Genomic DNA, 72,089 nt, shown 5'->3' with positions numbered 1-72,089 from the left:
AGAAGAAGACGACGACAACGATGAAGAAAGGAGGAGGAGGAGGAGGAAGAGGAGGAGGAGGAGGAGGAGGAGGAGGAGGAGGAGGAGGAGAAAAGAAAAGAAAGAATCTGGTAAGCAAATTTTTCCCCTTACATCAAAACTGAATTCATGTAAAGGGTTTTCTTTTTTGCTTATCTTTTTAAGAATAGACAAAAGAACTGACTTTTCATTTTATGACATAAATATCAAACACTATTTCTGAAATGTTACTAAATTCCTCCTACTTAAGTGTTCTTTCAAAACGAGCCAGTAGGATTGCAGATGTTTGAGGGTCTGACCTAATTAGCTCATTATTTTAAATCAAACTGTCTGTGAAATAAAGCAGAGTCATAAAAGTTCCACTAGTAGCTTCCGTCGCAGTTTACAAAACATTTTCACAAGCCATATTCCATGTATTGTCCTCAACGCCCTGAGGGGGTTAGTTCCACTTGCATCCTGAGGTCTGTTCTTGGACCATCAGGTTAGGGCTCACAATGGCCATTTGCCTTGAGTCTTTTCCCCTGCTGGGCTCCTGTAGCTGCTCTGTCCCACACTTGTGAGAGACCTCCTACCTCTAATCCGTCTGGGTTCCTAATTTGGTGCCACTGTGAACCTTAGCCAGGGATCCTCGGCTGGGTTTCTCATTTCTGCTGGTTTGATTTCTTGGAAATGGGACTCACACCTGTTTCTGCTGGCTTCTCCAGAGCTGACATCTGTCATCAGAACTTGCAATGCCCAAGCCACAGCCCCTCCCATCCAGCTGAACTCCTTCCCAGACTCGACCTCATCTTATCGCCTGTGTCCTTGTATGACAAGATGAAGAATTTTCTGCATTTGCAAGAAAATGAAAATACTCATAATAGGGTGTTTTGTTCATGATAATACACAGGAGATAGGAAGACAAAAAGTTTAAAAATCAATTCCTGTGATAGTTTACCATACCCAAAGGTAAATCTAGACTCCTCTAATCGGAAATGGTAATGAAGTCTGGGGGCACCTGGGTGGTTCAGTCAGTTGGGCATCCGACTTTGACTCTGGTCATGACCTCAGGTTTTGTGGGTTCGAGCCCCATGTCAGGCTCTGTGCTGACAGCTCAGAGCCTGGATCTTGCTTCGGATTCTGTGTCTCCCTCGCTCTCTCTTCCCTGCTCTGCTCTGTCTCTGTCTCTCTCTCTCTCAAAAATAAATAAACATTAAAAAATTTTAATAAAAAATAAAATGGTAATGAGTCTGAAAATTCTGTCATATAGTTCTGTGAACTCAACTCTACCCCCTTTACCTTTAATGTGTGTTTTCTAGCCCAACTGTTGTTTCCTATCTTGACGTATCTTTCACTTTTCAGATAGTTTTGCTGAGTAACATCTATCTCATCAACAACAATTTCTTCCACCTCATATTTCAGCATCACAGAACACCCAGCATTAATTACCCACCTAAATTCAGTCCCAATCGGCTCATAACCAGCCATTTAAGGCGTTTGAACGTCTTTATGCACAGATAGTATTCTTCCTTCAGAGGTTTTTATTTGACTTTTGTTTTATGTCATTAATTTCTATCTGTGGATCTGCCTTAATTTCTCTCTAAATATGATGGCATTGAATGAGCAAACATCCAATCTTCCATGTTTTATTAATGGCGACATTATCCATTCATATCCATAAGCGAAAAACCTAGGACTCATCATGGATTCTCAGAATTGGTTCTACTCAAAAATATACTGTGATGGGTAATTTTATGTGTCAGCTAGGCTAGGTCACAGAACCTAGAAATTTGGTCAAACACCAGTCTGGGCACTGCTGTGAAAGTTTGTTGGTTGGATTGATACGATGACCATTTGAATGGGTAGACTTTGAGTAAAGCAGATTAACCTCCAGACTGTAGGTGGGCCCCATCCAATCGGTTGAAAAGCTTTAGAGATAACAGATTGAGGTCCCTAAAGAAGAAAAAAATTCTATCTCCAGATTACCTTTGGACTTGAACCGCAATATCAACTCTTTCTTGAGTTTCCAGCCTGCCAGCCTACCCTTGTAGATAGATAGATAGATAGATAGATAGATAGATAGATAGATAGATAGATAGATAGATAGATGATAGTAGGTGGATAATAGGTAGGTAGATACATAGACAGATGGATAGATATAAAGATACACACACGCCCTGATCGTTCTGTTTCTCCAGGGAACCCTGACCCTTTAATCCATTCTTTTCTGTCTGTCTCCATGGCCACCGCCCTAGACCACGCCACCACAGTCTTGACTCTAGTCTTCCTCTCTTTGAAATACAAGTAGCAAAGAAAATAACACTTGATCTGCCCACGTCCTGGGTGAGAAGGGCCTAATTTGCCACCTGACTCCAAATTACAAAACCTACCTAAAGTAATGGGTCATTCTCACTTAACTGTGTATGAGTCCCATTTCTTTCTGTTTCTGCAGTCTCTCTAGCAGATTGCCTGTGATGTGCATTACATCCTGGTCAAATGTCCATTCATTAACAAAACTGTTTTCTTTTTCTTCTGCCTTTGTGGAGGGGTTTTCCAGGTTGAGAGGAAATTTTGTTTTTAACTATATTCTCCCAACAACTTAAACCCTTCAAGAGCGCACAGCTGTGCACGGGAGAAAATCCTGCAATGTCCACATCATAGCTCACTAGGAGAGCCACGATCTAGCCTGGCCACCCCGGCTCTCACCCACCACCTTCCAACCATAGGCCTTTCTGTTCCCCAAACACTTCATTTCCACTTTGGAAACTTGATATTTCAAGTTCCTATTTGGGGGATGCTCATTAAGGTCACAGCTCAACCATCAACTCCACAGCGTGCCCCTATCTTAATTTTGCTCTTTTATTTTCCATATAATGTACACAACATCTTAAAATATATTCTTTTTTAGAAGTCCACTTAATTATCAGGTGCCTGCGTGGCTCAGTCGGTTAAGCATCCAACTCTTGTTTTTGGCTCAAGTCATGATCTCATAGTTTGTGAGTTCAAGCCCCGCATCAGGCTCTATGCTGACAGTGTGGAGCCTGCTTGGGATTCTCTCTCTTTCCCCCTCACTCTGCCCCTTCTGCACATGCTCTCTTTCTCAAAATAAATATATAAACTTAAAAAAATCATTTAATTATATTTTATCTGTGTCCCTCTACTGAAATGTAAATTCCACGGGTAGAAAGACTTAACCATTCTGGCTCAGTATTCTATCCTCTCTTTTTGGACCAGACTAGCCTCTCAACAAATATTGGTTGAAGGAATAAAAGAATATTAATTAAGTCTAAAGCATTTTGACTAGTAACCCAGATACATTATTTTATTTAATAATTGACTAATGATGATGAGTATATTTAATATCACTTTTTCCCCTGAAAGTTTATTTTTGCTGAAGAGAAATTTATATATTTTTATAAAAGGAGTACTTGGAGGGGCACCTGGGGGGCACAGTCAGTCAAGCGTCTGACTAGGCTCAGGTCATGATTTTATGGTTCATGGGTTCGAGCCCCATGTCAGGCTCTGTGCTCACACCTCAGAGCCTGGAGCCTGCTTCGGAATCTGTGTCTCCTCTCTCTGTCCCTCCCCCGCTCATCTCTGTCTCTCTCTCTCTCTCAAAAATAAATAAACATTAAAAAATGTTTAAGTAATACTTGGAAATGAAAAGCTTCTGCTTCAGTTCAAACTTATCTATTCTGATTTCCTTTATTTATCTTTGACAGTAGGGAGCAGTGCAAGTTTGATATTGCTTTTGCTAGACAATATAAGGAAACGTAAAATTATCACTTTATGATTTCACGGTCATACATTATTCCTCTCCGCAGCCAGTCAACACGGAGCTCTGCTTTTTTCATGGTTCCCTGTGCAATGTCTCTGATTTAAACTGTCATATTTCTTCCTCTGACAGTGATTCAAGGCAATGACCAAGAGGCATCTTGTCCTATTCTTGCGGCTAGCACCACACCAGTGTTTTCTATGTATAAGCATTCAAGTTTTCTGTCTAGAGTGATTCTGTTATTGTAATGCAGACACTGCAAAGGTGACACATGAGGACAGCTGAACTGATGTATTCATTTCTCTGCCATCTCAGTTTTGGGATCCATTGAGTATTTTTCTTTCTTTCTGCCTTTTAAGTTTTTTAACCATTATTTATTTTTGAGAGAGACAGAGACAGAGTGTGAGCTGGGGAGGGGGAGATAGAGAGGAAGAGAGACTATGAAGCAGGCTCCAGGCCCTGAGCTATTAGCACAGGGTCCAATGTGGGACTCGAACTCATGAAATGCAAGATCATGACCTGAGCCGAAGTCAGCTGCTTAACTGACTAAGCCACTCAGGCGCCTGCTTGTTAATTTTTTTTAAATGTTTATTCATTTTTGAGAGAGAGACAGAGACAGAGAATGAGATGGTGAGGGGTAGACAGCGAGGGAGACACAGAATCCGAAGAAGGCTCCAGGCTCTGGGCTGTTAGAGCAAAGCCTGATGCGGGACTTGAACACATAGACTGGGAGATCACAACCTGAACTGAAGTCAGCTGCTTAACCGATTGAGCCACCCAGGCGCCCCTCTTTTTGCATTTTAAATACTTATACATCAGAAATTTCTTTACAGAATTGAAGAGACCCTCCTTTCATCTTGAACTTGATCTGCCTTATCTCATATTAATTTTTCAACACATATGTGCCAGGCATCGTGCTGGTGACATTGCAAATCACATCACATACCAGAGACCAGTTCCCTGCCACACTAAGCTCGTGTCGCCTGACATTAACCCACGGGAAGAAACCTCTAAGGTCAAAACACACGTAGGGAAGAAGCAGTAAGTTTCAATTCAATATCTCAAGTCAACCTAACTGAAGACGGATATCCAGGAGCACAAGTGTGAGTATTCCTTCAAGCGTATTTTAACAGGGTTAAATTTTTCCGTAACATTGCGCAAATAATTAAATTTCTGAATTTACTAGCAAAGGAAATTAGGTTATTAAATGGCACTAACTAGAGATATAACTATTAAATTTTATGTTTCCCTAGACTATTGCGGACTTTCCCCACTATCGATAAATACAATGCTGACCTACAAACATGAAAAGCAATCTTCTGCAAGATAGAGAAGCTGGAGAAGAAGGAAGTAAGCGGATATTTTGCACCAGATACTCCCACTTATTTTTTCTTGCTGTCGGCTATTTCGGTGCAGCCCCGTTCCCCAAAGCCAACACGACATCTGTGAGCCTGGGGGGTGTTTTCCGGTCACCAGAGCCCCCCTGCCTACACAGTGCAAGGACAAGAAAGGTCAGAGACCTGAGGACCCCCGAGGGGAGTCTTTCACCAGTGACTGATGGAATTGATGAACCGCACCCCCAAATCCTTGGCATGTTGGGCGGGATGACTCTAAGGCACATACTCTATATTGTCACCCAGAGCACCCCACCAGAGCTGAACCCCAGTTGTCCACCGTGGTCACTGGTTCCTTCCCTTCCGGTCTCAGCCCCCGACTCCTCTGCCAGTGTTTCCTGATATTGTCTCCCAAGTAAACTACTGCACTCAAATCACCGTCAGAGAGAGCGTCTTGAGCAGCCCAAACAAAGAAATCTGTCCATTAGCCTCAGTAAATGAATGTGAAACGTACATATGCATCCTCCCAGAACTGAAGTTAAGCAAAAAGCAAATACGTATCATCCATGTAGTATATCCAAAAAAAAAAAAAAAAGCCCCACTGTGCCAACAGCTGAGAAACAGGGGGCAGGGAGAGGGCTAAGGATTGCAGTGTGAGGTTTAGGAATATTGAACAAAGAATAAAGGAGGGACGCGTGGGTGGCTCAATCGGTTAGGAGTCCAGCGCTTGATCTCGGCTCAGGTCATGGTCTCACAGTTGGTGAGTTCGAGTCCTGCATTGTGGGCTCTGTGCTGACAGCACACATGGAGCCTACTGGGGATTTTTTTTCTCTCTCTCTCTCTCTGCCCCTCCCCTTCTCATATGCATGCATGCCTGCACTCTCTCTCTCTGTCTCTCTCGCTAAATAAACATTAAAAACTTGTTTAAAATAAATAAATAATTTTTTAAAAGATTAAGAAAAAATGAGAATGCTTTTATATTTCACTTTGATCCTTCATTTATTCACCAAATATTCAGAGAACCTAATAATTTAAGTCACTGCGTTTGGCCATTTGGGGAGGTACATCTAAGAATCCAATATGGGTTATGACCTTGAGGAGAAAGGAGAAGCCAGGAGCAAGACATTCCTCCAACTTCCTGGCTCCTTTCCTAAAGATATGAATATCTCTACCCTTCCTGGGCTAGTTCATTCTAATTCCTTCCTGGGAGTTCAGCCTCCCCTGGTCTGCTGATCTCTCCACCTGAGTACTGGATTCTACCCACTTCTGCCTCCCCACGAGTTCTCCTTTCCTTTCTCTCCTGGGTCCTCCACCTCAGAACCCCAGCCTCTCCCCCAGGTCTAAGACAGATAAACGAAATCTGTAGGGAAGACGTTGACACGATACCACTGTTTCTTCTTCCCTTCACGGCTGTGCTAACAAATTCATTCTTATGCATTGTATCAATCCGATCATGACATAATCAGAGCTCTGAGGCTCATTGTCTGTGTGACTTTGCTCAAGTTCCTAAACTACTCTGGGCTTCCTCTTCCTCGTCTGAAAAATGAGGGGAAAGTAACAGGACCTGCTGGCTGTTGCGAGAGTTCAGGGAGATCCTCTAAATAAAGCACTGAGAACAGTTCATGATGCAGAAATTGCTAGATACATGGTAAATGTTGTCATTAACTTTCCCAAAGGGTAAATGGGAAAATCAGTCTTGAAGACAGTGTGAAATGGCTCTGAACAGGATGAGGCTAGAGAAAACAGAGCTGTGGCAGCAGCCCAGAGAAAGGAACAGAAGAACAGAAATGATGGAGACTCCGGAGTCTCCAAACTCAAGAGGCACGTGACACGGTGGAGAAAACAATATTCTTTGGGGTCAGTCCACTTGCTATCAACTTCTGGCTCCACCATTCCTTAGTTGTGCTGCCTCAATGAATCACTCCAGCCTCAATTTCCTCATCTGTAAAATAGGGGTAACAGTGCTCCTTGAGCGAGTTGCCATGAACCTCTAAATGAGCTGATTTATGTAAAACACCCAGTACGTCATTTTGCATCAAGTGAATACTCCAGTGGTAATGCCCTCCTTCCCCTTCCCCAAGTGAAAAGTGTAAACAGTTGGTATAAATAGAAAGACTAAGTCCTCCTCTGACATACTGTTGTTTTGAGCACATTTACGTCTTTCCTGGTCGACACACTATAGCTGGTAAATTCTGGGGACTTCTTGGTCTCGGAGTCAGAAGACACTAGTGAAGAATCCACGCTGGTCCCTCCTGGCTAGCTAACTTCTGAGGCCTGTTTCCTCTGGTGGCTACTGACACTTACCCATCTTACCCCACGGGGCTGTGGTAAGGATCTGATTAAGGATCTGAAAGGGATTAATTAATGCGATGGAGGATCTGAAAGTGCTCTTGAGTGACCTTAACTTGATTTGTAATTGAACACATTTGTCTTAGAATGCATTGGTTTTTTTCCATGTCAGTGTCCATTCTTTTTGAAAGGGCGCTTGCTTTCTGACCTCCTGGACTCTCACTTTTGTTCTGATTTCCTCTACACTTTTCTAGATCAAACTAACCACATGACGTTTCCATCCAACAACGCTTGATGGTGGCCAAAAGGCAAGAGGACACTACCGTTCTCATTTTGACATCAGTTTGACTCCCTCTTTGCTACGTAGATACACACAGAAAGTAGAAGCTACTTTCCTTCCGTTCAGCTCCTTTTGTGGCCTCTGTGACTTCCTAGTTCTCCCTCAGCTGCTTGCGATTCAGTCTCAGAGACCAGATGTGAGTGTCAAAGGATGCCTGTGATCTTCAGTTCCTTTTTTTAATGTTTATTTATTTTTGAGAGAGTGCAAGTGGCAGAGGGGCAGAGAGAGGGGGACAAAGGATCTAAAGCAGACTCTGAGCTCATAGGCTGACAGCAGTGAGGCCGATGTGGGGCTCGAACTCACGAACCACAAGATCATGACCTGAGCCGAAGTCGGATGCTCAGCTGAGTGAGCTACCCAGGCGCTCCTCTAGTTCCCTTCTGAAGACAAGCGTCTTTGTCTTCAACGGAGGTTGAACACATTCGACCTGTGAAATTCACATTTAACTAATGATGACTCTTCCTACCTAGAAATTTGGGTTAGTACCCTCATGAGGGACTGAATTGTCATGTAACAAAGCAATCTTCATCTTACCTATAGCTGCAATATCTTACATACCCAGAACTCCATCTTTCAATTTCAGAAAAATCAGATGAAGTTTGGAACACCACCGGGAAAAATAGACAAATATAAGAAGGATTGAAAAAAGAAATATGACAAGGACTTGGTTTTGCTCAGTAACTTTAGAAAGTATGCCTTAAATCTGGCATCTAAAAGAAGTCCTAGGTAAAGGAAGAAAAAAAGAGACTAGAAATAAAGAAAAGTAGAAATATTATAAAGAAAATTTTATGAAAATTAAAATGACCAAGGGAACAGCAGTGGGGAATTATTTCTTGTGGAAATCCTAGATTAGTATTAAACCAGCCAAAAATGCATTGCTGCTGTTTCACAGAAAGAATACTCCATTAGGAGTCGGAGTCTTAAGCACTGAAGAGGTGCTATTCACTAGTTGTGAGACTCTGGAAAGATCACCCACAGGTCAGGACTTCAGTTCTCTTATCTATAAGACAAGGAGGTTGGATGCAGCATAAGACCATGCCAGAGATCACATTCACTGTATTTTTTTTCACTCCTTGGCTAGTGAGATCCTATTATTGGCATCTTTTCCGGCTCTGTCTCTCGTACCATCACATCAGGAGTTTGAAATCAACCATGGAAACCCATGGAAATTAGCAAATGCCACAGATCAGGGCTTTTCTTCAGAGAACCAGTTGTTAGGTTTACCAACACACCCTTGTCTATGAGTCAGACCATCCTATTTTGAGCTAAGCTGCTCTGCTGAGGTCCAACATTCATGTCTGAGCATCTATCTCTCACTGTGTCACTACTGGGACTATATCCCCCCTGAGACCTGAACATTGGTGCAGAATGCCATCTGCTAAATGGGCAGCAGGGAAGAAGGGTAAGGACTTGCCCCACCTCAAGCTTGGCTTCCTGGCCCCTCAAGGTGCAATGTGGTTGCTCATGGTGCTGAAGATGTAGGGTGCTCTCAGGGAGGAGGGACAAAGAGTTCTGGGCTGAAGAAAAAGAATAAACCACAGAAAGTAGGGAGACCTTTCCATGGATTTGCTTAATGGATAGGGAGCTGGGGGAGGGGCTGCCGGGGGTACAGGGAACTCATATACCCTTTGTTCTATTGCTAACTAAGCAGCAACTAACCTCTCTTCAAGTGCTGCCTGAGCCAAAAAGAAAAAAAAAAAGGGTAAAATCAGAATTATAGGTTCTCAAGTTGAAAAAGAAATTTCGAGGGCACCTGGGTGGCTCAGTCGGTTGAGCATCCAACTTCGGCTCAGGTCATGATGTCACAGTTCGTGGGTTCAAGCCCCACGTCGGGCTCTGTGCTGACAGCTCAGAGCCTGGAGCCTGCTTTGGATTCTGTGTGTCCCTCTCTCTCTGTCCCTCCCCTGCTCATGATCTGTCTCTCAAAAATAAATAAATGTTAAAAAATTAAAAAAAAAAAGAAAAGAAAAGAAAAAAATTCTGGAAGGGGCTCCCTTACCCATGGTTTTGTTTTTTAATCCCTGAGTAACCATCGTCAGCACCTCCTTGCTTCCCCTGTGTTTGTGTCTCTGAAGAGGAAGACATCCATCAGAGGAAGGCATCCTGCTGTCTCAGGGAGGGGAAAATTCCTTAGCAAATTGAGAAACATTTCTTGCCCCAAAGCATTAAGAGTCAGTATAAAGAAACTTAGTGTCTATGTTGCCCAATATGGTAGCCATTGGCCCCAAGGATCTATCGTAGAGTTGAATGAGGCCAGTCTGAATTGATGAACTGCTGTAAGTATAAAATACTGGATTTTGAAATTTTAACTTTTTTTATGGTTTTTATTTATTTTGGAGAGACAGAGACAGTGTGAGCAGGGAGGGTCCTAGAGAGAGGGGGACACAGAATCGGAAGACAGGCTCCAGGCTCTGAACTAGCTGTCAGCACAGAGCCTGACATGGGGCTTGAACCCACAAACCGCGAGATCATGACCTGAGCCGAAGCCGGATGCTTAACCGACTGAGCCACCCAGGTGCCCCGAAAATTTAACTTTTAAAAAATGAGTGTAAAACTATTCCAATCTGCTTTATTCCAATTCATGTTCACTAACAATATTTCAGATATATTGGGTTAAATTAAATATCTTCCTAAAATCAATGTCACCTGTTTCTCTTTTACTTTTCTTAGTGTGGCTACATAATGTGACCAGTGATGTTTCTATTGGACTGGCTCGGATTAGAAATTCAGGTCACACACAGAGCCCTTGGATTATTCATCCAGATTCCAACTGAAGACCTTCAGAGACAGGGAACTTGCTCCCAAGAAGACTACCCTATTTGAGACAGCATAACTCGGTTTTTTTTATTATTATTTATTTTTGAGAGACAGAGAGAGACAGCACGAGCAGGGGAGGGTCCGAGAGAGAGGAAGATAGAGAATCTGAAGCAGGATCCAGGCTCTGAGCTAGCTGTCAGCACAGGGCCCAATGAGGGCTCGAACACACGAACTGTGAGATCATGACCTGAGCCGAAGCCGGATGCTTAACCGACTGAACCACCCAGGCGCCCCCAGACAGCACAACTCTTAGGAGCTTTTCACTGGTTTTAGTTTTAACCTTTGGAGTCATGAAGAATACATTAATCCTCTTCCACAAGACAGATCTGCAAAATGAATACTGTGACGATGCCAACCCTACCCCATGATGGTCTCCCGATTAGGCAAATCATCTCCTCCTCCAGCAGCCCTCCCACATTGAAAGATATGCTTCGTAGCCAGGAATAAGGCAGAATATCTCCTTAAGCTCCAAGACTCCTTCTCAGCCTGGTTTCTTGGGAAATCTCTCAAATGCTTAATATACTGCTTTAACTGAATAATTAAATACTACTGTGGGAACAAGAAGTCACTGCCCTTAATAGCCAGCACTTACAAACCAATTCCTACAGGCCATCCTGTGTTCTGCTCATTTTAGGGGCGCCTGGGTGGCTCTGTCAGGTGAGCATCCAACTTCTGACTTTGGCTCAGGTCATGATCCCAGGGTTGTGCGACTGAGCCCCGCATCGGGCTCCATCCATGGAGCTTGCTTGAGAGATTCTCTCTCTTTCTCTCTCTCCTTCTCCCTCCGCCCCTTTCCCCCACTTGTGCATGCACTCTCTCTAAAATAAAAATTAATTAATTAATAGTTTTTAAAACATTGAATGAATGAAAAAAATAAACCAACATGGGGCCAAATAACATGATGCTCCTCACCTTATAAACAGAGAAACTAAAACACAGAGTAATTAAGTAGCTTCCCGGCAGGGGTGGGGTGCCCGTGCTAGTGCTTTTCTAATCACTGCTACTTAATGCTCTTTACGATTTCACATTTTCTGTGGTCAGCACCCCCCCAACCCCGCCAGGCGGTTGGGGTGCCTGCTCCTAGTTCTGCCCCCACGGTTCTGTGGAGAGCACCGAGTGTCCTTGGCACAGAAGGGGCACCGAGGGCAGCGTGGGCTGATTTGGGAGAAAAGAGCGAGATCTCAAACCAAAAATTAAGGGTGCAGCCCTTTGGATCTCCTTTTCAAAGGGAACTGAGAATGCAAATTCTAACCTGCAGGCACTCTTTCTGCAGTTTAGGCAGGTTGAGCCTGGAGAGAGAGAAAAGAGACTAGCTAATGTCTTTGAGAATTTGAAAAACTGTGAATCTGTCCCTCTTAAGTAATTGCCAGTCTCCAGAAAGAAAGAAAAAAAAAAAAAACAGGAGGAAGAAAACAAGTATAAATCAGTTTGAACAACTGAGAAAACTGATAAGGATGCAATTTGTACGGATAAAAACTAAGGGTGATTTTAAAAAGCTTGCTCACGGGCAAAAAGACGCCTTGTGAAAATCTCCCGGAATCGAGGAGCCTGGCCTTGGACCCACCACGAGGAAAGACACCAGGACCCGTGCTCCTTGCTGCCAAAAACACTCGGACAGATTATTTCTTGCAGGCTAGACAGAAACACTCTCCACTGCAAACTAGACTGCCCGAACCACAAAGGAAGTCCCTCTGAAAGCCAACCGGGGAAGGAACCATGGGGCTGAGAGAAGTCAGGAGGAGACGGGGGTCTGTGGGGCCAGGTGGCACCTCTGGCCTGAGAAGCCACCTCTGGGCTCAAGATTCCAGGCGCGACAGCCAGGAGCAGGCCACCGGGTTCCCCCAGAACTGGTGGTGCAGGGGACTTTTGCTCCCTCTTCATCGCAGGCATGAGGGTCCACTGACCTTGACCCAAAAGGGAAGGTGCGCCTCCAGGCCCCCAGTCAGAAAGCTGCCACTCAGTCAACTTACCCAACAGCTGCACTGCAACCGGAATGAGACAGAGGAAAACCAGGAGCAGGGCCAGCCTCATGGCCCAGAGCTTAGCCTTTCCTTCCAGTGATGGAGAGGAGGGGGTAAGTCGGCAGCCAAGCAACGCAGGGTCCCAGGGACCCCTTCCCCTGCCGCGTTCTCAGAGCTGTCCTGATGAAAAGAAGTGTGAAGGAAGCTGGCGCTTTTAAAGGGCTTCTGAAATTAGGGAAAACCTCCAATAAGGAGATATCCTGTCACATGAGGGTAGTTGGAAAAACAGGAATTCAAAGTTACAACTTTGCTTCGTAAGCTAACTTCTGCGAAGAGCAGACGCAGAGGGAGGGAAGAAAGGGACACACGGGGGAGAGGGGTGAGGAAGGGGGGAGGTGAAAGGGTGATGGTGAGAAACGAGGAGCCAGGCAGGCGGGCCCTGCGGGGAAGGGGAGAAGTGAAACAGCGCGGTGCCTTAGGGCAGGCTCCACGGGGCTGGTGGAGAGCAGGCGGGTGGCCATTACCTGGCTGAGGGCTGGGGGTCCCTTTGGGGAGCAGCTGAACCAACGTCCCTCAGCAGACAACCCCCCCTAAAGGGACAGAAGTGGCAGGCACTAAAAAGGACAGTTGGATGCTGGAGACATTTTCATAAGAACTGAAACAGGTCCCCCTCATTCTCTACACTTACTGCTTAGAGTCTCTTTTTTTCTTAGACTCAAAAGACTCAGTTCTCACAGAGATGTGTTGCTTTAAAAGCCAAAGGAAAAGTGAGAGGTTAAACCTAAGAGGGAATCTCTGGTGGGTTAGGAGGAGGAAAGTTCTGGAAGGTTTTCTCTGGGAAGTTCTCTAGTAAAACAGAAAACAGTGACAAAAGATTTGTAATGAAGCCTTGATGTCTTGTCTCAACCATGCTGGTCGTCTTCAATCTTGAAAGGGTCCTCTTGGTAGGAGAAAATCTGCTCATTTGGTGAAAAGAATGTATATTTGTTAGATGATGGGTAGAATTCTTTCTTTAAAAACAAAAACATTCATTAAACACAATACTAACCCCTAAATATCTATTTTTGTTATTTTTCAAAAGTAAAACATAAATGAGGAATATTTTTGATGCAGATATCAGTAATTAGATAGCCAACCCACACCTAGAGTGTGGTAAAGATTAGCAATTCAAAAACAGAAGCCCCCTGGGGGGCCTGGGGAGTTAAGTCCCTTAAGTGTCCAACTTTGGCTCAGGTCATGATCTCACACTTCGAGACCTGCATCAGGCTCTGTGCTGACAGCTCAGCCTGGAGCCTGCTTGGGATTCTGTATCCCTCTCTCTCTGCCCTTCCCCCGCTTGTGCTCTCTTTCTCTCTTAAAAATAAACAAAATCATTAAAAAAAAAAAAAAAACAAAGCTGCTGGAAACATCGCAGTGTTTCTTCAATTTTAAATGAATAGTTTATCAGCAAGTGGAAAGCCCCAAGGTTGACCATCTTTGTGATAAAGTTATAAACTTTGCTTTCTAATAAGAAATATGATATAGTCCTCTTACTGATTTTTTAAAAAAACATTCTAAATTTAAGATTATTCTAACAGAATGTAAAAGGTGCTAAAAATGCAGGACGCAGGACAAGGTTTTATTGTTTTGTTTTTTCCGACTTGACTGACCAAAAAAGTTTATGAAACAGTACAGATGAAACAAAATGTTTCTTTCTAAAACACTGTTTCATTAACTTCCCTTGAAAAAAAGATATTTTAAGTGAGTCATTCATGGCTTTCAAATATAAATAATTTTTATAAATTCCAAAAAATTGGCCTAACTTGGACGTATGTGAATTTCAGAACCAAGGAAAATGTAATTAGTCTCCCTACACTCACCCTTATGGTTTTTTGATTTATACAGAAGTGTCACAGAGCTAACCAAGAGCAGTGGTAAATCTATGACATTGAAACAAAAGGAAGCCACTGTCCCACAAAGAATTTACCCCAAGACCTTGACCTTATTGAAACAGATTTTTCAGGCAAGAAGGAGTGAACAGGCCAAAAAAAAATCCAGCCTTTGGGAGAGTCACATCAGAGGACAATGAAGTTCTAGGACTCCATCATTTCACCTAAACCGCTGCTGACCTGGCAGGAACGGTCTGAAGTAACTATTCTGGAACTCCACAGAAAGCTTCCCTGGTGGCAGTGGCAGCCCTCTTCCATCCCCAACCTTTGTGGCTTGTGGCGTGAGGGCAGCAGACCGAGTTTCTGGAGCACCTTGCTTGTCCTCCAGAATATCAGAGTTACGGGTTCTGAAGGCCAATGCCGCTTTTATTTGCTTTCATTGATTTTAGTCAACATAGTATTAGATGTTTCAGCTGGAGTACTGGGCAAGAACAAAAAAAGAAACGAAACAATTAAAAGTACCAAACTGGAAAAGAAAAAGAAACACTATCTCTTAAGACGAGGTAAAACAAGACGAGGTAAAACTGGGGGCGCCTGGGTGGTTCAGTCGGTTAAGCCTCCGACTTCAGCTCAGGTCAGATCTGACGTTTGTGGGTTCAAGCCCCGCATCGGGCTCTGTGCTGACAGCTAGCTCAGAGCCTGGAGCCTGCTTCCGGTTCAGTGTCTCCCTCTCTCTCTGCCCCTCCCCCTCTCATGCTCTGTCTCTCTCTGTATCAAAAAGAAATAAGATATTTTAAAAAATATATTTAAAAAAAAGAAGAGGTAAAACTGTTATACCCAGATTTTAATATCACCCCCCAAAACCAGAGACCACCAGGGAGACTGAGTCATGCATGCAAAAGCAAAGGGCTTTATTACTATGGACTTATAAGCACGGGCTCACAGACTCCACCAACGCACTGGATCCACGTGGAGCGAGCCCCAAGCATGGGGGGGGGGCTTTTTTAGGGAGGGGGCGTTACAGGAAATGGTGACACAGGTACAGCGATCCAATCCCTACCCTCTATCAATACTGGCAGTAACTTTGACTAATCACAGAGTGTGAGCCAATCACAACATTTCGAGTATTGACCAATCACAGAGTGGGCCCAGGACGCTCACGTAGGGCGTGACTAGGACCCTCACATAGGGTGTGACTAGTCTTAAGCCATAGGTGATTATCCTGTAGCCTGCATCTTTAGGCCCGCCCTTAGAAATGTTAAAGGTGTTAGCTGGCCTTTCCTGATTGGGGGTTACAAGGTTTTCTGAGAAGCTGACACTTAGGCCTCCAAGGTCAGAGTCTGTTTGATTCAGACCTGTGTCCTTACAAAACTATCTCTTTTCACAGATGGCATGATTTTATATGTATAAAACACTAAAGCTTACACACACACACACACAGACACACACACACACACACACACACACAATCCTGTTAGAGCTAATAAACAAATGCAACAAAGCTGAAAGATACAAAATCAAAACACAAAAACCAGTTGCATTTCTATTAATGAACACTCTGAAAAGGAACTTAAGAAAATATTTCCATTTCCAATAGCATCAAAAAGAATAAAATATTTAGGAATAAATTTAACCAAGGAGACAAAAGACTTCTACAATGAAAACTACATAGCATTGCTGAAAGAAATTAAAGAAGACCTAAATAAATGTCCTTTGTACACAATCAAAAGAGTGAGAAGACAATCCGCAAAATGGGAGAAAATATTTGTAAATCATATATCTGATAAGGGATTAATATCCATAAAATATAAAGAAGTGCAACTCAACAGCAACAAAATGCAATCTATTTAAAAAATGGACAATGAAGGTGAGCTGACAGATCTCTAAAAAGAGATACACAAGTAGCCAGTAAGCACATGGGAAGAGGCTCAACATTGCTAGTCATTAGGGACGTGCAAACCAAACCATAATGCAGTATCACTTCACACTCATTAGGATGGCTACTATCAGGAACCAGAAACAGAAAATAACAAGCATTGATGAGGTTGTGGAGAAATCAGACCCTTGTGCACCTTTGGAGGGAATGTAAAATGATATAGCCATTGTGGGAAATGGTTTGGCTGTTTCTCAAAAAGTTAAACACATAACTGCTATATAATCCAGCAATTCTACTTCTAGGTATATATCCAACAGAACTGAAAACAGACACTCAAATATGTGTATTCCAATGTTCATAGCAACATTATTCACAGTAGCCAAAAGGTAGAGGCAAGCCAAGTGTCTGTTAGCAGAGGAGTGGAAAAACCAAATGTATTAAGTGTCTCTCTCTCTCTCTCTCTCTCTCTCTCTCTCTCTCTCTCTCTCTCTCTCTCAGAGAGACAGACAGACAGACAGACACACACACACACACACACACACACACACACACACACACACAGAGGAATATTATTCAGTCACAAAAAGGAACTAATACCCGCTACATGCATAACCTTGAAAACATTATGTTAAGTGAAATAATCCAGACACAAAAGGAAATCTATTGTATGATTCCATTTACATGATATACATATTCATAAAGACAGAAAGAAAAGTTACAAGGGGCTGGCGAGGAGGGGGGAGTGATGGTATTATTTAGTGGACACAGAGTATCTGATTGAGATGATGAAAAGTTCTGAAAATAGTAGAGAGAGTTCCACAACATGGTGGACATACTTGAAGTAAGTGAATTGTACAATAAAAATTGTTAAAATGGAAAATTTTTATGTTATGTATATGGCACCACATTAAAATAAAATCCAAATGTTAATCACATACTACTGTTTTGAATCTGGTTTTTGCTTAGCTGTTGATGCCGGCGTAACTTGTAACTAGTAGTTCTTTTGAGCTAAAACTAAGGAAACCCTTATTTTTCATTGGCAAGATAATCACTGAATTATTTCATTTCCTCCTAGACGTTCTCTTTCTCAAGCATTGCGTACTTCACACCCACTCAATTCCATAAAAATGAACTTGGTGACTCTTTTGCTCTGAAGCAGTTCCAAGAAAATTAGCTCAACACGTTCTTTTTGTAACCTGTCCTATCATCTCTCATGGTTAAAACCGACGACCAATTCAGAAGCTGGTTTTGCTTAAACAAGCCTATCTCTTGCTGGGCAAGTTTGCACAAAGAGAATCACAATAATTTTGACCCAGAAGAAAAAAGATCTTGATGCCATTGAATACAAACTTAAAAAGATGGAACACTTTCTTCACATTCCTATTCTTCACATTTTTCAATCTTTATTTCCAAAATATGTCAAAACACCAGTAATGCATTTGCAGTTTAGTAGAAAACAGTTGGCTTATGGCAATAAAACAATCTTTGTATTGGGTTATTTATCTAAAAATTGACTTTAGGGGCACCTGGGTGGCTCAGTCGGTCCAACTCTCAGTTTCAGCTCAGGTTATGATCTTACAGTTTCATGAGTTCAAGCCCTGCATCAGGCTCGGTGCTGACAGTGCAGAGTCTGCTTGGGATTCTTTTTCTCTCTGCCCCTCCCCTGCTCATGCTGTCTTTCCCTCTCTCAAAATAAATAAATAGCCTTAAAAAGACTTTTTTATAATTTGACTTTAATAGTAATTCTCTTCAGATAGAATATTTAGATTGACTGTAATTTATAGCATATACATGCAGACTATTTGAGGGACCTATGAGTTTTACAGTTCTCCAATCAGTGTGATGTTTTGTTTGGCACTGCTCACATTCTTATAATATCCTTATTTAGCTTTGCCATATAATTTAATTAGAAGGTTATATGACCCACTTAATAATTGAAAAAAATTTAAGAAGATGAAAAACATACATTCCGGACAGAAAAGAAAAATACATTGTAGAGAAAGAAGGCATTCCTGAAAAATCCATTAATATTTTAATTTAAATGCATGAGAAATTAAGATTTGTGTGTATATAAATGCAAACATTCACATAAAATATTACTGTAGTGAATATTATCCCCAATACATATCAAATCATTTTGCTATATTTAAGACGACACCGCTTCATTTAAAAGATTATGTTTTAGAACACTTCTAAGTTTACAGTAAACGTGTGAAGAAGGGACAGAAATTTCCCATATACTCCCCTGCCCTGACATGGGCGTAGCCTTCTCCATCATAATCATCCTCTGTGCTCTGACTATTCATCTTTTTTTTATTGTCTCTATAGTGTTGCAATTTCTGGAATGTCATATAGTTTGAATCATACAATATGTGGTCTTCTCAAACTAGTTTCTTACACTTAGTAATATTCAGATAAGCTTCCCGTATATCTTTTCATGGCTTGCTAGCTTATTTCTTTTTACGCTGGGAGCCGCACCGGCCTTGCTGGGTGACACGGTCACAGTACGGAAATGGTAGACGTAGCACAGCTCCTGCCACAGGTGACGGAAGCTGGCATCTCCTTCTGTTAACTGATTGCTCGCGTAAAATGAAGCCTGTTGCTATTGATTAGGCTTCACAATGTTCCAAATCAGACTGATATTCCCCAGACACCTCATGGGAAGAAGCATATTCCCACCTCTATGAAGAGGAAGTTAAACAAAGCACTGCAGATGTTTGTCCAAAGGCTCTTCTATTGAGCTTCACAAACTTAAGACAGGAAAATGAAGGGGGTTAAAAGATAATATTTACCCTGGCCCTGAGATAAAGAGCCTAATTTAGGAATAAGAAACAAACAAGAGCCAGGCATAAGTTACTGCGCATACAGATGCTAATTTGGTGCCCATGGTGAGGATGGGTAAGAGTAGTTACAACTTAAACTCCTATGCAAAGACCGGCTAGTCTAGGGTGCCTATGGATCTCAAAGAACAAGGTTGACAAAAGGTTTACTTACTAACCATCACAAATGTATTCTTCCTCTTGTAAGCCAAATAGAATGCCTCCTAGCCCTGTTGCTGCCTGAATTTTAGCAACCTTGTTATAAAATGTGTTTGCTATCTGCTTCTCACTGAAAACATCCTGCTATCTTCTTAGTTGTAAGATTTACTACCGGTTGAAACAAATGTGTATGTTACCTGCTTTTCACTGAGAATATCCTGTTATCCTATGATGTGTAAGTTACCTCATTGTAATTAGAATAGTTCTGAAGAAATGCCTCTGTAAAACCTGTTTCTGCACCCTTTTTAAAGCATCTTTATCACTGAGAATTTGAAAAACTCTGCTTTTTGATGTCATAAGTCTATAAATAAAGGCCCAAAACCTGGCAGAAGAAAAGAGGATAAGACGATGCCAGGCTAGACCAAGAAAGAAACTGTGTGAACGTCTCTTCATTGTTCCCGTCCACTGCTACCCCTTCAGGGAGCCCTGGACCAGCCGGAGTGGGCTTCCAGCATTTTTAGTGCTAAATAATATTCCATCACCAAAATTACCACTGTTTATTTATCTGTTTAACTACAGAAGGACATCTTTCCTGGCTCTAAGTTTTGACAACTATGAACAAAGGTGCTAAAAACATCCATTTTCAAGCTTTTGCATTAATGTGAGTTTCCAACTCCTTTGTGTAAATGCCAAGGATCGCGACTGCGGAGTGTGTTCAGTTTTGTACAAAACCTTCTTTCTGTCTTCCAAAGTGTCTATACTTTGCATTCCCACCAGTAATGAATGAGAATTTCTTCTGCTCCACATTCTCACCAGCATTTGGTGTTGCCAGTGTTTTGATTTGGTCCATTCTAACTGATACGTAGTGGTATCTCATTGTTGTTTTAATTTGCATTTCCCTGATGACATATGCTCTGGAAATCTCTTTGTATGCTAACTTGTCATCTGTGCGGTGTCTGCTCCTTTGGTGAGGTCCTTTGTCCATTTTTAAACCGGGTTGCTTGTTTTCTTGGTGTCGAGTTTATGTGCTGTGTATTTTGCATAACAGTCTTTATCAGATATGTCTTCTGCCAATATGCCAATATCTTCCTCCAGTCTGTGGCTTGTCTTCTAATGTTGATATTGTCTTTCACAAAGAAGCCTTTTTAATTTAACTGAATCAAGTTGATCAATTATTTCTGTATGGATCATGTCTTTCGTGTTATACCTAAGAAGGCATCACCATACCCAGATGACCCAAGGGCATCTGGATTTTCTCCTACATTATCTTCTAGAAGTTTTATAGTTTTGTATTTTCCATTTAGATCTATGATCCATCTTATCATATGACTTCACTCATATGAGGAATTTAAGATGCAAAACAGATGAACATAAGGGAAGGGAAGTGAAAATAATTTAAAAACAAGGAGGGGGGGAACCATAAAAGATTCATAAATACAGAGAGAAACTGAGGGTTGCTGGAGAGGTTGGGGGTGAAGAAATGGCTAAAAGGGTAAGGGGCATTAAGGAAGACACCTGTGAGGATAACCCGTAGGTGTTATACATAGGGAATGAATCACTGGAATCTACTCCTGAAATCAGTATTCTACTATATGTTAACTAATTTGAATATAAATAAAAATAGATGGATAGATAGATCGATCAATGATCCATCTTGACTTAATTTGTGAAGGGTGTAAGTTCTAGGTACAGATTTATGTTTTTGCATGTGGATGTCTCGTAGTTCCAACACCATTTGTTGAAAAGACGGTCTTTCCTCCACTTTATTCATTTTATTTCTTTCTCAAAGATCAGGTGATCCTTTTTTATGTGGGTTTATGCCTGGTCTCTCTACTCTGTTCTATTGATCTGTTTGTCTACTGTCCTGTCAATACCATACTGTAGCTTTATAGTATGTCTTGAAATCAGGTAGCATCAATTCTCCAACTTTGTACTTCTTCTTCTTTAATATTGTGCTGTCTATTCTGGACCTTTTATCTCTCCTTGTAAACTTTAGAATCAATTTGTCAACATCCACAAAAGAACTTCCTAAAACTTTGATTGGATTGCATTGAATCACCAGCTTTAGTTGTGAAGGACTGACATCTTGACAATACTGTCTTCCTATTCATGAACGTGATGTATCTCTTCATATATTGAGTTCTCCTTTGATATCTTTTATCTGACTCATATAGATCTTGTACATATTTTGTTAAATTTATATCTAAGTATTTCATTTTGGTGGGTGCTACTACAAATATTCGTATGTTTTTAATTTTAAAGTCCACTGGTTTGTTCCTGATATATAAGAAAGCAATTGATTTCTGTATATCAACTTTGTATCCTGCAACCTTGCTATAATCTATTATCTCCAGGGTTTGTTTGGGTTTTTTTTTTTATCAGTTCTTATGGGTTTTCTACATAGATGATCATATTATCTATGAACAAAGACATTCTTATGTCTTTCTTCCTAATCTATGTACCTTTCATTTCCTTTACTTGTCTTATTGAATTGGCAAATAATTCCAATATGATGTTGAAAAGTAGTGAAAACATCACTGCCTTGTACCTGATGTTCAAAAATAGGACATCCTTGCCTTATACATGGTTTTAGTGGGAAAACTTTAAATTTATCATCACTAAGAACGATGCTACTTGTGGTTTCTTGTAGATGATATTTATCTGGTTGAAAAAGTTTCCCTCCATTCCTAGTTTTCTCAGATTTTTTTAAAATCATGAATGGGTGTTGGATTTTTTTGAGATGCTTTTATGTCTCAGTTGATACGTCCTTGTGAGTTTTCTTTGTTAGTTTGTCAAAGTCATGGATTACATTAATTGATTTTTGAGTCCTAGACAAGGTTTGCTTACCCGGGATGAACTCAAGTTAATTACGGTGTATGATTTTTTTGATTCTTTCTTGGATTTGTTTTGCTAATATTTTCTTGAGGAATTTTACATCACTGTTATGAGAAATATTGATCTGTAGTTTTCTTCCTTTTCTTTTCAATGCATTTGTGTGTTTTTTTTATTAAGGTAATGTTGCCATCACAGAACTACTTTAAAAGAATTCTGTTTTCTTCTATTCTCTCTTCTTAAAATTTATTTATTTAATTTGAGAGACGCAGAGAGCACAAGCAGAAGAGGGACAGAAAGAGAGAGGGAGGATCCCAAGCAGTCAGTGCACAGAGCATGATGCAGGGCTTGAACCCATGAAACCGTGAGACCATGACCTGGGTGGAAATCAAGGGTTGGATGCTCAATCGACTGAACCACCCCTCTTTTCTTCCATTCTCTCAAAGAGAAAGTATAGCAATTATCTGCAATCTCTTTAATTTTTTCCTTAAATGTTTGGTAGAATTCACCAATAAACCTATCATTGCCTCGTGCTTTCAGTTTTGGAAGATTATTATTTTTTATTTTAGTAAAATTTTTTTTAACATTTATTCATTTTTGAGTGACAGAGCACAAGCGGGGAGGGGCAGAGAGAGAGAGGGAGATACAGAATCCAAAGCAGGTTCCAGGCTCAGAGCTGTTAGCACAGAGCCCATGCCCACTGAGAGCTTGAACCCATGAACTGTGAGATCATGACCTGAGCAGAAGTTGGACACTCAGCTGAGTCATGCAGGTACCCCTCAGTTTTGGGAGATTATTAGTTATAGATTTAATTTCTTTGATTTGGGTCTACTGAGATCATTTATTTCTTCTTGTGTGAGTTTTGACGCATTGTTTTTTTCAAGGAATTGGACCATTTCATCTAGGTTATCAACTGTGTGTGTAGAGTTGTTCATAGTATTCTTTTACTTTCATTGGGATATGGAATGAAGTCCTCACTTTTATTTCTGATGTTACTAATTTGTGCCTTCTCTCTCTCTCTCTCTCTCTTTTAATTAGCCTGGCTACAGGCTTATCAAATTTATTGATCTTTTCAAAATAGCTTTTTTTCTATTGATTTTCTGTTTATAATTTCATTTATTTCTGCTCTAATTTTTATTATTCCTTTTCTTCTACTTACTTGGGACTTAACATGCCCTGCATTTTCTGGTTTCCTAAGGTGAAAACTTAGGTTATCAATTTTAGATCTTTCTTCTCTTCTAAGTGATGCATTCAATGCTATAAATTTCCCTTTAAATGCTGTTTTTACTGCATTATACAAATTTGGTAAGTTGTCTTCATTTTTATTTACTCCAAAATATTTTAATTAATCTTGAGATTTCTTTTTTGACCTATGTGTTATTTAGAAGTGTGTTTAGTGTCTGTGTATTGTGGGATTTTCCTATTATTCTTGTGTTACTGATTTCTAGCTTAATTCCATTTGTGTTATGAGAACAGGCATTTTATGACTTGTATTCCTTTAAATTTGTTAAAGTGTGTTTTATGGCCCAGCATGTGGTTTATCTTGGTTTCATGTGAGCTTGGAAAGAATGTGCATTATGCTCCTGTTGGATAAAATAGTCTATAGATGTCAATTTTATCCAGTTCATTGATGGTGTTGTTGAGTTCAACTACATCCTTACTGATCTCCTGCCTGCTGGGACTCTGTTTCTAAAAGAGGGTGTTGAAGTCTTTCACGATAACAGGAGTTCCATCTATTTCTCTTAGCAGTTCTATCATGTGTATTACTGTTTTCTTTGTTGCTGTTTTTGTCTTTCAGTCTTTTTCTGTCCTCTGTGGTATTAACTGAGCATTTTGTATGAGTCCATTTTGTCTCCTTTCTCACCATATCTGTTATACTTCCTTTTATAATCTTTTGGCAGTTGTCCTAGAGTTTGCAACATACATTTGTAGCTAATCCAAGTACAGTTTCAGATAATGCTATACTGCTTTACAGGAATGTGAGTATCTTATATTTTTTAAAAATCTAATTCCTTCCTCCCATCATTTATATCACTGCTGTCATTCATATCACTTATGTATAATTGTATAGGCATACATAATTGAATACATTGTTGCTATTATTTTGTTATCTATTAGATCAGTTAAGAAATTTTTATAGTTTTTATTTACCTTCATCTAGTCATTTACTTTCTATATGTATCCTAGTTTCTGATCTATATTTTTTCCCTTTCTCCCTAAGGAACTTCTTTAAACATTGCTTTCAATACAGGTCTACAGGCAAAAAATTTCTTCCAACTTTTATAAGTCTGAGAAAGTCTTCTCCTCACCTTTGAAGAATGATTTCACAGGGTACAGAATTCTGGGTTGGTAGTTTTTTCTCTTAACCCTTTAAATATTTCACTGCTCTGTCATCTTGCTAGCATGGTTTATGAAAAGTTGGACTTTACAAGTAAGGTGCTTTTCTCCTCTGGCTTCTTTCAGGATATTTTGTCTGTGAATTTCTGTAATTTAAAAATGATATGGCGAGGTATAATTCTTTTGCCATTTATTCGACTTTGTGTTTTCTGAGCTTCCTGAATCTGCGGGTTTGGTGTCTGACATTACTTTGGAGGAAATTCTTAGTCATCTTTGTTTCAGATATTTCTTCTGTTCCTTTCTTTCTTCTGCTTCTAGTATTCCTGGTACTCATGACTTATGTCTTTTGCAGTAGTCCCAAATTTCTTGTATTCTGTTCCATTTTTTCAGCCTTTGTTTTCAAATATTCTATTACTATATCCTTTAATGCAGAGATTATCCAGTCTACTAATAAGCCCAATGAATGCAGTCTTCATTTCTGCTACACAGTTCTTTCTAGAACTTTCTTTTTGGTTCCTTCTTGGCATTTCCATTTCTCTATTTCCATTTCCTATCTGTTCCTGCATGCTGTCCACTTTATCTATTTGAGCCATCACCATATTAACCCTAGTTGTCGTAAATTCCTGGCCTGATAACACCCCTGATATGTTTGGTTTTGATTGTTCTATCTCTTAACATCTTTTTTTTTCCTTTTGATATGCCTTGTAATTTTTTCTTTATAGCTGGGCATGATCGACCAGCTAAAAGGAACTTCTGTAAATAGGCCTTTTGTAATAAGGTGGTGAAATGTGGGAGAGGGGGAAGGGAATGCATTTTATAATTTATGACCAGGTCTCCATCTTTAGTGAACCTATGTCTCTAGGCTGTGAATTTTGCAACGGTTTCTGTATTATATTCTTTCCTTAACTACAGGTTGACAAGATAGAGTGGGCTGGAATTGGGTACTTCCTTTCCCCCAGGTCAGCCAGGCTCTTATAATACCCCAGCACACTGGGCTTGGTTACCTGGTTCCCCCGAAGGGCAGACTTTATTTAGATGAACAGAGTGCTCCACTTATTTCAAAATGGCTCCTTTTCCCTCCCCCGGTGGAAGCCCGAGGGGATCTTTCTCCAATATGTACTATGGAACCTTAGTCAAGTTGCTGGAGGCACACTTAACATGTTATGGGGAACCCTCCATGATGGGTCGTTCAGGAACTTTTAACTCTGTTATCTACATAGAGCCTCCAACAATTGACTATTACAGCTGAGGTTTTCCTACCTGGGGGCTGGTGACTCTCCATTTGGGAGTGTCCAGTCTTGGGGGCAGCGGTGGTTTGCCAGGTATCCTGTCCTCTCTTATGAATCCCAGAAGACTGGTTTTCTCAGTCTGTTCATCTTTTTTACTTGTTAGGACAGACGGGCAACTTCTAAGCTCCTTGCCGGCAGAACTGGAAATGGGAAGTAGCCTAAATTACTCTTTAATTTTGTCAGTTTTACCAAGGCTTTTGGTGTGTGTGTATGTATTAATCATAAAAACCATACTACATATAAAAAGATAACCTTCAGAATAAATATGGGCTTAAATGTAAAGTCTCTTGTAAACTGTCGATTGTTTATAAATATTTAGTGTTACTAAAACTATTAGGTACAGATACTTTGGCTTTGTAAACAGAAAGTTAGTAGTCCCTTCAAAAAGACAAGGCATGACTTTCTGGACATACTACAAATCATTTTAGGGCCCCAGCTGTCTTGTGAACTATGCCTCATTGACACTACTTGCCCAAAGCACATTTCTTGTAGAAATTCTGGAATATGTTGAAATTGCAGAGGAATGGACCTTAATAGTTAATGACTTTAAGGGAACAAAAGAGTCTACTATCAGGGCAGGGATATCTTAATTATATTAGTGACAGTAAATCAGTGGTAAAACTCCCAGTGCTGACTCAAAAGTGAACATTCACATCTGATGCACTTGGGTTATCTTTGCAGGGTCCAAACCTCTTTGAGCAATCAGATGCTGGACCAACTGGAATTGATAGCTGTGACCCTTGCTGGCTGTCATAACTTCAGCCTGGATTCTTCCACCTTCAGACGACTTTTGTCCAATTTCATGTGATATTCCCCATTTCACAAGCCCTTTCATAAATATGTAGGCACTCTTTTTAAAAATTTTTTTAAATTATTTATTTATTTATTTATTTGAGAGAGAGAGAGATAGCATGAGCAGGGGAGGGTCAGCGAGAGAGGGAGACACAGAATCTAAAGCAGGCTCCAGGCTCTGAGCTAGCTGTCAGCACAGGGCCCGATGCGGGGCTCGAACCCACAAACCGCAAAGTCGTGACCTGAGCTGAAGTCGGACGTTTGACAAACTGAGCACCCCCAGGAGCCTCTGTAGGCACTCTTAACTTTTTTTTCAATTTTAATTTTTTAAACATTTTTATTTATTTTTGATAGACAGAGAGAGAGACAGATCATGAGCAGGGGAGGGGCAGAGAGAGAGAGGACACACAGAATCGAAGGCAGGCTCCAGGCTCCGAGCTGCCAGCACAGAGCTCGATGCAGGGCTTGAACCCATGAACTGTGAGATCATGACCTGAGCTGAAGTTGGACGCTTAACCAACTGAGCCACCCAGGTGTCCCTGAGCACTCTTAACTTAAAACTTCTCCTGTCTTGCTGTTGAGGAGACACTGTTTGGGGAAATATCCCTGGTGTTGTCTTTAGTCACTGCAGGTAAAACTTTCTCTTCCCCTATTCTTTGGCTTGGTTGTCTTTTGGCTCAATACTCACCAAGGAGGGAAACCCATTTGGGAGTAACAGTTTCTTTTCTGAGAGCCATAGCATAATGATGTTCAGGTTGTGCACTGCTCAATCAGAAGGGGTGCCTATTCCATGGACTACCACAACCATACATGGCAGTCCTTAAAAATACATGGAGCAGCATGATTTAGATTTCATGAATTAATGTTTCCTTGTGAAACACTGAAATACCTTCCTAATGCATGTTGAGCCGTGGGACCCACCCGCCAGTGTGCCCACAATAGTTGCATCTGGATTTTGCCGCCAGCCACACTAGGGGGTAGCTTCAAACACAAGCCTGCCCACAGCAGCTACAGTTGGCTTCTTGGTCAACCACACTAGGGGCATCCTTGTCACCAGTCATAGCGAAGCTATAAGAGGAGAGGACATACAGGTCACACAGGGGAGACTTTTGGAGCACTTCGTTCTGGTGACCGACCGGGAGGGCTATACTTCTGAGGCCCACAGGGCATCTCCTGCATCGGGCCACTTCTTCAAAGCCAAGAAGATGTAGCTGGCCTGACTAATACATAGAAACAGAGAGAGTGAGGCACAATGAGGAAATGAAGGATTGTGTTCTAAACAAAAGAACAAGACAAAACTACAGAAAGAGCACTAAAAGAAATAAAGATAAGCAATCACTATGATAAAGAGTTCCAGGCACATGAAATAAACATGGTCACTGAACTAGGGATAGAATGAATGAACACAGTGAAATTTCAATAAAGAGACAAAAAGTATAAAAATCAATCGGAGTTAAAGAATACAATAACTGAAATGAAAAATACACTGGAGGGAATCAATATTAGATTATAGGATGCAGAAGAACAGATCAGTAATCTGGAAGACAGAGTAGTTGAAATCGCCCAAACTGAACGTCAAAAAGAAAAAAGAAAATTAAAAATGAATTTAGGGGCACCTGGGTGGCTCAGTCGGTTGGGCATCCAACTTTGACTCAGGTCGCCATCTCATGGTTTGTAGGTTCAGGCCCCACGTTGGGCTCTCTGCTGACAGCTCAAAGCCTGGAGCCTGCTTCAGATTCTATGTCTCCGTCTCTCTCTCTGCCTCTCCCCTGCTCATGCTTTATTTGTCTCTGTCTCTCAAAAATAAATAAATGTTAAAAAAAATTTTAATGAGGATAGATTAGGTACCCTCTGTGATAATATCAACCATACGAACATTCTTATTCTAGGGGTTCCAGAAAAAGATGAGAGAAAGGGCAGAAAACTCATTTGAAGTAATAATAGCTGAGACTTTCCCAAATCTGGAGAAGGAAACAGACATTTGGTTCCATAAAGCAGAGAGCCCCAAACAGGATGAACCCCAAAAGGTTCACACCAAGACATGTAATAATTAACATGTCAAAAGTTAAGGATGAAGGAAGAATCTTAAAAGCAGCAAAAGAAAGGGGCGCCTGGGTGGCTCAGTCGGTTGAGGCTCCGACTTCGGCTCAGGTCAGATCTCACACTCGTGGGTTCGAGCCCCGCGTCAGGCTCTGTGCTGACAGCTAGCTCAGAGCCTGGAGCCTGCTTCCGGTTCTGTGTTTCCTTCTCTCTCTGCCCCTCCCCCTCTCATGCTCTGTCTCTCTCTGTCTCAAAAATAAATAAAACATTAAAAAAAAAAGCAGCAAAAGAAAAACATCTTGTCATGTACAATGGAAGACTATCAACTGATATTTCAGCAGAAACTTTACAGTCCAAAATGGACTGGCATGTTATAATCAAAGTGCTGAAAGGGGGGAAAACCTACAACCAAAAATACTCCACCCGCCCATTTAGAATTGAAAGAGAGATTAAAAGTGCTCCAAAGAAACAAAAGTTAATCATCACTAAACTGGCCTTTCAAGAAATGTTAAAGGAAATCCTTTAGGTGGAAAAGAAAAGGTCATAACTAGAAGTAAGAAAATTACGAAAGAAAAAATCTTACTGGTAAAAGCAAATATATAGTTAAAATAGTAGATAAACCACTTATGTAGCTGGCATAAATATTAAAATACAAAAGTAGTAAAATCAACTACATTTACAATAATTAGTTAAGGGATATACAAAATAAAAAGGATGTAAAATATGGCATCAAATACATAAAACAATGAGGAGGGTGTAAAAATGTAGCTGTTTTAGAATGTGTTCAAACTTAAGTTTCCATCAACTTAAATAGACTTGTATATACAAAGGGTGCTAAATATAAATTTCATGGTAACAATAAGCTAAAACCCTGTTATAGACACCCCAAAGAGAAAGAGAAAGAATTTCAAACATAATGTGACAGAAAATCATCAAAACAAAGTGAAAAGATTAAGAAGAAAAGTATAGAGATAACTATAAAAACAACCAGAAAACAATTTTTTAAATGGCAATAAGTACCTACACATCAATAATTACTTTAAAGGTAAACGGACTAAATGTTCCAATCAAAATACACAGATGACTGAATTAAAAAAAAAAAAGACCCACGAATATATTATCTACAAGAGATTCATTTCAGATCTAAGACACATACAGACTGAAAGTGAAGTGATGGGAAAAGATATTCCATACAAATGAAAACAAAAAGAAAGCTGGGGTAGCAATAAAACAAAGACTGTATCAAGAGACAAAGATGAGCATTGACATAATGACAGAGGGATCCGCCCAATAAGAAGATATAACACTTGTAAACATGTATTCACCCAGGAAGGGGCACCAAAAAATATAATAGCAAAGAGTAAGAGACCAAAGAAGTAATACAGTAACAGTAAGGAAATTTACCACCCCACTTACATCAATACATAGTTCATCCAGACAGAAAATCATTAATAAAACAGTGGCCTTAAATAACACATTAGATCAGAGGTACTTACCAGATCTGTACAGAACATTCCATGCAAAAACATCAGAGTACACATTCTCTCTAGGTACACATGGAACACTCTCCAGGAGAGATCACATGTTAGGCCACAAAACAAGTCTCAATATGTATAAGAAAACTTAAACCATATCAGCATCTTTTGTGACCATAATGCTATGACTAGATATCATTTACAAAAATAAAATACTAGCATAACACAAAAACATGGAGGCTAAACAACAAGCTATTAAACAACCAGTAGATCAATTAACAAATCAAGGAGGAAATTTAAAAAAATACCAGGAAAAAATGAAAATGAAAATAAAACATAACAAAATCTGTGGGAGACAGCAAAAGCAGTTCTAGGAGGAAAATTTACAGTAATATAAGCCTACCTCAAAAAAATAAGAAAAATCTCAAGTAAACAATTTAAGCTTATACCTAAAGGAACCAGAAAAAAAGAAAAGAGCCAAAGTTTCAGAAAGAAGAAATAATAAAGATAAAAGCAACAATAAATGAAACAGAGACTAAATAACAATAGAAAAGATCAATGAAACTAAGAGCTGTTTCCTTGAAAAGATTAACAAAATTGATAAGCATATAGCAAGACGCATAAAGAAAAAAAAAAAGGAAGAGGATGCAACTAAAATCAGAAAGAGAAGTTACAACAGACAACACAGAAATACAAAAGATTATAAGAGAAAAGTATGAGCAATTCGTGTACAACAAACTGGACAACACAAAGAAAATGGAAAAATTCCTAGAAATATATAATCTTCCAAGACTGAAACAGAAATAGTAAATCTGAAACAGATTGAGTATTAATAAAGAAATTGAATTGGTATCAAAAAACTCCCAACAAACCAAAATCCAGGCTTCATAGGTGAATTCTACTGAATATTAAAACAGAAATTGACATCTATCTTCCTGAAACTGCTCAAAAAAATTAAAAAGAAAGGAATGCTTCCAAATTTATGCTAGGAGTCCAGCATTACCCTAATATCAAAATCAGACAAAGGTAATATGAAAAAAATAATTACAGGACAATATCCTTAAGGAATGCTGATGCAAAATTCCTCAACAAATATTAGCACATTGAATTCAACAATAAATTTTAAAAGATCTTATACCACAATCAGGTGGGATTTTTTCCAAGATGCAAGGATGGTTCAATATCTGCAAGTGAATCAACAATGATGATAAAAATCATATCATCATCTTAACAGATGCAGAAAAAGCATCTATTGACCAAATTCAATATCTGTTTTTGAGTTAAAACTCTCAGTAAAGTGCGTAGAGAGAACATATGTCAATATAATAAAGGATAAACCCACAGATGATATCATACCCTACGGTGAAAAGTTGCTACGTTTTCCTCTAAGATCGGAACAAGACAAGAAGGCCCACTCTTGGAACTTTTATTCTTCAACATAGCACAGGAGGTCTTAGCCACAGCCATTAGATGGGAAAAAGAAATAAAAGGCATCCCAATTGGTAAAGAACTGTAACCGTCACTATTTGCAGATGACATGACAATATACAGAGAAAGCTCTAAAAACTTAAAAAATTACTGGATCTAGTAAATGAATTCAGTAACGTTGCAGGATACAAAATTAATATACACAGATCTGTTGTATTTCTGTACACTAATAATAAATTATCAGAAAGATAAATTAAGAAAAACAATCCCACTTATAATTATACCAAAAAGAATAAAATACTTAGGAAGAGGTTTTTTTAAAATACCTATTTAACCAAGGACGTGAAAGACCTATATTCTGAAAAGTATAAGATGTTGATGAAAGTAATTGATGATGACACAAATGGAAAGATATGCTGTAGAAAACTTATGAAGGAAATTGAAGAAGACACAAAGAAATGGAAAAACATTCCATGCTCATGGATCAGAAGAACAAATATTGTTAAAATGTCAATACTACCCAAAGCAATTTATACATTCAATGCAATCCCAATCAAAATTACACCAGCATTCTTCTCAAAGCTAGAACAAGCAATCCTAAAATTTGTTTGGAACCACAAAAGACCCCAAATAGCCAAATATTGAAAAAGAAAACCAAAGCAGGAGGCATCATAATCCCAGACTTTAGCCTCTACTACAAAGCTGTAATCATCCAGACAGTAAGCTGTTGGCACAAAAATGGACACATAAACCAATGGAATAGAATAGAGAAGCCAGAATTAGACCTACAAACATATGACCAACTAATCTTTGACAAAGCAGGAAAGAGTATCCAATGGAAAAAAGACAGCCTCTTTGACAGACAGTTCTGGGAGAATTGGACAGCAACATGCAGAAGAATGAAGCTAGACCACTTCCTTACACTATACACAAAAATAAACTCAAAATGTATAAAGACTTAAATGTGAGACAGAAAGCCATCAAAACTCTAGAGGAGAAATCAGTCAACAACTTCTTTGACCTCAGCCACAGCAATTTCTTACTTGACACATCTCTAAAGCCAAGAGAATTAAAAGCAAAAATGAACTACTGGGACCTCACCAAGATAAAGCTTCTGCATGGCAAAGGAATCAATCAACAAAATTAAAAGGCAACTGATGAAATTTGAAAAGATAGTTGCAAATGATATACTGGATGAAGGGTTAATATCCAAAATCTATAAAGAACTTACCAAATTCAACACCTGAAAAGCAAATAATCCAGTGAAGAAACACATTAGACATAAATAGACACTTTTACAAAGTCGATATCCAGATGGCCAACAGACACATGAAAAGATGCTCAGCATCACTCATAATCAGAGAAATATAAATCAAAACCACACTGAGATACCACTTCACACTGGTCAGAGTGCCTAAAATTAACAACTCAGGTAACAACAGATATTGGCAAGAATGTGGAGAAATGGCACTGTTGGTAGGAATGCAAACTGGTACAGCCATTCTGGAAAACAGTGTGGAGGTCGCTCAAAAAATAAAAATAGAACTACCCTACGACCCAGCAATAGCACTACTAGGAATTTATCCAAAGAATAGAGGAGTGCTCATTCATAGGGTCACATGTACCCCAATTTTTATAGCAGCACTTTCAACAATAGCCTAATTATGGAAAGAGCCTAAATGTCTATGGATGAATGGGTAAAGAAGATGTGGTTTATATATACAATGGAGTACTAGTTGGCAATGAGAAAAAATGAAATCATGCCATTTGCAGCAATGTGGATGGAACTGGAAGGTAATATGCTAAGTGAAATAAATCAGGCTGAGAAAAACAGATATCATATGTTTTCACTCATCTGTGGAACTTGAGAAACTTAACAGAAAACCATGGGGGAAAGGAAGGGGAAAAAAGTTGTTACAAATAGGGAGGGAAGCAAACCATAAAAGACTCTTAAATACAGAGAACAGGGGCGCCTGGGTGGCTCAGTCAGTTAAGTGTCCGGCTTCAGCTCAGGTCATGAATCTCACGGTTTGTGGGTTCAAGTCCCGCGTCGGGCTCTGTTCTGACAGCTAGCTCAGAGCCTGGAGCCTGCTTCAGAGTCTGTATCTCCCTCTCTCTCTGACCCTCCCCTGCTCGCACTATCTCTCTCTGTCTCTCAAAAATAAATTAAAAACATTTTTAAAAAATACAGAGAGCAAACTGAGGGTTGATGGGGAGGTGGGGGAGATGGGAAAATGGATGACGGGCACTGAGAAGGGCACTAAGATGAGCATTGGGTGTTGCATGTAGGCGATGAACCAAGGACGTCTACCCCCAAACCAAGAGCACAGGGTACACACTGTATGAAGGCCAATTTGACAATAAATTATATTTTTAAAAAGAAAGATATGCTGTACTTATGAATTAGAACAATTAATATTGTTAAAATATCCATCCTACCCAAGGAATCTAAAGATTAAATATAATCCTAATAAAATACCAACAGCATTCTTCAGAAACAGAACAAATAGTCCTACAATTGGTATGGAAGCAAAAAAGGCCCAAATAACCAAAATATCCTGAAAAAGAAGAACAAAGCTGGAATTATCATGCTCTTTGACTCGAAACTATACTACAGAGCTTTAATAATCAAATCAGCATGATTCTCACTCTCCTTCTGTCTCTGTCTCTGTCTCTCTCTCTCTCTCACACACACACACACACACACACACCAGACATACAGATCAATAGAATAGAATAGAGAGCCCAGAAAGAAACCCACTATTACATGGTCAATTAATCTATGACAAAGGAGGCAGGAATAAACAAGGAGGAAAAGGCAATCTCTTCAATAAGTAATATTGGAAAATACTGGACAGCTGCAGAGAAAAGAGTGAAACTGGACCACACAAATTTAAAGACCTGAAACCATAAAGTTCCTAAAGGAAAACACAGGCAGCAAACTCTTGGTTTCTGGGTCTTGGCAATATTTGGGGGTAGGGGGAGGTCTCCCTTGGCAAACACAACAGAAGCGAAACCAAACAAATGGGACTTTATCAAACCAAAAAGCTATTGGACAAAGTCAACAAGAGAAAAGGCAACTTACCGAATTGGAGAAGATATTTGCAAATGATGTATCTGGTGAAGGGTTAATATCCAAGATACATAAATAACAAATACAACTCAACATCAAAAAAAAAGTGAACAATGAAAAAATGAGCAGAGGAGGGAGGTGAAGAGGCATTTTTCCAAAGATGGCAAATAGATGAAAATCCAACCCATGAAAAGATGCTAAACATCTCTAGGGAACATAACCCGGGAAATGCAAATCAAAACATTAAGATATTACCTCACACCAATCAGAAAGGTTAGTATCAAAAAGACAAGAAATAACAAGTGTTGATAAGAATGTGGAAAAACAGGAGCCTCCATGTCTGTTCGTGGGAATGTAATATTGTGCAGCCATTATGCAAAACAGTATGGAGGTTCCTTGAAAAATTAAAAATAGAACTACCCTACAACCCAGCAATTCCATTTCAGTATTTATCAGAAGAAAACGAAAACATTGGTTCAAACAGACATAGGCACCCTAGGCTCATTGCAGCACTGTTTACAATAGCCAAAGTACACAGTCTAAGTGTCCGTCAATACATGAATAAACTTTTTAAAAGTCATATATTAAAAAAAAAGTAATATGTACACAATGGAGTATTACTCAGCCATAAAAAAAGAATGAAATCTTGCCATTCTCAACGTGGATGGACTTGACGGTATTACGCTAAGTGAAATAAGTCAGAGGACAGATACCATATGATTTCACTTATAGGCAGAATCTAAAAAGACAAGTGAAAAACAAAACAGAAACAGACTTTTAGATACAAACTGGTGGTTGCCAGAGGGGAGCGGGTAGGGATGAACGAAACAGGTGAAGGGGATTAAGAAGTACAAACTTCCAGTTACAAAATAAATAAGTTATGGGGATATAAAGTATAGCATAGAGAATATAGTCAGTAATATTGTAATAACTATTCATGGTGACGAATTGTAACTAGACCCATTACAGTGATAATTTTTAAGGTATATAAAATATAAAATTATTATGTTAGATACCTAAAATTAATGCTGTATGTCGACTACTCAATTAAAAAATTTTTTTAATTAAAAAAATACTGAAAGGCATTGAAATGAAAGAAAATCATGACATGAACTTAATAAACATGTGTATACTCTTAAAATAAAATATTTAATTAGTTACTCAAAAATTTTCCTCTACATGTACATCCCTTTACTATTGGTATAAAGGGCTGTATTCAAATATTGAACACAAAATGCATTCTAAGTGCCAGTAAGTAATACTTTAGACTTATCAATTCCAATATGAAGATAAATATAAATGTATGTAAAATGTTTTCATATTTAAGAAAATTATAAATCAACTACTTCGCTATAGGTTTTTCTTAATTAAAAAACATTATCATGGCATAATTTGAGAGGAATTATTTGAATTCTCAATTTTTTACAGTAATAAGTATTGTAAGTGCCTGTTGGATTGACAGATGAAGAGAAAGAGTACAAGGTACCTTCGGGACTTTCCTTTAAGGAATTTAAGCATTAATGGGGAACTTAGAAAAGTAAATCCATAAGTGAAGTCTTAATAGAGTGCTATAATTAGAGTGACTCAGGAGGGACAGTCAAATGCCTGAGGAATGAGTACTCATATCAACTTTAATCGATATATTCAGTAGATTGCTCGTTTTTGAACCTAATGCCACTTGGTAAAAAATTATAAGTTAAGGTGACCTGAAGATTTTCCATATTATTTTTCATAAATGCATGGCTAAAATTTTTATTCCCAGACAGTATGAAGGGACAGCAAAGAATGAAAGAGGAAAATGAAAACAATGCATTTAGTTACTTGCCTCTATGATTTGGTACATTTGAAATGCTTAGAGTTTATCAAGTTATTATTGTTTGCCAGACAATATGATGAGCATTTCCTGTCTTACGTAATCCGTGCAGGCTCTTAAAGTACAATTCTAACCTGTTAAGGTACGATTGTCATGCTCATATTTTAGATGCGGACACTAGGGTTTCACAGCGGTCAAAGAACTTGCCCAAAGCCATAAAGCCAGGAGCTAAGCTTTTAAGAACTGTAAACAGATCTCGTATAGTGTGAGGAAAACCCATAAAGCATAGGGGGTCCGGGACACTGGGGACTTTGATGGAGACAAGGCTGGCTCGCACGCTCAGTTATCCGTTCTTACCGTACATGTGGCCACGGATCATTGAAGAGACTGGCTAGTTTGACACATTACTCCGCACACATAAGCCTCTCAAATCGTTCCGGCATCTGAATACCCCAAAGTGTCACCAAGTAGAGAAGGCAAATTATATAATTGTGCATCCTATTCTTTTACATCAAGGTATTCAATATATATCAGCACATACAACACTAATGCATTTGCTGTTGTATTCATAAGGTGAACTTCTAATTTTAAACAGGGCTTTTGGGGCGCCAGGGTGGCTCAGTCGGTTAAGCATGGGACTTCAGTTCAGGTCATGATCTTACCATTCGTGGGTTCAAGCCCCATGTTGGGCTCTGGGCTGACAGCTCAGAGCCTGGAGCCTGCTTCAGGTTCTTGTCTCTCTCTTTCTCTCTCTGCCCCTCCCCCATTCACACTCTTTCTCTCTTTCTCCAAAATAAACATTAAAAAAACTTTAAACAGAGCTTGTGACTATTTTTATGATGGTATGAAACTCCACAAATAAAATATTCTTTGAAATCCACATCTTCAATGTATGGCTTCTTTCTATTATAAAACTTTAGGTATTACTGATGTACCTAGACTTCATTATATTAAACAATATGTATATGAGTACTTCAGTATGAGCGAAAAGGGCTATGCCTTAAACTGAACCAAACATCTGTTAAACTGAATTGCTGTTTATACTCAAATCAGTTGATTACAGAAAAGCCGCTTGCCACAGCAGATTAAAGAACCTAATTCCATGCTTGAACAAGACCCTAAGACTACAGTTCAGAAAAAAATGTTTAATAAATGTTTTATATCTTTCTTAAAATGTTTATTTATTTATTTTTAGAGGGAGAGGGAGTGTAAGCAGAGGAGAGGGAGAGGGAGAGGGAGGGAGGGAGGGAAGGAGGGAGGGAGGGAGAGAGAGGGAGAGAGAGAGAGAGAGAGAGAGAGAGAGAGAGAGAGAGAGAGAGAGAGAGACCCAAGAAGGCTCTGCACCAGCAACACAGAGCCCAGTGTGGGGTTGGATCTCATGAACTATGAGATCATGACCTGAGCCAAAACCAAGAGTCAGATGCTTAACCAACTGAGCCATCCAGGTGCCCCTAGAATTAAAAAAATTTTTAAGTATAATCTAAAAATTATTCAATAACATCAGGTTTATTGTTTAAAAATAGTTCTAATTCATTCTTGCAATGTTCTTTAATTAATATAAATGATAAAAATATCATTCTTGGACTAACTTAGTAAAAAAATATGTTCTAATTTTTTTAAGGTCTAAGGAAGAATGTTTTTAGAAACAGTGCAGGATACATAAGTAACTAAAATTACTAACATTTTCTAGAGGTCCAGGGGAGTTAACTTATAAGAATAAAACATTGCTGAAATTTAATATCATTTGAATATACTTTTTAAAAAGTGATAAGCTACCATTATTAAAAACAGTTTATTCTCTACAGTGTATTCCTCATTTCTTTCTATAGAATTTATGCCCCAGGGGAAAAATTGCAAAGGTACACACATGCATAATGAAGAGGTTTGACTATATGACATTTTCTTTTTTATTTTTTTTAATGTTTATTTATTATTGAGAGAGAGAGACAGACAGAGCACAAGCAGGGGAGGGGCAGAGAAAGAGGGAGACACAGAAGTGGAAGCAGGCTCCAGGCTGTCAGCACAGAGCCCGACACAGGGCTCGAACTCACAAGCTGTGAGATCACAGCCTGAGCCAAAGTCGGACACTCAAACGCCTGAGCCACTCAGGCACCCCTATTACATTTTCTTTTTAAAATGAAGGTATTTCAAACGTAGAGAAAGCTTTGGATTTGGAGAAATAATTGAAGTAAACATAAGAGACAGTCACAAGGATGTTTTTACAAAGGCCCAATACGGGTGTGATAGTTCCCAGGGCAATGATTAAACTAAGTCTAACAAAAGCAAAGGGTAAGTCTTGGAGAATGATGCCCAGGGAATTGTGAAGAGGGTTCTGAGGTGTTAATATTATCCGAAGGAGAGAAATAAAACTGAATATGTAGACTGGGTACAGCCAGCCTGACTTATAGACTGCAAGGTGGCCAGCCACGCGCACCATCTCGATGGTGTCGGACCACAGCAGAAAGCTCCAGAGGATGATGTGCGCACGGATGTCCTGCTGGGACATGGCTCCCAGGACTCCCGAGTGGAAGGAGGGCTCCTGGGGTCCCGCCAGCACCGGAGCAGGGCTCCATCTGCTTTCTCCCGGCGGCTGTGGTGCCTCAGTCCTGCTGGCTGGCTGCGGAAAGGACGTATTTTCTTCCTTTTGATTCACTTGGTCCGTCACCGTTTTTACTTGGTGCAAAGTAGTTGTATGAATATGCCTGTCTTCATTCCCTGCAATAAAGTCATTGATTCACGACAATTGAAACATGTTTTACATTGCATGTCAATGAAAATTGTATTTCACTTTTACGTGAATTTTTAAATGTCAGTGTTTTAGTTAAATTTGAAACATGATAAAATTGGGAACATTGTCTTTTTAACGTCTTACACATGGAACTTCAGATAACAAGTGGTATCATACTGACCAAAAAACAAACAAACAAACAAAAAAACAGATGTAGAGAAGGTTCTTTATGCTTTTGTATTTTTCTAGATATGGATCCCAAGTCGTTTTTACCATTTTCCAGTACCAGCCAGTTTTGGTTACTGAGCTAAGCACTTTCACACATAAATCTTACTTAATCTCAGAAAAAAGTTGAGGGCTATCCCATTTTATGAATATAGAAACTATATTTACATAAATATAAACATAGAAACGATAGCCCAAGAGGTGAAATGACACTGCAATTCTAATACACAGAATGCACAGAGCTGAAATCCACACCCAGATTTGTTTAACCCCGATTGACAACCTCTTAACTTTATGGCTGCTATCACCTGCCCAGAGGCCAAACATCATGTGCTAATTATAAAACATACAGATATCATAAAATCAAAGTCCAATGGGCCCATGTTGTCATTTTTTTATAAGAAGTCCACAGGGATCCCTACAACTCAGATGTCTGGACCTGGAGTTTGGTGCTAAGAGGGAGTCCGTTTGTCCAATCAATGTTTTAGTGAAGGGTGCCACTCTGAACCCCAGATTCCTTTTAATGTTTATTTTTGAGAGAGAGAAAAAGAGCACTAGCAGGGGAGGGGCAGAGAGAGAGGGAGACACAGAATCCAAAGCAGGCTCCAGGCTCTGAGCTAGTCAGCAAAGAACCCGACATGGGCCTCAAACTCACCAACCATGAGATCAGGACATGAACCACATTCAGTAGCTTAACCGACTGAGTGGCCAGGCGCTCCTGAATGCCAGACTTTTTTAAGCTGTTCTTTCCCCAACGTTTTTGAGCCAGTCAGCACAATCGGTTAGACTAAAGCAATTGGTTTGTGCCACAGGCTAGACCTGATCAACACAGCCATGATTTGAATACGCAGGATATTTTCTCATGAGTATCACATTGTATGTTGGGGGGTGCCTGTGTGTGTGTGCACACATTCATTTAAGTGCCTTCTGTGCACACATGGGTGTTGAGGTTGGGGGTTATGAGGGGAAAACCTCAAGACTCAATACCACTATTGATGGTATAGTTTTTAGACATGAAAGGTATATAGCACATTGTTTGTCTTTCTTTTTTATTTATCTTTAAGAGACAGAAAGAGACAGCACGAGCAGGGGAGAGTCAGGGAGAGAGGGAGGTACAGAAACCGCAGCAGGCCCCAGGCTCTGAGCGACCCACCCAGGTGCCCCAAATCTTTCTTTTTTTAAATGTTTATTCATTTTTTGAGAGTGGGGGTTGGGGGGAGGAGGCAGAGACAGAGAGAAAGACAGAATGGAAAGCAGGCTCCAGGCTCTGAGCTGTCAGCACAGAGCCCGATGCGGGGCTTGAACCCACAAACCGCGAGATCATGACCTGAGCCGAAGTCGGATGCTCAATTGACTAAGCCACCTAGGCGCCCCCAGCACATTGTTTTTCAAACACTTATCTAGTTACACCACTTTTTTTTCTAAGAATTTATCTGGTCTTAAGGAAAGTTTATTCTGCCAACATGCTGAGCTGTCACATTATTTGATAAGACAAAATTTAAAGGGTCATTAGACTGCATAGCTCTAAAGGTTAAAGACATGAAGTCGATAAGAATTTGTTGAACTATATTGATGTGAAAACATCATAAAAAGACATAATAAATAATCATGATTAATGACTAATAAAATATTTGAGTACTTTAAATAGGAGCTGTTTAAAGGACAAACCTCGGTTTTCTTTGTATATAATTAACTGCTTTAAAATTTTAAGTGTGAATTGAGTAAATTGATTAACTAAAAAGAATCTAAATTCTCAATAAAATACTATTTACTTTTTCTTTTTAACATTTATTCATTTTTGAGAGACAGGGAGAGACAGAGTGTGAGTGGGGGAGGGGCAGAGAGCGAGGGAGAGAGAATCTGAAACAGGCTCCAGTCTCTGAGCGGTCAACACAGAGCCTGATGCGGGGCTTGAAGCCACGAACCACGTGATCGTGACCTGAGCCAAAGTCAGATGCCTAACCGACTAAACTGCCCAGGCACCCCCATTTACTTCTGATAGGAATCATTTATAAATAAATGGCAGGACCCTTAGAAATTTCTTTACCAACCTTAGGTGCACAATAGCATGAAGGAGTATCACTTTATTAAATAGTCAAGTAAGAAAGAAAGTTGTATACTAATTACTATTATTTTAATATTCCTAAAATTGCAGGCACCTGGGTGGCTCAATCGGTTAAGTGCCAACTGCGGCTTAGGTCATGATCTTGGGGTTTGTGAGTTTGAGCCTCCTGTTGGGCTCTATGCTGACAGCTCAGAGACTGGAGCCTGTTTTGGATTCTGTCTCCCTCTCTCTCTGTCTTTCCCCTGCTCACGTGCTCTGTCTGTCTCTCAAAAATAAATAAATGTCAAAAAATATTCCTAAAATTATCTTTTCTAAAACTCAGATGCTCACTGGCATCAATTATATCTCTCATCTTACAAAAGAAAAAAATCAACAAGGAAATTATGTTTCTTAGAGTATGTCGTCCTGGAGAACTCTCCTTCATCTGCCTTAATAGATAGAACTGTTTAAATGGAAATCCAACTCCTTTTGTCAACATAAATAATGCAGCGTACAATTTGGGCTCTGAGGATGACTCCAAATTCAGCATTGTATCAATGCCAGGAAGTGGTGATGTTAGAAATGACACATTACCATTTTAAACAGTCAGGAAGAATCTTAATATCTATGGATAAGAGCCGTGGGATGCTTGATGAATTCTTAGCTAAAATTTTTTTAATTTTTTTTTAAATTTTTTAATTCTTTTTTTATTCGTTCTGAGAGGGGGCTGGAGGGGCAGAGAGAGAGGGAGACAGAATCCCAAGCAGGTTCTGCACTGTCAGCACAGAACCTTACACGGGACTTGAACCCACAAACCGTGAGATCATGACCTAAGCCGAAATCAAGATGCTCAACTGACTGAGCCACCCAGGTGCCTCTAAGTTCATTTCTGATAAAATTCTATGGCCCATGTACACTTGGTGAGATTGGGCTGGGAACTTCATATCTTTCTAAGCTCAACAGACACTATATTGAGAGGTACAGGGACGCTGTTGGCCTCTTTCCACATGACAACTGTAACTGTCCCCTGGAGAGCTCTGCTGGCCTCCCAGAAGGCAAAACGGTGTCGAAGAAGCCAAGAAACTGGTCATGACAGTCGAACAACAAATCTATCCCTGAGCGATGTAAACGTTCGTGTACCCAATTCTATTCCCTTTGGTGCAGGGATTAGTTTCCCTCCAAATTACTATTTTTTTTAAATTTCTGCTTACAGCTAGGATTCTTTTGTTGTTGTTAGTATTCTACTGTGGGTAAAATGATACATATTTATGCCAAACCCATAAAAGATATAAGCATGAAGCAAGAGATAGACTCACTCTCTTCGAGGCTGGCATTTCCCTGTAAAAAATGAAAGCAGCAGACATTCCGTGTCATTCCTACATCTAATGCCAGGTGCTGAAACAACTTTCTGTCTTCACTGTACAAGTTAAATACTTAAGGAAGTGTAATTTTGATCACAGATAAGTGTTTAAGTAGGTAGCTCACATCTGCTTTACTTATTTCTTTTTGTTTTATTTTTGAGAGAGAGAGAGAGAGACAAAGCACAGGTGGAGGAGGGGCAGAGAGAGAGGGAGACACAGAATACGAAGCAGGCTCCAGGCTCTGAGCTGTCAGCACAGAGCCCGATGTGGGGCTTGAACTCACAAACCGCGACATCATGACCTGAGCCAAAGTCGGACGCTTAACTGACTGAGCCACCCAGCTGCCCCACCCAAAATCTATTTTTCTTGAGAGAAAAGTGTTCTAGAGAAAGTGAAATGCTAATGATTTAGACATAACATTCCAAGAAAAAAAATCTAGAAAAGAAGAAAAGAAATAGTCATTACAAATATTCTAAAGCACATTAAACACACAAAGTACTTTTAGCCATAATTTTGGAGATGAAGGGAAAAAATGTAATAAAATACAAACAGGGCACTTACATACATCAGTATTTAGACACTATCTACCTTATCATGTATAGTTTGTTTCTTTTGTGCAGCTCATCTGAGGTCGGAAGACAAGTGAGTAACTTCATGGCTAAGTAATAAGTGATGAAACACAGCACCTACCTCACAGGGCGGTTATGAGGTCTGAACAAGTCAATATTCATAAAACATTTAAAATAGTGCCTGACACATAGAAGCAGCTATACGTGTGTTCAATATATCAAATATAGGGGTGCCTAGGTGGCTCAGTTGATAAGCATCCAACTTCAGCTCAGGTCATGATCTCTGGATCATGGAGGTAACAAATCCTCCGGGAAAGACTGTCGTATAGAAGGTAGGAGACCTTCTTATTCTGGGTCCGGTGGCATAAAGGGGGCACTGGGTGTCTCGCTGGGGAAATCTGCACCCGGGTGAGTAAGCCAAAGCGTGACAACCGGGCGGAATAAGAACGCATCGCCCTCCATTCAACAGGAGGCAGGACTCTGGAGCCCTGCGTGAGGTCTGCCACCAGCACTGCCATCCAGCCCAGATCCTGGAGAGAGCACTTTAAGCAAGCCCACACGACCGATTCGGCTAAGGAGCCCTGGGGGACATGTGGAGGTCCTGGCAGCCTGGGAACCTACACAGCTCAACGGTGAGACATGATGTCCCACAGCTTTGGGCCCAGGAACAGCCGGCGCGACGTGTGCCCGGCATTGCCCTGCAGGACGGGGGCACACATGGGTGGGAAATGGCACCACCAGCAGCAGTCTGATTCAAGACCTTTCGAAGGCTTCCCAGGAGGCAGGAGTCACCAGTCAGAGGACAAAAATGCCGATGTGTGCTTCCGGGAAGAACGGATTCTGTGAGTTCACAGGAAACACACTAAGAATACCACCCCCTTCCAGAAATGGGGGGGCTTGGGGTTCTAAAATCGCAGAGCCACAGCAAAATGGTGCTCCGTACAGAGGACCCTGTGCTGTAACCACAAAACGACCAAGATTTCCGCACATTTTGCAGTCCATCAGCTCAACAACCTATTTTACTCTATTCACTCCAAGACAAGGAAATCTCGAAACTGACAATGACCTTTACCTTTCCTTTCAACCTTGCGCCCTAATTTTTGCTGAATAATAATGACAGGAGGAACACATCTTGGGATTATGACAGAGTAATGCAGGCTGAATGCTTCTTGTTCCCTTATTTCTATCAGTCTCCCTACAATATTTACTTAGGAAATCTCTTGCCACACTCAAGAATCTCACGTTGTATACTAAACTTGTACATATCCCCCCCCTCCCGCCCCGTGTAGGAAGAAAGTAACAATTAAATGCCAAATTGTTACAATCAGGTAAAGCTGTCCTAATCAAAGGGTCACAACGTGAGAGCACTTGATGTCCTATGTCTTTTGGCATGAGGACGGCTACAATATAGTCTCTGGCCCAATACACACTGACCTAATCCCGACAGCTGCGAGCTCATTAGGAGGTATAAATCAGAAATTCTACCCTTCTCTTATCCCAGTCTGGTAAATAGCCACTTGTTTCTTGAGAAGGCAGAGAAAATCCTAGAGCTAACTTACTTTTCTGAAACTTCCTTCTTCTAAATAGCAAAGGGAGGGCATGAAAGGAAACAGTCCCCTTCCTTGGCATGGCCCTGAAACAAAGTGTTCCTCATACGTACCCTAAACACATTGCAAAACACATTATGGAAACCCAGCTCACACGCTGCGCTCATCTTGTATCATAAGCTTTTTCTTAAAAAGAAACAAAGGGGAACTCAAAGTGCCATTCATTTGATTCAGAGAAAAGCAGCATCCCTTCCGCCCCCCACCCCCACCCCCCATTGTCTGTGGCATCTCCTATATTCTTTTGGGTTAAAGTGTTGAGTTCCATTTTGAGGGAATCTGGAAAGGAGATTCCTTTAGGAATTTGGATCCAGGCTGTCAGTTTTTAACTTGGTATATGTCGCATTTCCCAATACTTCCTATAATCAGGGTCTCTCCGTCGGGGTGGGTATCAGAACTAATTGTGGAATTTTTAAAGACTATGGACGCCAGGCTTTAAAAACTTGGGTGTACTTTGAGCCAGAAATCGATTGCTGGTCTAGGCATTTAACCTGAAGAGGTAATTGTATACACGGAGGCCCAACAACCGTCCCCTGTTGTAGCGATCAGCAGATAGAGCTCCTGCCTGTGCATTTTGAAAACATTCCACTGGTGGTTCTGATGAGTACGCATGCATAGGAGTCCCGCAAGTATGCTCCCAGGTAGCCCAGGATTCACGGGAAGTAGCTTAGGAGTTCCATAAAAACATCCCTGTCATTCATTTAAGAAATTGTGTTAATTCAATAGAGGAAATAACTAAGAAAGTAATAGATCCTTCCTTTTCCTTCTTCCATTCCTGCTCTACAGACCAGACTTCTAAACCTGGATCAGTCCTATGGTTCTAGCTTTTCTACAATCAATGCCCAGGTTTCTCAGGATCCTTGAAGAAAGCTCTCACGATCTTGACTGGTCCCAGGGCACATTCCTGGTTTCCACTCTTCACTGAACCCTAAGCTTCTGTCATCCTTCCATCTGCCTGTCCCTAACCTTGAGCAATTATTTCAAACCTTACAGATTCTGTTACCAAATCTCTCCCTTCTGTCCCTCCTCATTGCTCTCTGCAGGTAACTTTGCTTCCTAGTTCCCAGAGGCTTTGGTGCGCATTAACAGGTGTAAACTGCCCTTGCTGGTTTTCTGCCCACACACTTGAATAATAGTCACAAGTCTAAATAACCTGTGGGGGCTTTAAAAATTACCTATGCCTGGTCCTACCCTCATCAAAATTATGATTTTATCTGGGGTACAGTCTGGGAGTTAAAAAACTTGCAAGTCCCTTAGGTGATTCGAATGGGCAGCCAAAGTGGAGACCAATTGGGGTTACAAATCAGAAACCAATGAGGTTTTGTTTTTAAAAACCTAACGATGCCCAAGTCCTCTCCTCAGAGGTCCTCCTTCAGTTTATCAGCGATTGCTCTGATGGGCATGGACATTTTTAAAGTGCTCTAGTAAGTCCTTCTGTTACGTTGGAAATGCCAGTAGAAATGGACAGAAGTGCAATAGAGGCAGGGGTCTGTAAGTGCCAGATCAAGTGAATAAATCTACGGGTTATCATTCCTGGTTGACTGCATACCTATAAATTAATGAGTTTATATCCTACAGAGAATCCAACTTCTTTTCTTTATGAAACACTTAAATGTAAAAAAGTTTTGAGAAAATAATTAGTGCATATTTCTATCACCTTGGAGTGAGAGAAATACTTTTAAAGCCTAACACCATAGACAGACTCCATATAGGAAACATTTATAGATTGGATTGTGTCAAAACTAGAAATTTCCGATGTCAAAAATTAAAAGGCAAAATAACTCTGAAATATATGCTATATATATGTGTGTGTGTGTATATATAGGCAAAATTTAATAGCCTTACTATTTACAGCCCTCATGAATCAGTAGTAAAAACAACAACAACAAAAATTGTATCAACAGAAAAACAGATGAAGGACAAAATATATGATTTTTTAAAAATATGAACAGCCGGGGCACCTGGGTGGCTCGGTCAGTTAAGTGTCCGACTTTGGCCTAGGTCATGATCTCACCACTTGTGAGTTCAAGCCCCACGTCAGGCTCTGTCCTGCAGCTCGGAGCCTGGAGCCTGCTTTAAACTGTGTGTCTCCATCTCTTTTCCCCTCCCCCACCCTCACTCCGTCTCTGTCTCACAAAAATAAACATTAAAAAAGAATACAAACAGCCGAGAAACCTACGAGAAAATGCTCAACACAACTACTGCTTTAAGCAAAATATTAAAACAGTAAGATACCATTTTTCCTATGAAACTGGCGAAGATGAAAAGGAATAAATGATCTGAAGTCACAAGGTTGAAAAAAAAACAGGTGTTTCCTTACACTGCTGTTTCGGCAGTAAATTAGGGCATTCTTTAGAGGGGGGGGTCCTTGGCTTGAATGACACATATCGAAAGCCTTAAAGCTTGAATATACTTTGAACCAGAATTCCCACGTCTAGGCATTTAACCTAAAAACGTAATTATCTACGCTGCTGACGTCCTGCGGCCCTTGGCCCAAGTGTCTGGGTATTAAAAAGACTGACTACACAGTAGGAACTGGACCGGGGCCACTGGGAGCAGATTTATTGGAAAACCTTACACTGCCAACATCATACCTGGCACCTCTTCCTGATGTGACAGTGGAAACCACCTCGTGTGCAAAACTCTGATGTTTTCCACTCAAACAGCCTGTTGATCGCACTTCTAGCAAGTCGTCTCTGACTGTGCCGATGTCCCTAATGCGGCCACACCATCATGCTACGCTGTTTGTAAGATCCCCTGTGAATGACCCCCTCTGTGTGCATGTGCATGTGTGGCCAGCCCATAATAGTCCTGTTTCTTCTGGCAACTGTCATTGCCAAGGCATCTGGGCATGTGCAGATGCTCAGGGTCTTGCGAGGACACTCTGTGGTCACCGTCCTGCTATCATTCGGTTGTCATCCAATGGCAGTTAACTCTCTATGTCCCCAGCCTCTGCTTGGCCGGTCGCCTCGGAATGGCTTGTAACTCACATACACAGCACAGGGTCCCGGGGACACCGACCGCCTGTGCCAGCCCTGCATGTGCGCTCTATACATGGCTCACCCCCCGCTGCTCAACTCAAACCACATCATCCTGCTCATTCTCGCCACATCCTTCTCCTTTTTTCTGCAACCCCTTTTACTTCTGAACAAGAGTCATAACAGGAGCCCTTTTTAGTCATGAAAACCCAAGACAAAAAATCTGATTGCCCAACAACAAGGGTTAAAAACTCACGGTGAGGTCACAGTTCATTAATAGAATGGAATGTTACTCCACTAATAGAGACGATGATACCCGCCATATATTTTTACGGAAAAGGGATAGGCAGTAGGTTTCCTTAAGTGGAGCATGCCCACGGAGATGGGATCAGCTATCAATCCCAGTTTCCAGGACCCTGGTGGAGTTCCATGTTTCTTTTTTTTGCTTATGTTTATTTGACACTCTTTTTAAAATAAATACATACTTCGGGAACCCAGAAAACATTAGAAATAGAACGATTCAAAACAGAATCTTAAAAAATTGATCTGGTTTTTAAATATGTGTTGGGCCTCAAAACCCGTGTGGGCCCCACCAGGTTTGGCTTGCTCTACCCACAATGCTATAGCGTAGTGTATTTTAGGGTGTTGTACAGTATTGTACAGTATTGCGTCATATCCCAAAGCAATGGCAGCCACAAGACCTGCACTTTGTCTCTGGGCGAGGCGGCATCATCGTTCCCAGGGAGCCATGGGCTGGAGAGGAAGCGAACTGGCCACCTGAGTTACAATACTCCCCTAGAGATAGCTACGGCCTAAAAACGAGGTCCAAGATGAATGGTTTTCAGACATTGAGGAGAAGAACCTTTTTTTTTTTTTTTCCCCAAATGAAATCTTACACAAGATGTCAACCCCTAAACAAACAAACGCTGTGCTCATGTTGGGTTCCAGTAGGAATGAGAGCAACAGGGACGCCAGTTAAGCCTCCCCTTTCTGCCCACACAGCCCTGCAAATCAGCTCCGTGGGCGTCCAAAGTGGCTGCTTGAGAAACAAACAGTAGCTGGTTTTAAGAAGGCGACCTTCACCTCCACAGTAGATGTTTCCATTCAGCGTGTGACATCCAACTGGTTATTTCTGCCCATTTATTACATGTAGTCCTGAGTTTCTTGAGGCCCAATCTTCCTCCTGTGTAGAAAGCTTTCTTCACCAGGCCTGCCAAAGCTCCTACAAATCCCAGAGATTCCCTGGAGTATTTTTCTGACCTCCGACACCTTAGATAAAATACTTCTTCACGTGTAGCCCCATAGCTTTAGCTATTATACTCTATTCCACCGCTTCTAACATGGTGCCGAGGTAGGCTTATACTAGTCACAGGAGTCCTTGATGGTAGAACTGATAATGTGCATCCAACCCTTGGCTTGTCTGTGTGTCTGTTTGCATTCACTGGTTTTTATGGAGCTTAAGGAATCTATGTGGGGGCAAAGGGAATCTAATAGTGACCACAATTTGGGGTTCCGACAATATACGTTAAGACTGATGTAAGGAGAAACTAGGATATTCCCTGGGAGGCAGGTAATGGTGTTTAGAGCACAGTCAGACAAGAGTGGTGGGAAAATAGCATGCCAAGTTGTTTGTGTGTGAGAATGATGAACAGAAAAAAAGCAGGAGCAAGGGAATACTCAGCAGCCAGAGACCACAGGAGACCCACCTTAGGTCCAGTTTCCAAAATGGGAGAGGGAACAATATAGAAAACAAGAGAGATGGAGGCCCAGTCATTCACTGGTTGGGACTGAGCTAAAAAAATTCGAACAGAAATATCCAGGTGTGCTCATCTGTACCCACATACTGATAAGAGCTGGGACATTCAGGCTATACATTGTATTCCTCCTACGTGTCCCTATGACTGGGACTTGGCATTATTAGGTCTGACATCTCTGAGATGTGCCTCAGAGATCTATGTTCTAGAAATATTCCCATGTGAGGCCCAGGCTGTGTGAAATGTTCTGCCACGGTAATCACTTGATACTGAGATATTTCAACTGGTAACAGGAAGTTAGCAGAAAGGACTCCTTTGAGCCAGTTAAGACTGCTTTGAGCCTAAGCATATATTTTTTTAAATAGAATAACTCCTATTTAAAATTTTAGGAAAGTAAAAGCTACACAAAGATCAAGCTTTTGTAGCTTGGAATTAAGGTGGATGGAATGGCACAAGGGTATCCATTAATCCAAGCCGTGCACATTGCCTCAGTTCCCTCTAGTACAAGGTCGTTCGTGCGACAAGCTGATAGATGGGTATGCCTTCCGAACTCTCCGGACAGAGCACAGAACAAAATATATTCCCTTTCCCAACCTTTTCTAGAAAAAGGGAGCCAAATGTTTTTAAAGCTTGATCACCACCCACCCCTACCCTACCTCTTCGAATCTAAAGTACCACATGCAGCAACAGCATATTTTTAGCATCCTGGCTTATGTTCAAATTTATGGATTACAATTTACATGCTTGTGACTTTATGTATTAAGGTCGAGAGGATAAATGAGAATACTCCATAAATTCAAAACTCATAGAATCTATTTTCTTAGCATGCATGTTTCAAATGAGTAGAGGGGACTACTTGAGTTCAAAAGCTTGTATAAAAATTAAATGCATGTATAATTAATATTTGCAAAGGTGTTTTGAGTGAATGCTAGTTTTTTTTTTCTCCATAATATTTTATTGTCAAATTGTTTTCCATACAACACCCAGTGCTCTTCCCCTTAAGTGCCCTCCACCATCACCACCACCTCTTTTCCCCCCTCCCCCTTCCCCCTCAACCCTCAGTTCATTCTCAGCAGTGAATGCTAGTTTTTCAAAGTGAGGTTTTATTAAATGGTGGGGCTAATAAACCAGACATTGGCCCTCTCAAGTTTGGGCAGAGAAGAGATCAAGAAGGAGGCTCTGAAATAAGAAAAAGCAGTTGTATAACATGTTCTCAGGTCTTATCTCCAAGACTGACTTCTTTGGGGTTTTCTTGTTTCAATGCTCAGTGTCATCATCATTTCTGGATATAGGGAACATTCTCCTTTAACAATCCAACTCATCACTTAAAATATAAAATTCCAATAACTTCTTCTAAAAATGTACACGTACATTTTTTATTTCAGAGAGAGAGAGAGAGAGAGAGAACAGGGGAGAAAAGCAGAGGAGGGAGGGAGGGAGAAAGAGAGAGAGAGACAAAGAGAATCCCAAGCCGGCTCCATGCTCAGCATGGAGCCCAATGCAGTGTTCGAACCCACCACCCGGGGATCATGACCTGAGCTGAACCAAAATTTGGACGCTTGACCCACTGATCCCAGCTGCCCTTACATGTACATTTTTTAAGAGACCATTCATTAAGAACTTACACAGAATGTTCACATTAATATGGAAGGTTATTAACATGGGAGAATTTTTTTAAACAATCCATTTTCAAGATAGGTTTGCATAGAGAAGGGATCTAGAGAAGGAGCAAAGAAAGTGAGAATTCCCAAATGTCCTCAGTTTGAGACAAATTCACTGGACCCTGGAGGGCAGATGTAGCCTGAGGGTACTTTTTCCTTAATGGATGGCCATTTGCTGCCTGCCATCTTAGCTACCTTGTCCCCTGTGTTATATTAAACATAACCACCATCATCTCCCACCTAAGGACAAAGTGTAAATAGGAAGCTCAGATCTCCTGGTGGCCTCCTCAGTTTTTTTTCCAGTTTGAAGAGTAAGAGTAACCAGAAGGGTAGTGGCTCATGACACATAAGTCATTCTCCAGTCTTTTCCTTCCTGGAGGTATCCCTGTTACTGCACTGAATTCCCCTGTGACTCACTCACTTTAACCCGGACACCCTGCCAGGAAGTGATTCGACAAAACCTACCCATTTCATGAGTAAAATTGTGGCCACACAAGAACTACAGCATACACAGATTAGAAATTAAACATGGATATTATCACATGAAATTAAGTGAAAGTTGAAGAAATTTAAGACCAACTGATCACTTCTCAGCCTTTTGGCTAAGATCAAGTGAAGACCAACCAAACAAAATATTCAATTAACAAAATATCTTTTTTTTAAAAACAGGCCAATCCATATTTAGTTGTGACTGATCCCTTTGAAGAAATGTGGCATGTCTGGTTTTTGCTAGTGTGATCTTCAGCTTTTTAACAATCCACAATTAAATATGCATAATTCTCTAGGACATAACTGCAGTAACCACATTACTTTCTGTATCAAAGATATCCAAAACTGTATTTGTTCATCTAAACTGAACGGTTTTTCTTTTTTTTATGGTTTTTATTTATTTTTGAGAGACAGAGACAGTGAGAGCAGGGGAGGGTCAGAGAGAGAGGGAGACACAGAATCCGAAGCAGGCTCCAGGCTCTGAGCTAGCCATCAGCACAGAGCCCAATGCGGGGCTCGAACCCACGAACTGCGAGATCATGGCCTGAGCTGAAGCCAGACGCTTAACGGACTGAGCCACTCAGGCGCCCCTAAACTGAACGGTTTTAAGAGAGTTCCTAAAAATCTAAATCTATAATAATAGAAAATGTTCTTGCTAGAGTAAACATTAAGGGTTTTGGTATTAAATATTTGCTAAGTTTCTTAATTTATCAGTACTACCAAAATACAAATAAGAATAATTGCTTAGCTATCAAAGTAGGTTTCAAATTAATTATATTTAGATATCTTTATTTCTAATCGTCTAGCTATAATGCTAGCTGTAAGAAAAGATATCATTAAACATGTCAACAGATAACGGGGCAACAGAAAGGTGAATAATAGGTCAAACTTTTAAAAATCTTTATATTTAAAAGAATACTTACCTTTTTGGCAGCCTCTAAGAGGATATATCCTGAGTTTTTCAATAATATCAACCACAATCAAGGAAGTCAGAACCAGAGAAACTGGATGGTCAGGTAAGGTAAGAGGTAAGAGATCCGTAGAACCATAAATATTCTTTTGAACCTGTTTTCAGAAAACCATTTAGAAGCATTATTTTTTTGTGCTTTCTTTATGTAAAATTCTTTTAAAAGTCTGAAAGGTACATCAGATTAATTATAAAGACATTTACTAAAAGACCAGAAACTTGATTTCCAGCTTTTCAGGTGTTCCATTCTATTAGCTGTTGAATAATTTGTAAAAATGTAATAAAGATTCGTATCAATGAATGAGTTTTCAGTTCAAGAGAGAGCTTTGTAAATACAGGCCAAAATATAACAGCAGCCTCCTGGTAATGGTAGGATGGGCAATTTCTTCCAACTCTACTGCTGAGCAGAGCCTTTGAGAATCCCTAGGTCAAAGAATTAGGGGGATAGATATTGGAGTTCAGGGTCCCCCAAGGAGAGCCCAGGTAAACCCAGCCAGATTTGGGGACACTTCATCTGATTAAGGTGTCTACATAAAAACTATGGCAAGCATCATATTAGTGGGTATACGTTAAGAGTTCTTCCTCTGAGATCTGGAAGACAACAAAGGTGCCACCATTATCTACTCTATGCAGCACTGTGCGAGAGCTCCTAACCCGTGTAATGAGGCAAGAGAAGGAAATAAACACTGCGAGTATTGGAAAGAAAAGAACTACTTATCATTATTCATAGACTACAGGGGGAAAATCTCCATATACAATAAAGGGAAAATGGGATTTTAAAAAAAGATACCACTCAATGCAACCCTAATCAAAATTCAAACTTTTTGTGGAAAATGAGAAGCTGATTCTAAAATCCATCTAGAAATATAAAGGACAGGGCATGTAGATGAAAAAGATATAAAGATTTACTCTTTGGAATATAAAGAGCTATTATAAAACTACAAGAATTAAGTGAAGGTCGTATTGGAATGGGTATATGAAAGTAGGCAGTGGACAAAACAGAAGGCTTGAAATAGACCAGGTTTATATACACAGATTTATAACAGAGGCAGCGCTGCAGAGAAATGTGGGAAGACAGACTTTTTAATAAATAGTGCTCAGTGCATTAGATGTTATTTGGGGGGAAAAACTGACTCTTTACTGCACAACACACACAAAAATTAGTTTCAGATGGAAAGAATGGTAGGGGCATCTGGGTGGCTCAGTTGGTTAAGTGTCCAACTTCAGCTCAGGTCATGATCTCATGGTTCATGGGTTCTAGCCCCACATTGGGCTCTCTGCTGTCAGCATAGAGCCTGCTTCAGATCTTCTGTCCCCGCCCCACTCTCTCTCTCTGCCCCTTCCCGACTTGTGCTCTTTCTCTCTCTCTCAAATAAACAAACATTTTTAAAATATTAAAAGAACAAAAATAAAAGAAAATGGTAAAACATATAGACTCCAAAATATAATATAGGGGAATACCTTGAGGACTTTGAGGTTCAATCTTTCAAAAAACCTGATAAACTGGACTATTTTTAGATTAAGAACCCTTCACCAAAAATAGCATTAAAAATATTAAGTCACAAAGTATGAATATATTTGCAATATATATAATCAACAAAGGGCTTGAGATTTGAATATATTAATAACTTCTAAACTGATTTTAAAAAGATAAGCAACCCAATAGGGAAAATTGGCAAGATGAAAAAAGTGCTCAATTTCATTAATTATTTAAACGTTTGTTTGTTTGTTTGTTTTGAGAGGGGGGAGCATAGAGAGAGAATCCCAAGCAGGCTCCGTGCTGTCAGCACAGAGCCTGACACCGGGCTTGATCTCAGAAACTGTGAGATCATGACCTAAGCCAAGATCAAGAGCTTAACCAACCACACGACCCAGGCACCTCTCAATTTCATTAATTATTGAGGAAACGCAACTTAAAACTACAATGACATTCAAGAACACATGCCCAACGGAATGGCTAAAAGACTTAGAACGTAAATAAGGCTAGCTAGGATATGCAGCAATGGGTATGCTCATTCTCTGCTAGTGTTAAGTCTAAGTAGAGTCTCTTTGGAAAACTGGCATTTTCTGCTACCATTGAATATTTGAATATCTTATGATCCATCAATTATATTTCTGCATATTAACTGAAATTCTCATATATGGGCATCAATAGACATACTCAAAGCTGTTCACAGCAGCATTATTTATAGTAGCCAAAATCAGAAACAGTTGAAGTGGGCATCAAAGGCAGAAGTGATAAACTGTAACATATTCATCAAATGAAATGAATGAATTCATTCCACAGAATTAAAATGATGGAATACCATTGTACGCAAAAACCTGAATGATCCACGCTTCTGAAAAAAAGAAGCCAGACACATATTAGGTAGATAGAAGATAGATAGATAGATAGACGAGAGAGAGAGAGAGAAAGAGAATTTTATTTCCACAAAAGATTTAAAACAGAAAAACCAATCTGTGAAATTAAAAGTTAAGGTAGAAGTTACAGCAAAAAACACAGGGGTGGCTTTTAGGAAACTGGCGAAGTTTTATTTTTTGACCCTGAGTAGTGTTCGCACAAGGGATTTCTTGTGGTATTACATTAATTTGTACACCTTATGTTTTATGCACTTTCTTGTTTGCGTCACACTTGAGTGAAAAATTAAACAAAAGAAGAAAAAAATGCAACAGTAGGTAAGGGCATAATGGAAAAGAATCAAAAAGGGCAATCATACTACAAATATACCATCATTTTATGATAATAGGTTTCCGTAAGAGGTTTTACACTGAATTTGTAAAGGTCTTGGGAGCCTCCCAAGTGTTTTACAGTCTTTTGGGACGCAGAGGAGAAAATGATAACTAGATTAAAATATTCACATATTGCTGTTTAATGCAAAGTATCTCTATAGAGCCTTCCAAGGCTATTCTCTACATCCATATACTGTCCGAATGTAGTATCCAGAATATATTCTAACAGTCATGGATTTCTAATGACATCGTACACTACCCAGTACACACTCCCCTGAAGCCTATCAAAACTATTCTAATAGCCTGACTGTTTTTCTCTCTACAGTCAATAAATAATTAGTAAAGACCAGAGACTCCGTCATATTTCCAGAGTGTTCTACCCCATCACCTAACACAGTGCCTGGCATGTAATATGCACTTAATAACTATGTACTTAACACATAGATGAAACATAAAGTACTTTGTTCACTTTGGGGAAGTGAAAACTATATCTTTCAAAGCATTGTGCAAATTAATACCATTAGTAGGACACTCTTCTTTGAACTTGCTAGGTAATAAAATTCTAACAACCTGAAAGTTCTGTCCATAATATACCTGTCCTTTAGATGCCTATCTATCAGAATCCTTTTTAAGATGCATTTAGTCAAAACATAAAGTCAAGCTTCTTTTCAAATAAATATCATGTACAAATCCTTAGGCAAGGGATATGTTATCAAAGGTCTTAGAATGTGAGAGGTATTCCCTCTGGATATTGTTTAGAACTGAGGACACTCGAAAAACATGAGGTTAAAAGCAACAAATGTGGATCTACTTTTAAATTCCTTGCTTTTTTACAATCTTGGAGGAACGTTTCTCTCTCACACACACAAATACAGAAGGTATGTTTTTTAATTGGTTGCTAGACTTTCTTTCACAATCACAGAGGGAATAGTGATCTTAGTACTTGAAATATACATATTGTAGCTTGGGAAGAAGACTGGATAGAATAAACTTCAAGAAAATTTTCGGGCACACCATTCTATAATATTCCAGTAACAGAAAAAATGTTAAAATCTCAAAAATCCTACAGAATAAAGAAACATTCCATACCTCAGTCACTGCAATAGAAAAGCTGAAGCTGGGAAGTGTGGTGAGTATAACGCACATCATCATAACAGGTCTCCTAGCAAGGACAAAAAATAAGCAAAAGCAACAATGCATAAGATCAACAGTTCCTGTTACATTTTGCTAATTTGGCAGTTCCTGTTCCATTCATCTCTAGTTTTTCTAAGAAGCCATTACTTCCCTATTTCCATTTCCCAAATGTTTCAGTATGGCAAAGGGGAACACAGGCAAAAATGAGAATATTTTCTAGAACAAAGGGGGTGAGAGATTTCCAAGTAACTAGCCAGCCCTGGAGTTCTAAGAGCAGCACCATGCAGGACTAATGACATTCAACATTTCCATAATTCAATTGGAATCCTGCCAAAAAGTTCCAGCTCTGGTGACCAACTCAAAAAAAAAAAAAAAAAAGAATGTGACTTTTTTTTTAATGTTTATTTGTTTACTTTGAGGGGAGGAGGGGCAGAGAGAGAATCCCAAGCAGGCTCCATGCTCAGTGCCACACCCAACACTGGGCTCCATCCCATGACTGCAAGGTCATGACCTGAGCCAATATCAAGAGTTGGACGCTCAACGACTGAGCCACCGAAGTACCCCAAGAACATGACTTTCTTAAGTTATATTAAACCCTATATCATACCATTGGTTTTCCAAAGAAGACATTTAGAGATGGTATACCAAGAGTGACTTCACTAAAAAAAATTTTTTTAATGTTTATTTACTTTTGAGAGAGAGAGAGAGAGTGTGAGTGGGAGAGGGGCAGAGAGAGAGACACAGAATCCGAAGCAGGCTCCAGGCTCTGAGCTGTCAGTACAGAGCTTGACATGGGGCTTGAGCTCATGAACTGTGAGATCATGACCTGAGCTGAAATCAGATGCTTAACTGACTGAGCTACCCAGGGACCCCACAAAATATGACTTCAAATGAAAACATTTGGGTATTTCTTATTTGAACCTATATATATATATATATATATATATATATCACATGACTTTTCACACTTGTTTTTGGCCCACTTCTTAAAACCTTGCTGGTCAATTAATCAATTAGTTATTGAGATATAATACATATATAATACTCTATCTTACGACAGAAAGAATTAAAACGAACACTTAGTATTATTAATGTATAGGAAGACAAAAGATGCGCAAAGCTTTTTTATGATAAAATATTTACCTTTTCTTTCCTTAAATACACATTTTACTAATTATGCTTATGTCATGTATTTCTATGTACAAAATGTGTTAAACTCTTTCAAATAACTAACAATTTCTCCTTGGTCCTGTCATGCTCTGTCAATCCCAGCCTTGTCTTAGATGTTCTAGTATAGATATAAGTTAGGGGGCAGAAGAGACCCCTCTTCTAGCCAGACTCAGTACAACCTGCCAAACCCAGAGGCACAATGGGGTTTTGAGAGGTAGCTTTGCCTCCTTTCCGGAGCCCAAATCCAGGTTCCTGTAGCGCCTGGCTCTCTAAGACTGGCTGGAGCCTTCAAGGAGCCCTCTTGGTCTCAGTTTGTGCTGCAGAAGATGAGGCCGCCCTGGGATTACTCCTAGAGCTCCCCTTTATCTGTATCATCTCCCTCAATTGTCTCAGGCAATCCCAGAGCTTTCATTTTTTTAATGTTTACTTTTATTTTTGAGAGAGAGACACAGAGTATGAGCGGAAGAGGGGCAGAGAAAGAGAGGGAGACACAGAATCTGAAGCAGGTTCCAGGCTCTGAGCTGTCAGCACAGAGCCCAACACGGGACCTGAACCCATGAACCAAAAGATCATGACCTGAGCCAAAGTCAGACACTTAACTGACTGAACCACCCAGGTGCTCCTCCCATGACTTTAAATATCAACACTGACCCAGGACTTCCATATATATACATGCTCTGGGTTTGCATGCCCAACTCTATTTGGTACCTCCACTTGGATGTCTAATACGTAACCCAGATTTTAACATACCTGAAAAAGACTGCACATCCTCCTCCAAACCTGTTCCGATCATCATCAAATGCTGTCTGGTTTACTGCAAGTAGATTTACTGAAACTACATGTCAGATCCATCCTTTGCCAGCACTGTAGTTCATCTGCTATCATGTCTCATCTGCAAGAACTTCCTATCCAGTTTCCTGTTAATACTTCTATTCTTGCCTAGCAACGTTTTCTCCATAGAGCAAACAGTTGTATTTTTAAAATGTAAAACACATCTCATCACTGCCCTGCTCAAAAATCTCCAATGATAGGGGGTGAGGCGAATGAGAAGTTAGGGTTTAGAGGAGATAAGAATGATGATGAAAAGGTTCTATGGATGGAGGTGGTGATAGCCCAACAGTGTGAATGTGCTTAATGCCACTGACATGTACACTTAAAAGTGGTTAAGATGCTAAATCATGCTATGTGTATTTCACATAAAATATACACATTTGTGCATCTTACATATGTTTTAAAAATCTCCAATGGAGAAGCAATGTAATTGGAATAAAGTTGAAACGAATGACCCTAGCCTACATGTTCTACACGATGTGGTTTCTCTTCTTTCTCCCACTCTCTCACTTAGAATGACTTTCTCCTCCCTGGAAACCCACTCAACTCCAGCCGTGCTGGCCTCTGGTTGTGTCATGATCACATCAAGCCTGCCTCACCTGCAAGGTGTACACGGTCTATACCTTTTGCCAGATGCTCTCTATTCCTGGATCTTCCATATCAGACCCCCGTTGTCCTTCCAAATTATCTACATTTGTGGCCCCATGACTACCTGGGAAGTTCTGCTGATTACTTCTTCTTTATTGTTTTACATGTTCCTCCTTGCCGATCCTCAAAGTAAGCTCCATGGAGGCAGGGAACATATCTGAATGGTTTCACAAAATTATCTCCACTAGTTAGAACAAGGTTTTTGAACATTTTTCATGCAGTGAAACTTTTGAGCATTTAGTAAATCCTATGGGTCTTTTACAAAATAGAATTTAAAAAAAATTTTTAATGTTTTATTTATTTTTGATAGAGAGAGAGACAGAGCATGAGAGGGAGAGGGGCAGAAAGAGAAGGAGACACAGAACCAGAAGCAGGCTCTAGGGTCTGAGCTAGCTGTCAGAACAGAGCCTGACGTGGGGCTCAAACCCACAAACGTGAGATCTGACCTGAGCCGATGTCAGAGGCTTAACTGACTGAGCCACCCAGGCGCCCCAAAATAGAATTTTTAAAAACAAAACAGAGCAATTATGTTGAAATACTGTTATCCAAATTCTTTAAAAAATTTTATACAGTAATATATGTGCCTATCTATGAACATACTGTCTCCTTATTTTCTTTGGAGCACTCCAAGATCTAGTGGAAACTGAAATCATTCATAATTTCAAGGTAGCAAAGATCATAAACCGTATTATGAAGTATGTGTAACAAATGTAATGTGATGTGAAAAAGCTAAGATATACGATATGAAAAGATCTATGTAAGAAAGTTATAGGTTCTGCTACTAATACAGTGGTTTGTTGCCAACATCCAAAATGCAAAGAAATGCTAGCTTTCAGTTAGAGGCTGCAGGGAAAATGAAGATATAACCTATTTCTAATCCAAGTTCTACATCTTATGTATCCAGAAATAATGATCATCTATGTTTGAAAATCTTGACTCACTGCTAACATATATTTATTATAATTTATCAATAAGTGTGGTTGGTTAAGTTATATTCCTCCCAAAAGATATGTTGAAGTTTCAATTCCCAGTACCTTACAGCGTAACCTTATCTGGAAATACGGTCTTTCCAGAGTGAGTAAGTTAAAATAAGGTCATTAAGGTGGGCCCTAATCCAACATGACTGGTGTCCTTATTAAAAGGGAAAATCTGGAGAATGTACAGAGGGAGGATTACATGAAGAAACACAGGAGGACACCATGTGACGACGAAGGCAGAGATCAATCAGGGTGACGCATCTGTAAGCCAAGGAATGCCACAGTGCCGGCGAACCACCAGCCCTCTGAAGGAACCGACCAACACCTCGAAATCAAGACTACTAGCCTCCAGAACAGCCACACGATTCATTTGTCACCCAGTTAGAAGCACTTTGTTGTGGCCACCCTACAAAACAAATACATATTTTGCTCTAGGGGTAGGAGGTCTTGCTGTAACAAATACCTAAAAATGTGAAAGGCTTTCGAATTGGGTAATCTGGAAGAGTCTGAAGAGACATGATAGGAACAGGCTGGACTGCCTAGAAGAGACTGTTAGAAAAATCTGGGCACTACAGAGATTCTGGTGAAAGCTCACAGAGAAAAAGAGGAGAGGTACAAAGAGCCTCTATCAACCTTAGAGAATATGTACATCGTCATGAACAGAAATGCTACAAATATGAATGTTAAACGTGTTTCTGGTGAAGTTTCAGGCAGAAAGAAGAACCATGTTCTCGGCAACTGGAAGAAAGGTGATCCTTTCTAGAAAGTGGCAGAACCTTGGCTGAACGGTGTTCTGCTCAGTTGAAAACAGAACCTACAGCTGACAAACTCAGATATTTCACTGAGATTTCTAAACAAAATACTGAAAGTACTGTCTGGCTTCTCCCTCCTGATGATAGCAAAAATACAAGAGGAGAGGGATAAATTGAAGAAAGGTAGGCCCAAAGGAACCAGAACTTAGTAAAATACAAGAGGAGAGAGAGAAAGTGAAGAAGGAATCGTTAAACAAGAAGGAACCAGAACTTGAAGATTTGGAAGTGAACCCAATCAACCATCTCAGCAGAAATACTGCCACTGCCAGCTTGGACTAACGGGGGACAGAGATGGGACGAAAGGAAGGAAGGCTGTTAGACAGCAGGAAATGAGCTGGTGGAGCTATTTGGCTGTGAACATGTACTATCCTCTGATAGCGCTTTAGGGGCCTGGGAGGCTGCCAGCGCAGGCCCCGAGGCTCCCTCCGGAGACCCAGAGGCCAGGGAAGGGATGGCTCCCCATCCTGAGGGCAGAACGTCCTGCCACAGAGGATTAGTCTCATGCCTTACAATTTAGTGACATTTGCCCTGCTGGGTTTCAGTGAATCTATTTTGCACGTGAGAGGAACACGGATTATGGGGAGAGCCAGAGGGCAGACTGTCACGGGTTGAATTATGTTCCCCTAAAAGACACATGTTGAAGTCCCGGTCCTCGTACCTCAGAATGGGACTATATTTGGAAATTGTGTGTTTCCAGAGTTACGAAGTTAAAAATTAGGGTGGACCCTCATGCAACAGGAGTGGTTTCCTTATAAAAAGGGAAAATTGGGAGACAGATGCGCACAGAGGGAAGACTGTGTGAGGAGATCCGGGGAGAACACTGTGCGATGACGAAGGCAGAGATCAAGGTGATGCTTCTATAAGCTCAAGAGAGGCCTGGGACACATTTTCCCTCACAGCCCTCAGAAGGAACCGACCAACACCTTGATCTCAGATTTCTAACCTCCACAATCGGGAGACCAGACACTTCTACCATTTAAGCCCCCAAGTTCGTGGTAGTTTGCAACAGCAAGCCTAGGAAATTTGTGTTGGAAATGCCACAGACACATCTTTGAAGCGGTAGTTGGGCTAAGACTAGGGCAAGTCTTCCATCAGGGTAGAGAACAGCTGAGGACAAGGACCGGTGGGCACGGCGTAAGTTCCAGTTGGAAAATGAGTTAGGGCACTACAGAGCTCTGGGTGTTTGTAGTAAGTCCTCAGGAAGGACTCCCCCAGGGGTAGGCCCTTGAAGAGAGATCTTGAGTTCAGCCACGGTGAGTTGAAGATTCCTATTTGTGCAGCGAGAATTCTGACCCTGAGATTTCTCACAGAGAAAGCACAGTGAGTGGAGCGCATCAGATAATAACTTGGGAAACCACTTAGTGTAGAAACTCATCAACATTCTCTATCACCTAGCTCTTCAAGTCAAGGTTTCCTTCCTTGTCTTTCAGGGCTTCCCACAATCTGCCACTAACTTCCTAACAAAATACACACACACACACACACCCGTGAGCTCACATGATAAGCCAAGTTCTGCATTCACCCATTCACCCACTCATCTAAGCTGCTGTTAAATGTCTGAACTACACTAAGGTCTAAGGATAGAAAGACACATAAGCCACACTCTGGCTTTATGGCATTTACAGGCTCATGGACGTTGCCTAAACCAAGATGAGGTAACTGTGTGACAAGAGCAAGTTTTTTAGGAGTTTCAGTCTCAGTTATAAGACTCAGTTACGTAAGTGACACCATTGCAGTTGAAGTCAATACATCACACCAAGAGCTGCATCAACAGGGCATCTGGGTATCAATGAGATCATGTCTGGACTTTAACAAGCCAGCCACCATCCCAAGGAAATATCCAAAAAGGTAAAAGGTCCAGAAATCACAGGACAAGAACACCTGATAAAACCTGGACACTGAAGAAGAGAAGACTTAGCAGAGAGCCGTGGGACGTAGTTGAGATGGCACGGTGATGTGGAAATACTTTGAAATATTTCAAAAATGTTAATATAGACACAGTGAGCTTAGGAAAGTCACCTCTAGAGGCACAATTTGGGGAATGATCATCATATAAGTGGCATATTATACTATGAGCCAATGAGAATACCTGCAAAGCAATGAGAAAGGGAAAATGGGGCGGGTGAAATGGATAGAGCTCCTGGTCATGGCCAAATTCACTGGTGTATAAGTGAATTTGGATGCTCAGTCAGTTAAGCATCTGACTTCAGCTCAGGTTATGATCTCACTGTTCGTGAGCACAGTGTGCTGACAGCGCAGAGCCTGGAGCCTGCTTCGGATTCTGTGTCTCCCTCTCTCTCTGCCCCTCCCTTGTTCACCCTCTGTCTCTCAAAAATAAGTAATAAACATTTAAAAAAAAGAGAAGAAAAAAGGGCAGAGGACATTAAATCTACAGAGAAGATGGGGAGGAACTCTCATGGTGGCAGATTTTATTTCCATTTACAGAAATAAGGAAGATTATTCTCATAATTAGAGACAGAAAAACTAATGAATTCCCTTTAAGTCGGTTAAGCCTCAGATTTCATCTCAGGTCATGATCTTACCATTCATGGGTTCAAGCCCCACATCAGACTAGGTGCGGACAGTTCAGAACCCGGAGCTGGCCTCAGGTTCTGTGTCTCCCTCTTTTCTGTGCCTCTCTTCTGCTTGTTCTCTCTCTCTCTCTCTCTTTCTCCCTCCCTCTCAAAAATAAATAAACATTAAAGAGTTCGAAAAATGTTTAAATCAGAGGTCCATTGTCTACCTACATTGTGAGAAAGAATGTAGTAGAACTCTAAGGTGACTTCAAGCTTTAGGATTCTGCAGTATATTGTCAATACCATTGTACAAGCAAGGGGAAGAGTAGAGTTTTAAGGAGAAGGACTGATGTACAGAATACAATTGTCAAGAAAACTTTTACTCTGTCAACAAGGACTGCAAAGGAAGGGGGATGGGGAGAAGAAGCAAAGGACAAGACACCAGCTGGGTGAAGGTTACCAGAGCCCCAGCATTAGTGAATAAAATGTTCTTCATGCCTCCCGGAACAAAACAGCCGGGACAAATGATGGCACACTGGATTCGAACACATGAAAACATGGGTAGCCGCGGCCATGTATGAAGGCCCTGGAAGCTATTGCCTAACTGGAGTGAAGAAAATGGTCACAGAAAACAAAGAGGTGGTGCAAGAGAGATGAAAGAGGAAGAATTAATGGAATCTGGTGACTTATTGCACAAAGTGGAAGAAAAAAGCACATGGAAATATACTCTTTCTGATGACTGGATATGGTGGGACAAAGAAGAAAAAGCCTGTAGTCAAGCAGCGGAAAATTATTGCTGATGATAGTTAAGGAGATGATAGATCCACTGAAAGAAATGGGGGTGCTGTGAAGCACCAATGTTTAGTTCATGGTAACTTACTAATGGCCTTTCCGGGACAGAAAAGAGCAAGCTCTACTTCCTTCAGTTTATCCAGCCTGTCCAGCAGTGGCTAGATGTTAGTCATGCTGTGCATGCAACCTGCGTGTGCCACCGTGGAACCGTAAGGTGCTCAGGAGGCCAGGCTCTGGAGACAGACCACCCTGAGGTCAGATTTGGCACCACAGCTCCCTGGCTGTGTGGTTGTAGAAGTTCTGTGCCTCAATTCTCTCATTTGTAAGATGGCCATTGAAAGTGTTCTTACATATAAAGGTTAGAGAATTAACTAAAACAATAAAGGCAATGTGTTTACACCTATGCTTGGTACGTAACAGTTGTTCACTAAATATTTGCTCTTATTTTACTGCAGCTACAGCAACTACTACTGTTACTACTACTATCTTAAATGATTCAACAGCAAATTCTGTCTAAGAGATTAAGGACTTAAGCAAAGCAAAATGTAGTCCAAAATGTTGGGGTCTTTCCAAGGGGGCACTGCCCAGAATTCCGGAAATGTCACGATCTAAAGTAATTATACGCTGAAGGACTTGAGAGATTCATGAAATGCAGCCCTGGGTTCCAAAGCATTCTGGGAATCCCCACTAATTCTCCATAATTATCCTATCCCCAGGTCCCCTCTTCAGTGAGATCTTCCCCAGTTGCAGGCGAGTCCTATAGCTCAATGGTTTCACATGTTCATTGATACCCCAGGAAAAGATTTTTCTCATTTACTGGGATATACAATTTGGTGGGTATCTAAATAGATTTTCCTCATTCCTCAAGCCATCTCCCTAGTATATTACGAATTAACACAGGCATTCCTGAACAGGAATGATCATTCTAAAGAGAGTGAAAAAGCGTTTTACAAGAGTAAAGAGCACTGCATTAAAGTTCAGACTCTACTGTTGATTTAGTGTATATGTCTTAAGCTCTCTGACATTGTTTCCTTCCTTTTAAAATAGGAATTGTATCACATGTTCAACCTTTTAACACTGGTGTGCAGGTCAGGTGAAAAAATAAAACATAAAAGTGCTGCATACATGCCAAATACTTTATGAGATATTCACGATATCGCTCTACTAGCCTTCATTTTCTCAAAGGATAAAAGAGACCCACACCATTTTCTAGGTTCAAAGAGTATCACTGATGGCATATAATTTTCTTCAGTTTTATTAGTTTTATCATCACTTCTACTGCTTCTCAGAGTCACTCTGAGAATTAAACAAGATCATGTTTTAAATGGAAACACTAAATTCAGCCTGAGGTTATAACAATAATATTTATTGAGTTCTTCCTATGTGCCAGGTATAATGGCTTGGAACTTTACCTTAGAACAGCACTCAAGTGAAAGAGCTAGGCTGTTCTCATGAAAAATTAAAATTCAAAAAGCTTAAATAACTCACACAAGTCTTCACAATCCATGTCAAAGCTGAGATTTGAACTCAGGTCTGCACCTCTCAGCTGTGTGACCAAAAGACACAGTCTATTAGCTGGATGACTCAGTCTCTCCTACATACCAGATTCAGGGGGCTAACAATGCCCATGTGAATCTACAGAGAGGTCTTCACATAGGCTCACCAATAATCTATCTATTAATGTTAAAAATCTATACAATTTCATGTAGACAACTATCTGGGGACTCAATCTCATGCATTGTGAGATCATGACCTGAGCCAAAGTCAAGTCAGATGCTTAACTGACTAAGCCACCTAGGTGTCCCGAATTGCACTATCCTTGAAATATACTTGGCATTCAAAGCCAAAAAGAATAAAGAAAAAGTTACACAAGATAGAGGAAACAGCACACATTCAGACCAATCTGGGCAGACATATCCCAGCTCCACCACTTACAAGCTCTATTACCTGCTCACTTCTTCAGGTTTCCCTTCCTTAATCTCTAAAGTGAGAACATTAGCACATACTTCACAGGACTGTCATAAAGTTTAAATTTAATAGTACAGAGTGTATAAAGCTCCTAAAATAGTGCTTGGTACTTTTTTCTTCTCTTCTATGCCAGTAAGAGATTGTAATATGACAATGCTCATGAATGAGGCTATGAGGAAATAATTGCACAGGTTCACTGAAATTGCAGATAACCTGTCGTGTATCTGTTTAGAACACCTGGGGCCAGCCACACCTACAAACGAAAATGAAAGACCAGAAGAGTGTTTCCTTGAAGAATATACCAGAAGATGTAATTGTGACATCCCAGGACATGTTAGCACAAGGGGAATACGTGGACCAGATTTCTAAAACAGAATGTGCACAGAAATGCAGGACCACTCTATGCCTTACTCTCAACTGCCCCCAGTGGATTGGGACCTTGTCATTCAAAGAGACAGTTTAGGACACTGGTTGAAGTAGCAATTATGTAGTCAGATGGACAGAGGTCCAAAGTCTGGTCCTTTCACTCACTAGTTATTGACCAAGGAAGTTACATAACTCTTCTCTGATAGTAAGTTTTCCCTGGGAATAATAATGATAAAGTCATGAAAAAACCTACCTCACCAGATGATATAAAGGAAATGAAATTCACATATAAATCTCTTAGCACATATGTGATCAGTAAAAAAGCAGTTATGACTTAATGATGATGATGATAACTGATACGGGAGGTTTGCTGCCTGATTGATATGAATCAGAAGGTAGGGTCCTACGGATCTGAGTCCATGTTAAAAAAAAAAAAATCAAGGAGTGCCTTCTGGGGCTGGAGTAAACCAATAGAAAGCCCTTGGGCATTTGGATGTTCCCTCCTTCCCTCAAAACTCCCAGGCCAGCCAGGGGTCCTGACAGGGCAACTCCTGGATGGTGTGAGGAGTAGAGGGCCCATCTGAGCTCCAAACCCACTTGACAGGTAATCCTGAGGCTTTGGGCCAAGGTTTGGAAAAGCCTTAAACCGCACTGATAAATGCAGTGTAAACTAAATGGTTTATTTCTGGAAACCCTTCAAAATCTTTGCCCTCAGAGAACTGAAAGTCCCCTGGCAAGGTTCATGGGGCCACATCCTAAATCAGCACCTAAAGAATGCTCTTGAGCTGCACACTTCAGCTCTCCCGTCTGCACACTCCCAACAGTATTTCTAGCTAGAATGCCGTATGTATTACTTTTACATTTCTGCCCTTGTTAAACTTCACTGCTGCTTGCTTTTCAAAGGGGTTGATGTTGTTTGACTTTGAAATAAAAGATCAGCATGAAAGAAGGGTTAACTTATCAAAGAAAACTAAGAAATCCTAGATGAGTAGAAATCTGATCTAAAGTTCTAAAAGGAGGATGCCTGGGTGGCTCAATTGGTGAAGACTCTTGATTCTGGCTCAGGTCATCATTTCACATTCTTGCGTTTGAGCCCTGCATGGGGCTCTGTGCTGTCAGTGCAGAGCCGGCTTGGGACTCTCTCTTCTCTCCTTCTCTCTCTCTCTCTCTCTGTCTGTCTGCCTCTCCCTAATTTGTGCTCTTCCCACCCCACCTCTCTCTAAATAAATAAGTAAACAAAAAAAATAAGGGCACCTGGGTGGCTCAGTCAGTTAAGCATCTGACACCAGGTCATGATCTTACAGTCTGTATGTTCGAGCCCCACTTTAGCCTCTGTGCTAATAGCTCAGAGCCTGAAGCCTGCTTCGGATTCTGTGTTTCCCCCTCTCTCTCTCTCTGCCTCTCTCCCAGTCTCACTCTGTCTCTCTCTCTCTCAAAAATAAACAAACATTAAATGTTATCACTAAGGACATAACATTAGCTAAACTGTTAAATTAAAACAACATTAAATCTTAATGTATTTAAAATGTTTCTGTATTATTATTATTATTATTATTATTATTATTATTATTGAAATAGTCCCCCTCATAGCAGGGTAAAAGAATTTACTAACATAGTAAAATATTATGTTTAAAAATCTAAGCAAAAGAACTGGGTGTTATATGTACGTGATGAACCATGGGAATCTACCCCAAAAACCAAGAGCACACTGTACACATGGAATGTGTACACACTGTACACATGGAATGTTAGCCAATTAGCCAACAAATTATATTAAAATAATAATAATAATAATAATAATAATAATAATAATTTTTAGTTGCCTAAAAATCTCAGTTGGCTAAAGGTCAAAGGAGGCTTCAGACCTACAAAACGATGCAATTAAACATTTCAAAATAGACATTATTTTGTTTTACACAAAAGTAAAATTCTATATTATAATTTTACAATTAAGGTTTCTACAGATTAACTGTGATAACTTTATATAGTTCAGGGTACAGAAGAATCAGGTCCAACACGTAGTGCTCAGGGTATCATAGACTCACGCTAACTACAAGCTGATGAATACACGTAGTTTGTTGCTAACAGTCAGTAAAAAGGCCCCAAAAGACCACAAAAGATACCATAATTTCAATACATTTATGGAAACGGTGATAATCACTGCTCATTAATCATAACGTGCACACGTTATGTACACTTGCGAGGCTAACATCCGTACACGAAGTCTCTATGAAAACATCACAGAGATCCCTTGCTTTAGAATCCATTTACTCACCATCCTTTAATTTTTTTGGACAAGCGATGCTTCTTGTAGAGGAGAACTTTGATGGGGACCCAAATCAGCAGAGTCACCGAAGCCACATAGGCAATCGAACAGGACACAATCAGCCAATAATGTGTTTTCTCGGGGTTGCCTGCTGTCCTTTGGTAGGCAGTGGCAAACTGTTCCACAATCACCAGCGTGGGAGTGGAGAAGGCAGCAAATTCGAGAAGCTCAAAAACCAGGAGCTTGATCAGCTTTCCAGAAACCATACTGAGACAGGGCCAAGCTGCAGAAGACCAAACCCTCCCCCTCTGAGAGTGAGCAGCATATGGACAGGTGCTCAACTGGAATCAAGTTCCTTGGACTGAAATCACCAACCAGTGACTTTTTATTCTTTTATTGACCCTCATACGGTTCAATGATCTTCCAACTTAACAAGCGAGATCTCTTAAAGAAACAGAACTGTTGTGGACATGATCACTTTAATGTGTTTGCACATCCATTATTCAGAGTCAAATGAACTTCTGAATATGCTTTTGCAGCATTGGTAAGAAGCAAGTCTTTCACTGTAGCTTTGACTGCTAATTTGAGCACACAGAAAAATTTATGTAATAGTTAAACACCTGTTAAGTAGAACCACCGAATCACAAAATTTTAGACGTAAAGGAGAAGAAAAGCTGTAATCCAATCCCCTATTTTTATACCTAAGCAAATCCAGGCAAAAAGAGATACCCAAAACCTGGGTCTTCATCATCCAACACTACCCCTCACCTTTCTTCTAAGTGCTTTGAAAAGGGAGTTTGGATTCACACTGCCAACCTCCTAACCACACTTCTTCCTGGTACTTGAACTATTTGTTGTTGCACAAAATTGCCATGGTGGCACTGGTTAACGTTTTTATTTTGCTGGTCAGGAAACTAACATGGTGATGTTAGGAACTGTTATCAGGATTCGCATATTAACAGCAGCCTGCATGGAGTCGCAAAGCCTATCAAATATTCAAAAGGCAGCAATCATCTCCATGAATATCCTTCCTTCAAAAACTACTTCTGAGTCCCAACGAAGAGCACTTTGCCTGTATTAGGGGCTGGCGCATGAAGGCAGATGAAGGACGGAAGGTTTCTGCCCTTAAAATGCTCCCAGCCCAGTGGAGAAACGAAACCCCTGAACAATAAAACTAACAGAGGTCAGAGGTATAACGTTACTGCTATGGTGACTAACACAGGGAGCTTCCTCTTCGGGCTGCGTGAAGGGGAGGGAAAGAGAAGGACAAGGAGGCAGGTTTTGGGGTGTCCATGACATTCCAGGTACACACACACGAGGAAGACAGGAAGCTGTCGTGTTTCTGAGAATCTGGTGTCGCATGGTGAAGTAGGGACAGGTGATGTCAGGATGGGCTGTGGGTCGGAATGTAAACATTCCATGAAGGATTTGGGTGTGGGGTGGTGGGCGTGAGCATGTGTGCTTGCATACGTGTGTGCGCGCGCGTGTGCCTGTGTGTGTGTGGCAGGCGGTGAAAGAGCAATGCTGTCTGAACAGAGGAGACACTTACTCCATCATGTGGAAAAGGAAGTGAGTGCAGGTGTGGAGGAAGGGCAGGAGAAGCGCACACGCACAGGAGGGAAGGCAGCGGGGAGCCCCAGAGGGCCTGGAGGGTCCAGCCAGCGAAGGAAGAGGGGTGAGCAGAGCACCCCACCGACAGACCCTGAGTCAGATTCCTTCCAGGAAGCCATTAGATGGCTTTCCCCGTGCCTGCTGGCAGACTGACTCAAGCCAGTATTTTTCGGGGCTCCTCAGGCCCTTTGCAGAAGGGGCCCTGCCCTGGCTGCCCCTTGAACCTAGGTCTCTGGCCGTGCAGCTCCGAGGATTAACGCCTCCTGCCCTCCTGCTGCAACAGAATTAGCCGCATCCTCAAGCTATTTTATTTGAACTTGGCTTTCCAATCCAGTGATGTTCAGCAGAAGTCCCATCAAAGGAAAGAAGAGACCTTGAGGACCAGCGACAGGAATATGAAAAGAAACCATCTGTTTCCACGTGTTTCTAATATCATAGAACTGTCAGTGACTCTATCACTCTTGGAACAAAATTTCTGTTTACGAGAGACAAGACGCAAATTATATTCTAACCTCCTGGTCCTATGTCTTGAGTCATCAGTGCTATGCCGTATGGTAATTTCTTTCAAAAATTTTATATATTAATAGGAATTGTGACCTGAGAATTTGAAGACAGTTATTGATTAAAATTGCTTGGCTCCAAGCCGAAGGACTCTTGCCTGGGTCTCTAACTCCATATGAAAGGCTCAATTTTTATTTCTGTGGATGGGAAGGTAAAAATGACACTCACATAGAATTCTCCTCTGGCTCCTAATCTCTCTTCATCTTTCCCTTCACAGACGACGCTGGTGGGATGCGACCTGCTGTCGTCCATGACACGGACTGCACTGATGACTGTCCTTTCTCTGAACAGGAGCGAGGCCGCGACTCTCGCCTTCTATCGACAACAAGGCCACCCCCACATAAAGGAACGAGCGCCTGTGTTAACACTGTTGGTGGAACACGTTCTGCGGGCAGATCATGGTAGAGGCACAGTCCTTCCTGTACGTGGTGGCTGGGGAGCTGTCACAAATGCACAGGCAAGGCCTGAGAAGGTGTATGGAGTGAGCGGGGCAGGCCAGGACGCTTCTCCAGCCACACCTGCATGGACAGGAACCCTGGGCTAAAGAATGTCCCTCCATACACAGGGCCACTGGCTCCCACTTGTTCCCAATTAGAACTCAGAAACATAGAGAGAATTTGGTAAGCGGAATGAAGGGAGGCCATGATTGTGAGCCAGGATTAAAGCAACCCAGACTGTACATGCCAGAGTGGCCCAGGCCTGGTGGGACACTCAGTACTTATTTGCTGACTGAACAAATGGAAGCCAAATGGTGAGGGGACAGAAGAGTGAGTATATAGAGGGTGAGGAGACAGGGAGGTGCCTGCATATTAAGAAATGCCACTCCCTCCACTGTGGAACATTCCAGATCATGTGTATGTATTCTTACAAAACAGGTTCTTTGTATCCCAAAGAGCTTGGGTACAACACAAAGGAATATTTTTAAGACTAGGGGCCAGAGGGCACCTGGGTGGCTCAGTCCATTAAGTGTCTTACTTAGACTCAGGTCATGATCTCGTGGTTCGTGGGTTTGA

At 40.6% G+C, this 72,089-nt stretch overlaps 2 protein-coding genes across 2 annotated transcripts in view; both read right to left on the bottom strand.

Moving 5' to 3' along the window:
- Positions 1 to 12,740, bottom strand: part of MRC1 (mannose receptor C-type 1) — a 94,095-nt gene extending 81,355 nt beyond the window's left edge. The window contains exon 1 of the mRNA XM_029955580.1: positions 12,523 to 12,740. Within this exon, the coding sequence (XP_029811440.1) occupies positions 12,523 to 12,583 (61 nt within the window). The 5' untranslated portion in view covers positions 12,584 to 12,740. The remainder of the gene's footprint in view (positions 1 to 12,522) is intronic.
- Positions 12,741 to 38,383: 25,643 nt separating this feature from the next.
- On the bottom strand, positions 38,384 to 69,197 carry TMEM236 (transmembrane protein 236). Its single transcript, XM_029954483.1, has 4 exons — positions 68,914 to 69,197; positions 56,514 to 56,586; positions 52,651 to 52,792; positions 38,384 to 39,029 (listed from the first exon to the last, which is right to left on the bottom strand). The coding sequence occupies exons 1-4, from the start codon at positions 69,168 to 69,170 to the stop codon at positions 38,446 to 38,448; spliced, it is 1,056 nt and encodes a 351-aa protein (XP_029810343.1). The 5' UTR covers positions 69,171 to 69,197; the 3' UTR covers positions 38,384 to 38,445.
- Between the last annotated feature and the right edge of the window lie 2,892 nt (positions 69,198 to 72,089).

The sequence above is a fragment of the Suricata suricatta genome, chromosome 10 (genome assembly GCF_006229205.1).
Source record: "Suricata suricatta isolate VVHF042 chromosome 10, meerkat_22Aug2017_6uvM2_HiC, whole genome shotgun sequence".
NCBI lineage: Eukaryota > Metazoa > Chordata > Mammalia > Carnivora > Herpestidae > Suricata > Suricata suricatta.
This window is presented reverse-complemented; position numbering and strand designations above follow the sequence as displayed.

Coding starts and splice junctions, on each gene's coding strand:
- TMEM236 (XM_029954483.1), bottom strand. CDS start 69,170: ATGGTTTCTGGAAAGCTGATCAAGCTCCTGGTTTTTGAGCTTCTCGAA. Junction 52,793..56,513: donor TTTCTATTGCAGTGACTGAG/GTATGGAATGTT, acceptor TTCTGAAAACAG/GTTCAAAAGAATATTTATGG. Junction 39,030..52,650: donor TCTTAGAGGCTGCCAAAAAG/GTAAGTATTCTT, acceptor ACTTTATTGCAG/GGAATGAAGACAGGCATATT.